Source organism: Heterocephalus glaber, unplaced genomic scaffold, assembly GCF_053883595.1.
Source record: "Heterocephalus glaber isolate CG9 unplaced genomic scaffold, H.glaber_assembly_v1.0 deba00000281, whole genome shotgun sequence".
Taxonomy (NCBI): Eukaryota; Metazoa; Chordata; class Mammalia; order Rodentia; family Bathyergidae; genus Heterocephalus; species Heterocephalus glaber.
This window is the reverse complement of record NW_028258139.1, coordinates 23929533-24001621: the sequence shown is the minus strand read 5'-3', so window position 1 is coordinate 24001621 and position 72089 is coordinate 23929533. Positions and strand designations below refer to the sequence as shown.

The following is a 72089-nucleotide window of genomic DNA, read 5'->3' as shown; positions in this document are numbered from 1 at the left end:
TTCTCACTAAATAACTGTCTTTATATTTTACACTGGCATTGTTTGGACCTTTTGTTACTTACAGCCAGAATAATTCTTGTTACATTAACTAAACTACTAAATACTTCTCCCTTTCTTTTACCTCTCTCCCCCTTGCCAGGCTGTGTTATTAAGTTTTTCCTTTTACTGACTTTGTACCTGATTATTCACGTTTATTGTTAGAGGTACTGGCATTAAACTGGATTGTTACAGCTAATTTTAGGAGGCTTTCTCTGGCATGAAAATATGATTAAGAGATTTTATAACTTATAGTAAGTTAATTAAAAAGTTCAGTTGTCCCTGTTAGGTGTATTTCCCTATCCATAGATGTCAGGGTCAGGACATGGAGTGACTCTATGTGACGGATAGAGTAATGGACTTGCAAAGCTGTTCAGACCCTAATCTCCAGGAGTTCTCAATATGCTACCTTATATAACTAAAGACGCTTTACAGATTTGACTATGTGAAGAAACTTGAGGTGAAGAAATAGCTCTGCATTTTTATGTAAATCTAATGCACTCACAGGAATATTTATAAGAGGAACACAGGAGAGTGAAAGTGAGAGAAGGAAATATGACAATGGAGGTGGAGGTGAAAGATCTGAAGATGCTACATTGCTGGCTTTGACGATGGACCAGGTGCCATTTGCCACATGCTGCATGGAACCTAGAGGAGCTGAACAAAGCAGCAAAACAGATGGACCTCTAGAAGCAACAAGCCTGGCTAACACTTTGATATTATCCTAATAAGACTGATGATTGTAGAATTTTAATCTCCAAAACAGTAAGACAATAAATGTGCGTTGTTTTAAGGAACGAAGTTTATGGTAATCTCTTAAAGAAACCATGGGAAACTAATGCGCTGTTGGAAAGAATTACGTATCTGCAGTCAAAGCTGGAAGGACCCGTGTCACTTACTTTTAAAAGTGAGTAGAAACTGCATGTCCTTTGGTCTCACTTTTTCTCTCCTAACAAACTGGCAATGTTCAGAAAATGTCTGCCAGTCACCTAGGTACCAGAGAAAGGAAAGGGCATGGGTAGGAAGCCCAGTTAGTGCACTACACACGTAGTACGAGTAAGACTTAGGGGTTATTGGTTTCCCTGTGCAGTGTAGCCTATGCTGACTGATGGCCCGGCTCCACCGCCCAGGCTCTAGCAGAGTTACTGGAACATAGCAGCTGTCCTATCACATCTGACCCCCTTCCCAGCAGGTGAGGGCCCTGGGATTCAGGAAGTAGAACTCAGAGGAGACTCACTGGCAGGCCTGGGGAAGAATCCTGATTTTACCACTGTGCAACAAGCCTAAACTTCTGTATTGATAAAATCCATTTAGCTTATATATGTTTGGGAATAAAATGAGTTAATGTACAAATGACTTAATATCTAGGATGTAGTAAATTTTCAACACCAGGAATTAAATAATAATAATTTAACTTATGTAAATAATTAACGATCAGTACATTTTATTTTATTCTATAATGATGGTGACAATGCTTTCACTTCTTTTTAAATACACTTTGTTTTTCCCAGTTTTATTGATGTATAATTAATGATAAGATATTGTGTATATGTTTAAGACATACAACATGGTATTTTGAGATGAGTTCAATCATTAAATTTTTGAGTGATCACCACAACCAAGCTAAGTAACACAAATTCTGTGAGAACATGATGATGTCCTGAGAGTTCCAGGTATGCAGTAGGTTCTCGAAAAGACTGTGAAAGAATAAATTGGCTGATGTACTTTCAATTCTGCACCTGTTATTGTCTTCTGCAAACCTTATTTATGTCTAGTGTAGCCTAGTCACAGACTTACACCTACAATGCCTGTGATGTTGTCTTGGCTCTGTTGATTCCTAGTCCTTGGGAGAGTCAGTTAACTTCTTCATTTCTGAATTCTTTTTTGATTGGTACATATTTTCTGTGCAAATGATTACATTCATCTTGGAGAGTTGCTACATGTATATAACACATCTTAATTCTCTTTTATCCCCTTCTTCTCCTGTCTCTCACTCCTTCTCTCCTCTCTCAGTCCATTTCCCTTTTGCAAAAGTTCCATTTTCCTGTTTTGTAATATCTATTTTTTATTTTGCTCTTCAAATTATTTATATTTCAGAATTCTCAAATAAGAGAAACTATGTGTTAAGCATGTGTGTCAGATTTATTTCACATAACATTATAGTCTCAGGGTGCCTCCATTTTTCTACAGACGACTTGGGTTTTTCCTTCTTTATGGGAGAGCAGTACTCTATGATGTGTAAATATTTCATTTTTTTACCATTCATCTTTTGACGGACATATTGGCTGTTTCCAATTAAACTATTATGAGTTGTGCTGTTATAAATATGAATATGCACATGTCACTGTAATATGATGTCCTTAACTCTTTCAGGATGATATCTAAAAGAATAGCTGGGTTGAAGGGAATTTTTATCCTTAGTTTTTGAGACAACTCTATACTGATTTCTATAGTGGTTGTCTAAGTTTACATTCCCATCAACAATGAAGAAGAGTCCCTTCCCAGCATTATCTCTTATTTGATTTCTTGATAATAGCTATTCTTTATGGAGTAAGATGGAATTTTAGTGTTGTTTTAATTTGCATTTCTCTAATGGCCAGAGAGATTGAATATTTTGTCATGTATTTATTTGCCATTTTTACTTCTTTATCTGAGAAGTGTCTGTTCATTTCAGTTGTCCATTTTTAGTGGGACTTTTATGTTGGAGGGTTTAATATTTTTTGAGTTCTTTATATATTCTAAATATTACTTTTCTGTCCAAGGTATACCTGGCAAAATTGTTTTTCCATCCTGTAAGCTGTTTTTGGACTCTGTTGGTTGTTTCCTTTGGTAAGCAAAAGGTTTTTTAATTTGGTATAATCCTATTTATTGATTCTTGATGTTATTTCTTGTGCAATTAGAGTTCTGTTCAGAAAGCTCTTGCTTGTCTCTGTCTTCAATAGTTTTCTCTATTTTGTCTCCCAGCAGACGAAATGTTTCTGTTTTAACATTTAGATATTTGATCCATTTTTGTTTTAGATTTGTGCATGATGAGACTAGATCTAGATTCAGTCTTCTGAATGTGGACAACTAGTTTTCCCAGCACCATTTGCTAATGAGGCTATCTTTCTTCTGATATGTCGTATGTCATTGGCCCCTTTGTCAAAGATCACATTGCTCAATGTGCCTGAGGTTGTTTCTGCATCTTCTATTCTGCTTCATTGATCCACACATCTGTTTTTATGTCGTTACACTGTTGTTTTAATCACTGTGGCTTTGTAAAATAACTTGAAGCCCAGAATTGTGATGTCCTGTCTTTGTTCTTGTTGCCCAGGGTTGCTTTTGCTCTTCTGGGTCTCTTCTTGTTGCACATGAATTTTAAGATTGTTTGCTTCAGTTCTGTGAGGAACACTGTTGCTATTTGAATTAGTATTTCATTTGTCTTAGTTACTTTCTTTTGCTGAGAGAAAATATTAGATGACCACAAGTTAAATATGGAAAGGTTTATTTTAGCTCACAGTTTGTAAAGGTTTTGGTCCATGGCCCAATCACTCCAAGGCAGGGAAGAATAGCAGAGGGACATGACAGAGGAGAAACAGTTCATGGCATGGCAGGCAGTGAGCAGTGAGACTTCCTTCTTTCCTTTTTTATTCAATCTAGGCAACAAGCCCATTGGTCGGTGTCACCCACACCCAGGCTGTGTCTTCCCTCTTCAGTAAGTCCATCATCCACACCCAGAACTGTACTAAACCAACCAGTGGAATAATCCAGCATCACACACCCATGATCTAGTTACTCCCAAAGCCCCACCTATGATTGCATGAAGCTTTGAGGGGATAGCACATCAGTGAATTTAAATGACTTGCATGGGTTACACAACAAGATATCTGTGAAGATGAGACTTGTTCCCTGTCATCGATTTTTGTTTTTTATTTTCTGGAGATCAGCCACCACAAACAACCCTGCTTCTTGTATTTCCCAGTTTTATGGTCCCAGTTTATCCAGACTACATCAAGGTCATAACTCTATTTACAGACAAGTCAATCTTCTATTCAAAATTTATTATGGTTTGTGGAAAATATTTGAAGGTTTCAAAAGTCTAACAGTAAAACACCCTGAAAGTTGCGGCTGCTGTGAAAATTGCTGAAATTAATATCTTTAGAGTTATAATCTTTCACCCAAATTTTCCATATTTTATGACCACTGTATAGATTTTGATGCTGGTAGTTTTGGTTTTGCAATGAATAGTAATAGATGCATCTGGCATCGTAATTAATGTGAGGAAAGGGAATCCTAACAGGTTTTATTTTTCCTTGATATGACATCCAACTTGTTATTATAAATCAGTGCCCATTTATTTAAATACATCATGTTTGAATCAATTCATTCACTAACTCAACAAACCGTTACTGGGATATAATATATGTCAGATATTATTATGGGCAGTGGGAACAGAAAGATGCATAAGAAACATTCCTACAATTTAAAAGCACAGTCTATAGTAGATAACTCACTTATTAAAACTTTTTGTACATTATCAAGAAAATAAAGCAAAAATAAGTGCATGATGTAAGATTTAATTTTACTGATATTTTATGTTTTCACTTAAAAACTTTAGGGTTTCATTTTCTCTTCAAAGGTAGGAAAAGAGATTTATTGCTAGGCACTAGAAATACTTTTAATGTATACAGATGTGAATTGGATTCCAAATGTGATGTAAGTTCCATTAGTGAAAACTTCTTTTGGTTCATTTGTTTGCAGGAGCCATTACCTGGCTCATAATAAATGTGCAATAAATATTTGTTGAAAATAACAAGAACACACAACAAGGGAAGGACAGTCTATGTAATAAATGGTGTTAGGAAAACTGGATGTCCTCATGAAGAGGACTGAAAGCAAAGAAAAAAACTTGAAGGATTAAGATGCTATCACCAATAAAGTAATTGGCACTCAAAAAAGCTGTTTGTGCAATAGTTAAAATTCAAACTTTATTTAATTATTTCATTCACTCAATACTCTCTTGCTGAGTACATACTACATCTTAGACTCCACATTTAAGACTCAGGTAGTGTGGACAAGAGAGTTTCTCCACTCCTGCACTTACAGTTTATGCCACACTGCCTACCTAATAAACTGAATAAACTCCAAATTTAGTGAACAGAATTGTCCTATGAATCTTCTTTAATTTTTTAAGTGATTAATTTTTCTTTGAATTCTGAGTATACCATTCTTGTTCAGCAAGATATTTTTGTAGAGGCAAGGACAAATTTTTAAAGATTTTAAGTAGCATCTCTAAAAATATTTCCATCAATCAACCCAAGCCAAAATCTTAATGTAATTTTTGGAATGGAGATTCCATATCCTCTTTTTGCATATTTTCATTAGGGAACAGCCTAGACAAATTGTTTTTATTATGTTATTTTATTATACAGAATCTCTGAATTCATTGGAAGTGTGAAAAATTTCATTCATTCATTCAATGAAAATGAAATTAACACTTACTGAAAAAAAGATAATTATCTAGCTTCCATTTGTATTCTTCTATTGGAAACTTGCTGCCTCATGAGGTCATTGCTTCCACTTTGCAACTTTGTCTTGTGTGCATTCCAAACCTGCTCTGTCCTTCATCCCAGCATCTGCTTAGTTACTTATTGTGAATGAATGTACATTTTTTCTTTTCAGTAAATTTTCAAAAGCAGAATAAGCGCTGACACTATCAATCAACTCAATCTAAACCATCCCAAAATTTTAGTTATCCTTTTACTTTTATTTTACAATTTAAAAGCACAGAAATAAAACTGTAGGAAATGTAATTTCAGAAATAAATAACTTCCTACATCACGAGAATTAACACATTAACATATAAACTTCACTACTTTTTCAGGCATATGTACATAGATATTATAATTTATGAGAATGTCTTAATTAAAGTTTATACAGCACTCTATATTTTATAAACCTCCTTCCATTAGTAAATAGAAATGAAAAATTTCATTTTTATGGCTGCATTGTATATCCTTGTGAAAACTATAATGCATTTAGATAATCTCTATTTTAAATTTTTATTCAATAACTCAAAATGAAAAACAAATTTGCAATAAATCTTTGCTACAGTTGGACAGTTCTTTTATTGGAATAAATTTCCAGGAGTGTGAGAGTTGTAGCATGAAGCATGTATAGTTCTTCAGGGCCTCGTGTGTGATTCTCAAGGGGCCTCTTACAATACTGCAGCAGTCAGTGTCCAACAGGGGATGAGGGGGACCATTCCCCCAAACCACGCTAATGCTGGGCATTGTCCATTTTATCTTGTGAAAAAGTGCACAATTTCTCACACTGCTGTCCTGGGGTGTCCTGCAGTTTGCCAATACCTCACAAGGTCAGCAGTGAGTAACTAATTATGGTATTCTGAGTGTGATATCACTGCTTAGGCGTAGAGTAGAAGCCTATCTTCCTTGTTCTCATCCCCATTCCTCTTAACACTGTGATGACAAGGCAGATTTTGGCAGTCTCACAAACTGATTTATCATGCAGAGATTTAGCTCATTCATGGAGTCCTTTTCTTCTATATCTTCTAATGTTGAGTTTTCAATATGAAGCTCTATAATAAATTTAAATAAATCAACTCCAAAGAACGAGATTAAAGAAACCTTACTTCCTACCTAGTTAAAATAAGAATCTACAATGTAATTTAAATAATTCAAAAAAAATAAAACAGCGAGAAAAAAATATTCAAAAAGGAACATCAGATGGAAAACAATTAGCTTTGTTCTTTCAGCAGACAAGAAATTACTGTGGCTTCAACTTTTCTTCTGAGCCTATGTAATTCCCTTTCATGGGCAATTATCCTATTAAACTGCCTCTTTTGTTTTGTTATAAGTAATTAAACTCTCAGAGCTCAAGAATGCCTTCTTTAATAACAAATTTTAGCCTTATACATACATTTTTTCCAGGATTTTTCGGGCTACAAAGCTCATGTATAAGTGAGTGTACCTCCCTCCTGACTCAAGTTCTGCTCCCCTGTATGCGTGGAATCACCTCTGAGCCACAGTTGAAGCAAAGAAAGTCATTTTCTTCCAGTGGCCTAGTCAGCTTTGGCTCAAACTCAGCATCATAAGTGGGGACCTCACCACTTCCCCTAGGCACTTAAGTCCACAGATTTGCAGGAGATGGGAGACAGTGAAGTTTTGTAAGTATAATATTTATTAAGCATGCTAATCTTAACTGGAATTGCTGCAGGAAGCCAGGCTGGCCCTCCTGCCTCAGCCTCACAAGTGCTGAGATTATAGGTGTGTGCCACCATGCTCAGTAAAATTGGCCTTTTTAATTAGAGTTTTTGTAGACAGAAGTATGTCTAGAAATATCTGTACTTGAGAAAAACAAAACTGACATTTGTATGTTAAATTTTTTGTTTGTTTAACTTGTATCGATTTAGCAAACTGGAAAGCCCTAATAATATTATTTCTTTCTAAACACTGCAGAACTATTCAATCATAGGACATAGGTGCCGTTTGGTCTGATGTTGTCACCATGTCGTTAATGGCAGAGAAAGCCAACACCTGGAAAGAGGTAGCTCTGTACTCAATTAGACAGTAAGCAAAAGCAGCAAAGAGTGAAACCCAGGTGTCCGGAGTCACTCAACCTCCTTGCTTCCCCATCACCTCGTCATACTTTTAAAGTGACCCAAAGGTTATCTTGGTAGGAAACCCATAGTGGGGTTATTCTGCCTTGTTCATTCATGTTGGGAGCCACATTTGCCAGCAATCTCAAAGAGTTCATATTCAATATTTCTAGAGTGAGAAAAATCACAAATGTCTGGTAAAAAGTCATCTCCTTTGAACTGAATGCATGATCAAGGATTTCACACTTCAGAATTATTCAATCTTAATTGTCAGTGAGCTTAGAAACATATCATTTTGATGAGAATAGGTTTCTATATTATTATCTGACTTCTCTGTCATAATTGGATTCTTTGGGCTCCGCGGGAGTTTTAACTGCAAATACAGAGCAATTTCATCATCAGCCACTCATGCTGTCCATGTTGAAAGCCTTAGAGAAGTTTTTTTTTTTTTAAGAATTCATTTCATTTCTGGATGAATTTCAAAAGCTAACATAATGCCATTACTTTTTCCTCCCATAATTTCCAGAAAGCTTGAGCAACCCATGAAATTTTCAATCCTTCCCTTTCTAAAGCTTGCAGAAATAACATATTAAAGAGAAATTTAATACAACTGCCACTGAGCCTTTTAAAGTGGATGGATTTTGGAAGAAAATATAAAATGGCACAGATTTATAAATTCTGATACTGTCATAGGATTCTCTTTGCTCAGTGTTAGACTGGTCCTAAGCATTTGCTTCATGCCATAGTCAATGAAGTGTTTTTATTTTAGAATCTTAGTATTTAAACTAAAATTGCTCAAACATGCAGCATGCTTTAATGACAACAAGCCTAGCAGTCACATTCCCAGAGGTTTAGTATTATTTTGCTCCAGTGTCTTCGAATTTGTGAAACAAGTCACTTTGCTTTTCTGTACCTCTGTGCCTACATGCATTGCAAATCAAGATTTAAAATTATGGGTCTAACTCACATGGTCTGCATTAATCAAATGATATTAGATATTGAAATATGCTTTATAAATTAAAACCCCACATAAATGTATAGTGTTAGATTTATAGTCATGAGATAAAATGTATCCAGAGTGCAGTACATTCAAGGTGTCATGCTAAGTGCTCCATTCATTATAAATTCTTTACTCTTAAAGCAATCCAGTAGAGTAGGAACCACGACTATGAGGAAGCATACAAGTGAGGAAGCTAAGAAGTGAAAAGTGGCCTACTCCAAAACCTAGAGCTGATAAGTGGTTTTTGAACTGAGAGCTCATCATGCTATATGGCAGCAAAAGCTAATATCAGTGATCAGAAGAAAGGAAGGATGCTTAAAGAGGAGGAATGTGCATGAAGTTATAGGTTGAGTTCTGTCCCCCTCAAAACTCATACATTGACATTTTCCTACTAGTCCCTGAGAAAGTAATTTTATTTCCAAATAGGGTCATGGCAGATGTAATTAGTTGAGATGAGGTCATAGGCCCCTGATCAATGTGACCAGTGTTGCAATAAAAATAAGAAATTTAGAGACAGACCACACACAGAGAAAATGCCATGTGAAGAGAGGATTTATGCTACCATTAACCAAAGAACTACCAGAAGCTAGGCAAATAGCCTATAAAAGACCCTTCCTAAGTTTAGAGGGATCACGGCCCTGCTGATACCTTGCTCTTGGACTTCTAGCCTCCAGAACTGTTAATAACAATCTGCTGTCATTTAGATCTCTCAGTAGTAATCTGTAATGGCAGCTGTAGAAAGCTAATACATGGTTACACATGGTTTATAAAAATCAGTTGTATGATTTGCTTATTCATCCACTGAAAATCAACTGAGGGAGGGAACTTGATACAGTGTAGATAGGCTTGATTGAAGATCAGGCCAAAGTAAGTGGGGAGGAAGCAATTTACTTCTAGTGACAGTGACACTGGGCCCTTCTTGGTTTATTTGGGGTTTTTTTTCCCTCCAAATTCCTGGTTTAATAAGGACTTATTTTGAGAAAAAAGATCCCAAACATCAGGCTGTTCGCAAAAATAACCCACAGTATCAACTTTAGAAAACAAAGACTATTACACTAATTTTTCTAGAGGATGCGTTTGACATGCCAACTCTCATTCACAAAAATACATTGTTACATTTGTGTTCAACAGTCCCACAAAGTACTTCATGTGGGGTAACGCACACACTTCTAACTCAAAGCAGCTCTCAGATGCTACAACTAAATGAGATTGCCTTTGCAGTTAGGGAAGCAACTACTGAAATCATGTATGAATGGAAATAACTGTACTCCTTGCATAACGAGAGATTATTGTGGAGACAGCTGATAAAAGCCATACAACCTTTTTATTGTTAAGTCATAAAGAGGTATCAAAATTAAAAAGCAAAATTACAGGGTAAGACTTAACAAAACTACTAGGCACGTTGGTTTATTTGTGAAAGCAGAATCTAGTATCACCCATGACAATATTAAGGAGACCTACAGTAGCCCAATAAAAGCTAAAAAAGTCCAAGCTTGTGGTTTTGTTCTTAAGCAATACAAAGGTAATACTTTCCTTTGCTTCTATGACACAAATACTTGGTTTCCTTCCTCCTCTAAGGCCACACCACTGAGATGTTAACTACCACGTCGCAGCCCTGCTCTGTAATGTTGAGGCTTCTAAGAATGGGGGCTGAATTTCTACTCTGTGTGCCTGTCCTTTGACCTTGTCCCATCCCATGGCTTACCTGACCTTCTCTTCTATTCTTGAACAATAGGCACTAGTTAAAAAAGAAAAAAAAAACTTCATTTCACCATCACCCAGCTATAGAATTTTGAGAATGAATTTCTTATGTGCTTTGTGCCTCAGTTTCTTCTCTTTTAGAGATTAAAAATAGTGGATCTATCACAAATTTGTTAAAGGGGTTTAATGAAGTATTTATTATGTGTATGATAGATACTATATGCAGAAAAACAATCATGAAAGCAGCTAGTTTAAAAATCTGAAAGTGAACATGGGAAATATGTATGAAAATATTAAGAAGTAGGGAAAACTAAAGTAAGAGAAAGAGTGTCCAATACAGAAGCGTCAGACAGAGTGCTCACAGACAGTCTCAGGTAAGGACTCAGATGGAAAATTCCCAGGCACCAAAGACATATCATGTCGCCCCCACGAGCAAAACTGCAGCTAGAGAAGGACCAGACAGAGGCTTTCCAACCCGTGGGTTCTGGTTCCAAGGTGGTTTCTAAATGCAACAAAATTGATTGTTCAGCAGCCAGTAAACACATTGTTTTTATCCTGATTGTCTACACAGCAGCAGAGCTGGACATTCCTTCCTGTCAAGCTGTTTGTTATTCTGGGACAAATTTGGAAACTATGAGGCTACTGCTCATTGGAATAGTCTTGCCTTGAAGGTGGAAGAGATGGGGAGAGGATTTTCCAAACCATTCCCCTCTGGCTACTGCCAGCCAACCTTCATACCAGAAGAGTACTTGTGGATGTCTCCTGACCCCTTCAGGAGCTGCTGGGAAAGTGCAAAGTGTCACCTTCTTAGTGAAGCAGATTCAAGTCCTGCCATGGAGAAGGACCCAGGGACACAGCCACAGGTGTCAGCCAGGGAAGCCTATGAAAGTCTGGTGTGTAGGCAGCTTTTTGGAAACTGAGTATGAGAGTATGAGAGCTACGCACACATGCAGAATCTGTGGCCAAAGAGCCTTACCAGATGGAACAAGTGGCCAAGACCCTGGAGACAGGTCAGGCCAGAGGATGGGTGTCTATCCATAAATAAAAGGGGTCTTATATATCTGCTTTTAAGTTCTGGTGAGCCCCAAGTGAAGTTTGTGGTCATAGGTTGATTCCTGGGTGCCTATTCTATATTTAAGAGTGTAAGCAGGGAGCAGGATCCTAGTAGGTTTGGGGGCTCTGAACTCAGAAGCCCCACCATCGTGGTTATTGCCACCATTCCACATGCAAAGTTTTAACGGTGAGACATCTTACTTGCAGATGTCCTCCTACTAAGAAAAGGCTAAAATAATTTAGATTTAAGGAAGCAAAGTAACTAACCAGTGCCCCAGAAAGGATTTTAAAATGTTCTCTTAAGATTCATGACCTCATAATGCACACCACCTTCTTCTAGCTATACAACCAAACATTGGTGCTGGTGCTAGTTAAAGGGCTTTGGAGATTTGTTAAGGGCTCAAATCAGAGACCTTAAGATAGCCTTGTCTATATAGGTCTGGCCTAATCAAAGGAGGCTTTTAAATCTGGGTCTAGAGCTCAAAGTCAGAGTGTCAAAGTATGGTGACCCTGAATGCTACTGCTAGATTGAAGACAGAAAGAACCCAGAGAAGGAATACCAGTAGCCTCAGTTCCTGAAAGTAGTGCACAGCTGGTAGACAGCAAAGAAATGGTGACTTCTGTCCTATCCTGAAAGGAGCTGAATTCTCCCAACAAGAGAAAGAAGCTTAAATGCAGATTTTTTGTAAATGCAGATTTTTTTTTCTCCAGAGCCTCCAGATGAAAACGACCCGCTGACACTGTGACTTCCAACTTGTGACATTTTGAGAAGAGGATCCAGCCTTAATCAAGCCTTCTGCTATGCAGAACTGAGGTCAAATATGTGAATATTCTAAATCAGTACATTTGTAGTAATTTGTTATGTAGCAATAGAAAACTAATACAGTCAGGCAAATTCTTTTTCTCTATTTCTCCTTCCTCATTTCTTCCTTGTCCCTAAAATATTTCTACAGATATTGAGTCCAAAACATTGTCCAAAGAGACAAAGACAGAATGAGATGTGACTTCCATTCTCTTCCATTTCGCATTTAGTATGTTACACAAGATGTAGATAAATATAAGCATCAAAATGAGTCAGAGTAATAAGGCGAGTGTACATAAAATGCTATACGAATATGGAGAAGGGATATGGCATTGATCTGAATATGAACAAATGCAAACTTCTGGGTATGTAATTTGTCCTCATTCCAAAGAGGACAAGATAAGCCATGGAAGAAAGGAGGGAACATGCAACCACATACATGTAACAGTCATCAATTATACTAAACTTCAGTATGGCATAGGTCAAATATTAGAACCTTATTGCAAACTTCTCTAAACCTCAAATATAAGGATTTTTAAAGGCTAATGTTTTCAAATGATCAATTGTCAACATTCCTGAGCATTTAAGAGGTCCTTCTGAATAATAAAGTTGGGTTTGGGGATTCTAAAAAAAACTCAAAGTCTGAGGTTAGTTAGAGTTCTTCTATGCAAATATCTCATTTCACAGGAGAAGAAACTGAGGACTCCTTATTAGGTAGTAGTAATGGTGAGCAGTCATGACTTGTTTGAGCTGTCATTTTGGTCTGGAAATTTTACTTACCAGTGATTAGAAAACCCTTACAGCACATCCAGAAGATATGTTAACATATTGGATGAGGAAACTATAAAGGGAAGATTCTAAAGACCGAACATATCTTGTGAATCAGTGATGACACTCACAGCCTCCCACCAGATTAGGGACTGTAACTAAATCTCCAAGTTGGTTGGTGGGAATATAGGCCCCAAAGTCAGGCCTCCTGGGCACAACTGCTATCCAGCAAGTACCACGTTAGAGACAGTGGCCACCAACACCAGTTGGAGCTGTCAGTCCCTCAAGGAGGTCCCAGTGAAAAGTTCTCCCCATGTCAGATGCTGGAAGACATGTAATAATAAGCTTGACACCTTGTTTCCATTAGCCTACAGGTTAAGAGGATTGATTTTGAATTCAGACATATCTTGGCCATTTATCTAATATGGAACTTACTAACACTCTGTGACTCTTAATGCCTTTGTCTGTAAAATAAGCATAAGACCCACTGCACAGTGTGATCACAAGGGCTAGAGCTAACATACAGAGTATTTGCTCAATACATGTTAGACCCTGTCACGTTGGTTACTTCTTGATTCCAGAGAGGAGTTCTGCCTCTTGATATCGATATCAACCTGACTTACTATTCGTCTTCCCTGGAGAAGAGATTCCCAGAATCTACTGCTTTCTGCAAATAAACCATTTCTGGCAAGTTCTGAGTGAGTGTAAGGAATCCTCTTCTAGAGATGATTGCTATTTCCACTAGAGGGGTTCTTTTTCCAGCACTCCATAGGCTTACAGTGAGGGGGAAGACACACTTGCCTTTTGGAGAGGTTTAGTATGAAATGACCATCTTCTGCTCATCAGTTTTGACACAGCCAAGCCCTGGAGGGCCTGGAAGGGGGTTACTCGATTGCAAGATTGCAATGCCTGGGAGGAGGGTTCTGCTCCTACAGGATCTCCAGTTCCCCTCTGCAGGTCCCAGATCTTCTGTGACCACGTGGAGTCCCTCTACCTGCCAACTTGTGCGCTTACTTACTGTGTCACCTCAGGCAAGTCACCAACAGTGCTGTGTCTATTTCCCCACCTATAAGATGGCAATGACAATAACAGCTACTTCATAGAGTGGGTATGTAGATAAAATAAATTAATATTTATAGTATGTAGAGAAATGTCTGACACAAAATATGCTCTATATAAGTATGTTTAAATAAACTCAGCATATAAAACACTTCAGCATTTCTCAATCATTTCAGATTTTGTAGGAGTAAGGGGTACAATTATTAATCATAAAATAGCTAATATTTATTAGGTTCTTAAAATTCATTTCTATTTATTCATTTTAACTTAAGAAGTATGTATTATAATTACTGTGGCTCAAGAGATGAGAAAATCTAGACAGAAAAGCATCTAATCTATCTTTGAAATGGATACAGCAAACTTTTTCAGTGAAAGAACAGATATTAAATATTACAAGCTTTGCTGGCTGAACAAGTCTCTATCATAATTATTGAAGTTTGGATATAGCACAGAATCAGCCATGAAGAATACCTAAAGAAATGAATGTGGCTGTGTTCCAATAACACTCTATTCACAAAATTAGATATAATAAATCTGTACAGTGGACCACAGTTTGTTCATAGAGGAAGTGGAGGCTCCATTCAGGATCCAAATCCAAGGTGCCCTGTTCCACAGCCCTCATTTAATACTTGCCCTACAGGTGAGAAAAACTTTTCATTAGTTAAATGATACTGAAATGAATAAAGTGACATCATGTCAATTGAAAAAAAGGCAAGTAAAATACATTTTAATAAATTACAAAACATTATTAAATGCTGTTAATAGATTCATTATGATTTCCTCAGAGACTTTCTGAGTTACCTGAAAGCTCATAGCTTTTGAGTATAGGATAGATTCTGATTGTTATTCATGAAATCAGGGAGTACAAGACAATAGAAACTTTGAGGATGTCTGTTGTCTATACATTTATTTATCTGTATAGTTAGTAAATATTTGTTAATCCCTACTTTACATTGAAATACTAATAATAGCTTGTGAGTTAGCAGAGACCTGATAACCACAGTCCCTGCCCTTGTGGAGGACAAATATCAGTGAGGTGATGGAAATGCTTGGAATCATCAATATAGGGCATTCTGCTTCCCAAGGTAGAGAAACCTAACCTAACTGTGGACTGCAAGGAAAACTTCCTTTAAGTGATGTTCAAGGATAAGGAGGAGTCAGCTAGATGGAAAATGAGTCGAATATTTCATATACAGAGGAAAGTGTGCCAAAGCCCTGGAGCAAGAGAAATCCTCACTAAGACAATGAACTGGAGCCAATTTCACCTGGTTGGAGTGGAAAAAATTATGAGAGAAATAGTGTAAGGTGAGGCAGAAGAGCTAGCCAATGGTTAAACCTATAGCACTTTGTACTTAGAATATAGAAATTAGCATTTAGTCAAAGGTCAAAGGTTGGCTAAAAAATGTGTATTTAAAAGAGGCCAACTTCTGAATTTACTGATTGTAAAGTAAGGGGACATTCTGCTTGGGATATCTGAACCCTGGACAGTGAGTGTCAGTGATGAGCTTATTCTCCTGCCAATCTCTCTTTCAGTCTCAAGGCATTCATTACTCACTCAATTCTACCTTTATGAGACAGTGATTCATCTCATTAAATTTCTTCTCCAAAGGTATGCCTCTTTGTCATGCTTTTGCAAACTATAACCCATTCTCTGTTGCCTAGTCTAATGGCATAGCAGACACCTATCCTACATTCCCCAGTTGTGATTTTTTCACTCTTTATATTCTCTCTCTCTCCATCTCTCTCTCTCCATCTCTCTGTCTCCCTCCTTTGCTTATCTGATTTTGCTAAAATACATATTTTAAAAATCTTTTGCTCAGTTGGTTATCGCTTATGCTTGATTTCATAATTAGCTTCTGCTTATAGTTTTATGTCCTTTCTTGAATTCTCATTAGCCTTATTTGGTTGCTGTTGGTCTTCATTTAAAATTCTTTGTACAATATTTAGCTCATAATACTCAATGTTGTTTTTTCTACTTTATGGATTTAGACTGTACCCTGTTCTCTGTATACTAACTATTCCTATATGTTTCTATATTCAATACTTTAATTTAATGTATTTTGAATTACTTGTAAATATTTGCATTTTCTACCAATGTTTCTTTATTGATTTTGTACCAAGAAACTATTTTCAAGGTTTTTTTAAATTTTGGTATGCTTTCTGTTGTTTTCTGTCAATATATTATTTCATTAGGTATAAAGAAAGCTGCCTGAAAGATCTTATTTCTTTGGTATTTGTTGAGACTTTGCAGCCCACTTTTTTAGGTTTTATTTTTCAGGAGTTACTTGTCATGTTCAGAAGCAGCTGCTGAGCCCCAATCACACATCGCTTTTGTCTGCACTGTCCCTGCTTCATTTTTTTTTTTTGTATTAAATTCTTTTATTGGTACATTGTAGGTATACAACACAATTACATTTCTCATTGGGAATTGTACCTTTACATAATGCATCTTGGTTCTTATTTTTTACCCATTCCTAGCCCTCCCTTCATGCCCTCCACCCTTCCCTATTTACAAAGACTTTATTTCCATTTTTTCCATTTCTCATCATTTTTCCTTTCCCTTCTTTCCTTTCCCCTGCCCCTCCCACTACCTCTACGCCTTCGGACCTTTTCTTCCTATTTTACATTATCGATTATTCATTCTAATCATTGGTACATTTTAGGTATACAATATAATGACATTCATCATTGGTAATTTGCACCTTTACATAGTCTCTCTTGGTTCTTATTTTTTCACCCTTGCCCAGCCCTCCCTTCAACCCCTCCAGCCCTCCCTATTTACAAAGATTTTGTTCCTATTTTTCCATTTTCTCATATTAATCCCATTCCCTTCTATCCTTTCCCCTAGCCCTCCCACTTCCTTCCCCTTTGCCCCTTTTCTTCCTATTTTACATGACCTATTATACATTTAGTCCTTATTTATACTTTCAGTTTCTCACACCAGAGAAACTATTCGGTATTTAGACATGTGTGTCCTATTTATTTCACTTAAGAGTATCGCCCCAATGTGCATCCACTTAGCTATAAATGTCTCTAATTTCTCATTTTTTATGGCTGAGTAGTACTCCATTTTGTAAAAAAAAACCCATTTTCTTTATCCAGTCTCCAGTTGATGAGTCCCTGCTTCATTTTGAACCACAGCTTGTGCAGAAAACTCTCACATTGCCCTGCTCAACTTAACCATTTCTATGACTTCAGGGTATGTTTCTTCACTTCACCTGAAGGTTGTAGGGTGACAAGTTTCAAAATCTGTTAATTGGTTTATTATGAGCACCAGCCTTTGGGAATCTGATTTGCACATCGCTTGCATTCTTCCTAGTGTTCTAGTCTTTGTTCACAAAAATAGATACAATTTTCTTCATAGATTTTTGTCTCCTACCCTCCCCATATGCTTAATTGGATCACATTACAAAGAGAAAGATGCAAATATAGTGTCTTTATTGAGAAAGAAACTGTCAGGAAAAGGTCATTGATTATGTCATGGGTGCTGCTAAAGCCCTGAGGTGGGTACTTGCAGAGGTTGCATGTGTGTTTTGAGTTGGCCTCAGGAACAGGCTCATTGCGTTCCTGCTGTCTACTGGTGAATGGAAATTACTAGTCAGTTTACAAGACAGCTCGAGAAAAGATGTCACCTTAAAAACTCTCAGAAAATCGCTTAAACTTTTAACAGAGAGATAGTGGCCTAAATGAGTCAGTCGCACAACTTTAAGAAAATTTACTTCAAATGACAAAGAAGTGTATGTTTCAGTCCACTTCTGGTATTATTTAGATGCTATGAATGGAACAGCCAAAGCAGGCAACATTCTTGCTTCTGTAAATGTTGTTTGCTAGAAAAGGGAAAGTCAAAAACATCACATAAACAGGGCTGGGGATTTAGCTCAGTGGTTTCGCTGCCTGCTGCGCAAACGCAAGGACCCGAGTTCGATCCCTGGAAAAAAAAAAAAAATCACATAAACAAATACATTTGACAAGTGGTCATAACCATCAAGATGAAAAACAAAGAACAGAGGTTTACAGAGAAGGAGGGACTGTTATTTGAAATAAGTTGGTTATTATAAAGATGACATTTGAGCTGTGTCTGAATAAAATTAGAAAGCCTCAACATGCCTAGAAATGCCAGGAAGTCAGATGCAAAGCCATGAAAGCTCTCTGTCTTGACTATGACTGCTTCACGTCTATGGACAGTGGATTTGACCAGGGTGGACATGTGCCAGTCAGCTGCGGAGCAGAGGATCAGCAGTCTGACAACACCGTGCCTCCCTTTCCCCTGGCACACACTGGGCTGCTCTCCTAGCCTTTCCTTGTATGCACCACCACTGGCAGCTTTGTTATCCTCCTTTCTCTATTTTTGCACTAGGTAGGTTCACTTGGATAGACTTTGGCCACATTTTTAGCCCTTGCAAATGCCGAATTCATTCTGCTTCTCATTACCACCCTCTAGAGTCATTTTGTTACTGATTTATGCTGATGCTAAAACTATCATTTGTGCTATCTTTTATCCCAAGCCCTTCTTACCCTCTTCCTTGTTCAAAGCATTTGAAACTATCATACAGAAGCAAAATCTCATCATAAAATATGGTATAAGAGGAAATGAACATCCTTTCTAATGCTACAGGGACTAAAGATCCAGAAAATAATGGACCCTATTCCAATTGTAAATCAAGAGCAATTCCTTGGGTGCTTCTGACTCTGGGAGCACCTAGCACAGTACCTGGCATCTATTTGGTCCTTAACAGAAACTTAGAGCTGAATTTAACAGTAAGTCTATGATTCTAAGCTACAAATTGGGTCAGAGGAATTTATCAAACCCATCAAAATACAAAACCCAAGCTTCAAGAACAGACTAAAATAATTGTTAGTCAATGAACAACAAATAATCTTTAATTAGATTTTCTTCCCATCACTGTCACAAAATACTTGAAATAAATAACTTTAAAGGAGAAAAATTCTTATTTCGACTATTTCAGAAATTTCGGTCTGTGGTTGGTTGGCTCGGTTGCTTTTGGGCCTGTGGTGACGTAGAAACACCATGGTGGGAGCACACAGCACACAGCAAAGAAAATGCTCACCCCACGGCAGCCAAGAAGCCAAAAAAAAAAGGGGGGGATAAGATCTCAACGTCTCTTTCAGGGCCACAACCCCACTCTTAAACCACCTTCCAGGAATGCCATCGGCTGAGGACCAAGCTTTCAACACACGAACATTTCAGGAACAGTCAAGATCCAAACTCCAGTGGATCCCATCACACACCACTGGACTTACATTCTCACCCATGTTAGACATCAGAAGTCCTGCACATGTGCTCAGTCTGAGCATAAGAAGTGCTTAATAACTGCAGACTGAGATGCAAGGCTTCCTGGATTAGTGGGTCTAGTCACAGATGCAAAATACTGACACAGAATAACCTGAAACTATCTCTCCTTTAAGATCATGACTTGGTTCATCATTGTGAACTCAGTATAAAAGAGCAAGACTCCTTACACTTTTGAGGCTTCAAAACTTGTCTAGAGCCAGACAAAATTCCTAGCTTGTACAGTGTGCTTCGGTGGCTGTCACAGCTGCTCTGCACTCTCACAGACGTCTTTTTCTCTTCTTTATGTCCTGTCAAGACCTCACACATCCTCCAGGACCCAGAGGTGTCCAGAATGGGCTTGGGACATAATGCACAGGTTGTGAGCCTGAAAGCATGCTGAAAAACTCACTTTTCCTTTTAATAATTTTTATGGAAAAATGGGGATAGTATTTCATCCTTAAAGTTACTGTGAAATTTTCACACAAGAGGACCACCATTATACTCTCTGTTACTATGAGTTTAACTATTTTAGCTACCTCATGGGAGTGCAATCATGTAGAATTTGTAATTCTTCAACTGGACTATTTCACTTAACATAATGTCCTCAACTTTTATTCATGTTGTTGTCTGTGGCAGTATTTCTTTCTTTCTAAGACTGAATAATATCCACATATTATATAATCATAATATTCATAGTCATATTCACTCACTGGGAAGGGAAAATGTGGAAATGAGTAAATCAGTGGATATAAAGTTTGAATCATACAAGATAAATTAAGTTCTAAAAATTTGTTGTACAATATTGTTTCCATAGAAAACAACACTATATTGCAAACATTGAAATCTATTAAGAAAGTAGATTTTATGTTAAGTGACCTTTATACAATAAAGTAATAAGGAAGAATATCAGGGTTGGGATAATGTTATTTTCCAATTGAAATTTATCGTCTATAATTTATTTCTTTAAATTTTTTTCCTTATATAAAAAATTAACCTCAACCCTTTATTTCCATACATGAAAATAACTTGAAGGGACCTATGAACCTAAATATGAAAGCCTAAAAGTATAAAAATTTAAGAAGAAATTATAACGGAAAATGTTTATGAATTCAAGGTAGGCAAGAACTACCTAGGATACAAAAGACATGATGTACAAAAGAAAAAAATTGATAAATGAAATTCTATCAAAATTTAGAACTTTAAATGACATCATTAAAATGAAAAGTAGTCCTTAAACATACCATATTTACAAGGCATATAACCTATGACTCGAATATATAAAGAATTCTTAGAGCTCATTAATAGACAACCCAATTAAAACGTAGATATAAGAAGATGATAAGTAGCCAGTATAGGACAAGGAAAGGTGTGCAACTCTAGAATCAGAAAAATACTAATCAGTACAATAACAAGATTGAATTGTACACTCATTAGGGAGATGAAGTTTAAAGTTTTAAAAGCCTTGTCATGACTTTTTCTTTTTATTGGATTCTCCCCCTTTGCGTTTAAATAGTCATGCCCAGTGGATTCATTCTGCTGGGTTTCCTGGGGTTGTGATCCTCATTGTCATTTCCTAGGGTACTGCCTAAAAATTTTTGGAGTGCCAGTTTGATATTCATGAAGTTCCTGAGATGCTCTTTATCATGAAAGTATCTTATTTCTCCATCAATTTTGAAAGATAGTTTTGCAGGGTACATCAATCTGGGTTGGAGGCTGTTTTCCTGTAGGGCTTGAAATACATTATTCCAAGCTCTTCTTGCCTTGAGGGTTTGCATTGAGAAGTCTGCTGTGATTCTGATGGGCTTTCCTTTGTATGTGATTTGTTTCTTTTCTCTAACTGTAGAACTTTGTTCTTCTGTTGGGTTTCTGGAATCTTAACAATTATATGGCTATGTGTACATTTTTTTGATTAAGGCTAGCTGGAGTCCTATATGCCTCACTTATCTGTATGTCAAGTTCTTTTCCCCTCCTTGGGAAGTTTTCTGCCATCACTTCTGTGAACAGTTTTTTTATGTCATCTGCACCCTCTCCTCTTTCTTCATTGACTCCAATCAGTCTTATGTTATTCTTCTTTGTATCATCTAGCAGCTGCTGGATTGATTTCTCATGTTCCCTTACGATTTTAAAGCAATTTTTCTTTTCCTGGTCATTAATTGCAATCTTATCTTCTATATCTGAAATTCTATCCTCACATTGGCTCATTTTGCTGTGCAGACTTTCGATGGTGTTTTTAATGTCCTGGAAATCTGTTTGCATCTGTTTTATGGATTCCATTTGTTTCCTATGTTGGGATTCCATCATGTTTATCAGCTTCTCTATTTCTTTTTATCTGTGTCCTCTCTAGATTTATTAATCATGTCTTGCACCATGAGCACAATCTTTGCTGTTATCTGAGTAATTATTTGTGATTTCATTTTTCCCAGATCCTCTTTTGTTGCCAGTTCAGAGAGTCCAGGTGGTTGAGTATCAGATTGTTCCATCTGGTTTCCCTTTGGGCTTGCTGTAGGTGATCCAGAAGTCTGTTTTTGAGGCTTGTTTACATGTCTTCTCATTTCCACGGGGGGGGGGCGGGGGGGTTGTGCTTCTGGCATCCACGTGGCTCACCTTCTCTGTCCTAGGAGCTTGGGATGGCAGGGGAGCTTCCTTCCGGGTGCTGGGACTGGCTCAGCTTCTCTGCCCTAGGAGTGTGGAATGGCGGTAGGAGAGCTTCCTTCTGGGTGCTGGGACTGGCTCACCTTCTCTGCCCTATTAGCTTGGGATGGTGGAGAAGCTTCCTTCCAGATGCTGGGACTGGCTCACCTTCTCTATATCATCTATAATTTTAAAACCCATCCATTATTAGAATTCAATCCCATAAATTCTCTAAATCCTTAAAACACTGTCTATATGTGTTATTCTTTCAATAATTCAGTATTAACAATTTTATAATATTCAAGATTTGGCTAAATATTATATAACTATTATATTGCACATAGTATGTATAGGTTTGAGAATAAGAGAAAATGAAGAATAGACAGAAATTTTGTTAAAAAGTGGTGATGGCCTAAATGTTACATTAAAAGTCAAAATTAATTGTGAAACTTTGGAAGTATAGGATGCTTATTAGGTGTTTACACTTAAAACTGACCTGGAGATTTGGTTTACGTACTAAGATCAAAATATAAAAATAAATAAGAAATGAATAAGAAATAAAAATAATAAAAACTACATTATTTATAGATGACACAATACAGAAAACTCAAGAATATATACAAATTAAATGGTAGAATGAATAAGGATGCTTATTAAATTTACTGGGTAGTAAGTTAATCCATAAAACACCAGAAATAAATAGGAATTATAATTTTCTAAAAGAGAAGATGCAGTTCCAATAGCATCCCCAAAAAGAGGAATTTAGAAAATAACAATACACAAAATCTTAATGGAGGGAATTATAGACTTTCTTGAAAGAACTAAAGACAATTTCTGTACATTTATAATCTGGAAGATTCAATGTTGTAAAAATGGATGGTAGCTTCTTGAATATTCATTTTATCAAGAATTTCTGAAATTATTGTAATATTTAATTTAAAATGTTAAAAGTTAAATGTAACTTTAAAAAGCAAATAGATATGAAGTGATTTTTTTCTAGACTTACATGTGCAGAAACAGTTGGACTCTGTCTGAATTTTATTTAGTTCTTTATTGTTTGTTGAAAATTATCTGTATGATCACTGGACAGATGACTTCAATGTAGGTAAGTGGCCTCCCAAAAATCAAATGTTTACTAAGTTGGTCTTCTTTCTTTAGCCAAGGACTTCTCTCTTTTGGCCCAATGCTCACTAACCAGGCAATACCACCATTGTTCCCAGGTTAACCTATAGCACACGTAACAGTCCTGGAGTTGGGAATCTAGTTATTAGCACCCCCTTTCACATATATAGAACTTTGGGATGGTTACAGGCTAAATAATGGTAGTTTAGTGGCTCCAGGTGCTTGTAAGACTTGTCCAAGGTGTTGGTGGGCTTTGGAAGATTTGACCACTTGGTATTTTTCCCTTGCTGGGTTCATTCGTCATACTCCAGCAGTACTGTCATTAAAACCATTGCAGACACGCATTACATGAGCTCTGAAGTCCACCCTGGCAAATAGCCGCTTCTGCAAGGCACATGCATTCTGATCACTATTGACTTCTCAACACTTTGTGAGCCCCTATAAACAGTTTGTGAAAATAATCCTTTCCCTCCAACCAGATAAAAGAGGCAGATATTTATGTCTGTTTATTTATTTACTCAGTTTTGAATATTTTGACCTTGCATCTATTTTTTCAATGAATATTCATGGAGTGTTTCTTTGTACCATCTGCTGTGCCAAGCCTTGGATGTGCCTTTCAGGAAAAAGAAGAAATAAATGTGAATATCTATCCTTTTAGTCATACCAATTGTGGGAAAGAGGTGGAAAGAGAATAATGAGGAGGGAGTTCTTGGATAAAGTCCCTCAGAGGATCTTTCTCTGAGTAGGCAGCACAAAAATCAGGTCAAAGGAAAAAGTTTTAAATTGCTCCAAACCCTCTGGATTTCTTGGGACAGCTCTCCTCCATCTATACAATGTTGCTGACCACATGACTGAAGGCATTAACCTGTGCAACACTCCTGGAATATGCAGACTCGAGGTATGTTTCTACATTAATCCCAACACTTTCTACACTGGAGAAAATATAGTAGAAGATAAATGAGTGATAACAGCATTATTACTGAATTAATCTTGGATCCACCTTACTTTAAAAATCCAAAGTACAGCATTCATATATTTTGTACCACTATTAATGACAAATTCCTTATAGAACACCTAATAAGTGATTGTGGCACAGGAGGTTTTCTGATACCATAGCTGACATCCCTCCTCTGTCCTGTCTCACATGCATTGTTCTCTTAAAGCCATTACCTGAAGAGATTGTCAAGGTCTCCTGTTCTACAAGACTATCTTCAACCCATCTGTGCATAGCTAAGTACTTGCTTTCACCTTCCCTAAAGCATCTTATTTAAATCTAATGCTTTATATCACTTTGCTGATTTCCCATTATCCACCCTTAATTATGAGATGGTGATGAGCCTTATAAAAATCTAACATCATAATTCCATTCTAAAAGTTAGGATCATCATGAACAGTCTCTTAACACATCACTCATTCAATAAATATTTATTAAGCACATATCATCATCATTACCTTAAGATATTGTATTATATTATATTATTATGTATTAGTGTAAGGTTCCTAAGATTCACCATACCACCAGCAGTGAACATAGTAAATATAGTCCCCAACCTCATATACCTCAAAATTTAGAGATTTTAAAACTATATAGTATTTTCAAAAGACAGAGATATAGAAGACAGATATTTTGTGAGGAAAAAGATGACTTCAGCAAAGGACCAGTGGCAGGCAACAGCAAGACAACCCTTACAAGAAGAGAGAAGGTGGTAATATGTATATTAGAGAAGAGGATAGTTTGTGGGGTATAATGAAAGTAACGCTTCAGAAGTGTATAGGCAGATTGTAGAGATTCTGAAATGCCCTATTAAGGAGTTTTGCCATTAATTTTTGGGTAAGAAAAAACTTAAGTGAATATGCCAAATAATTTATTATGCAAAAACTATTTGCTATGTAAATATGCAAAAGCAAATATGCAAAAGAATTTATTATGAAGATTAAACTTCTTTCTTATGGCAATATATTAGGCAGAATAAGATAGTGTTCTCTATTTTTTAATTCCAATCCAATTACTCAACCCATTTTGGCATAAGATATTATGAAAAGAGAATGAGAGGGAAAGAATTTTTTGGTATGCACAAGACATGCCTTGATTGTTATGGTCTAGGAAGTGGTCATTAAAAGCAGTTAGTTCTACTCTTTAATTCCTATTAAACACAATGGATTCTGTTTTGCTATCCTAAAAGAAAGTTTTTATTTAGCACATAAACTGTATGTACTTAAAATGTTTAATTAGATGAATTTTGACAGATGTGTACAATTGAAATTACAGCTTTCAAAATCTAAACACATCTGTTACACAAAGACATTGCTTGTACCCCTTCCCAGTGTAACTGCTCCTCCCATCACCAAGCAATCACTGTAAGATTTCTGTCTAAAACAAAAGTTTCTGTCTAAAACTTTTTTAGTTTTGATTTTCTAAAATTTATTAATGGAATTCGTACAATATGTACAATATGACTTGTTTTATATGTCATCTTTCACTCAATATAGTGATTTTGATATTTATTTATGTTTTTGCATATCAGTGGTTCATATCAGTGTAGCCTATTATATAAATATATACCTTATCTTGTCTATCAGTTAACTCATTAAGAATTGTATTGTTTCCTGTTATTTGCTACTATGAGCAAAGCTTTCATAAACATTTGTATACTAATCTTTGCATAAACATGGGATCTCATTTCTTTTCAATAAACACCTAAGAGAGGAATTCCTGGCATAATTGATTAGAACATATTTAATTTTTAGAGAGAAGCTGTTAAACAGTTTTCCAAATGAAAGAAATTGTTTCATTGCATATTCTCATCAGTAAGTGTATGGAAGTTCAACCTCTTCTGCTCCTCAACAGCACTTACTATTGTCAATCGCTTCTTAAATTACCTTTTTGAAGTATAATTTACATACAATAAAATCTGTTCATCTAATTATACATATATAGGCTTTACAAATTAGTACAATTACATGTACTACCACCAAAATGGAGATGTACAATATATCTATCACCTATCACCCCAAAGCTTTACACATGAACCTTTCAATATCTTCCCCCAGTGACAGCCTTGGAAACCACTGATATGTTTCCATCACTTAAGTTTTGCCTTTTCAACAATTTAATCAATGCAGTCATAGATGACACAATTTTTTGTGTTTGTCTTCTGTCACTAGGGTGATGCTTTTGAGGTTGATTCATTGATATATGAGTAAATCCTTTTTATTGTCAACTAGTCTAGTTCTCCATTGCATCATCCATTTACTCTTCTGTTGGTGAACATTTGAGTTGTTTCCAACTTGAGGCTATTGTAAGTTAGGTCTACAGATGTAAGTATTTATTTCATAAATACCTAGGTGTAGGATTGCTGGTTTTCATATTAAGTGTTTATCTAACTTGGTTAGAAAAAGATAATGTTTCTCATGAGAGTTCAAATAGTCTTTGATACTATCCTCAGCAACATTTTGCACATCAATAAATTTTGTCATTCTTATGAGTTATACTTTGGGAAATTTTCCTAATGACTAATGGTGTTGAGCATTTGTTTTTCTGTGCTTACCAGATATTTGTAAATCTTTTTGGTAGAATGCTTTCTCAAATCTATTGCCTTTCACCATTTTTATTGAATCATTCTTGGTATTAAGTTCTAATATATAGATATAAGACATAAAAATTCTTTAACCGAAATATGTATTGTGTTATTTTTCTTTTAACATGTATTTGGTGCAAATTTGATTGACTGTATCACTCAATAAACAAAAATTTTTATTGTCACCTTGGGACATAAAGGCCAATAATAAACTACACATAATTATTGTCATAATTTCTTAATTCTAATGTTTTAAAGTTAGCACATATTCCCCAATTTTAATTTTATACTTGTTATGATTATTCTATTCATTAGCATATTAATAAGCCTTTTAGAGCTTGTTTATAAATTTTTAAAATTAAAAATTCTTTCCAGGTTTTTTTAATTGAGATTGCATAAAATCTACAGAAAATTTGTTACTAACAAACCTAACTTGAAAGAATGGTTCTAGAAAGCTCCTTAAACAGAATGAAAATAATAAAAGAAAAAAGTTTGGAACTTCCGAAAGAAAAAGAATATGAATATTTTAGGCACTGTTCTAAGTGCTAATTGTAGACAAGTTTCCTGTTTTGTATTGCAACTTATATCTAGTAGGAAGAGTCAAAAACTGAAGTCAGTAAGAAAATTACATAGAATGTTGCATGCCATCTGAAGAAAAATAAAGTAGAAATGAAACATGGAGTGCCAGTTAATGAAAGAATCAATACTAAATAAAAATTAGGAAGAACTTTCTGCAAGCAAACACCTGAGATAGGTATATTTGGGAAGCACACATGGCAGCAGGAATAGAAACCACACATTTCCCAACATGAAAAATGCCTTTAGTGTTTGAGGAATAGGAGGTCAGGAAAAGACAAGATACAAAAGGAGAGGGTGGACAAATAACAAGAAACCCAAATAGACCTCATAGTCCATGACAAGGACTTTCCTTTACACTGATGGAAATGGGAAGATGCTGGAAGGTTTTGAGGAAAGCAGTGACACCTGAAAATATTTACCTCCTATATTTTATCCAGCAAGCGGTCTTGATTGGTTTCAACTCATCTATGGTGCTTAAGGTATGCAGTCTCTGCCTGTAGTTTCACAGGATCCTCTGGCTACCATGTAGAAAACAGATTACTTGGCAAGAAGTCAAAGAATCAGAAAGGCACCTCAGTAACCCAGAGGATATTAATGTCTTTCACTAAAATGGTAGCAACAAAGTTAAAGAAGAGTTGGATTCTGGAAATACATAAAGTCTATGATATTTTGATGGTAGTGTAAATAGTTCTTTGTGTTAGTATGCTTGTTGCAGAAATGTCCATCAGAAATCTATAGAGTATTGTAATATTGCAAGCATCATATCATTTTTTATGCATTCACTTACAAGTCCCTCTCTCCCACTCTATTCTGTGTTCCTCAAGGATAGAGAATATGGAAGTTTATCTTTATAGCCCAGAGTATCCAATATTGATCTGAGAGCCATATCACTAAACTTTTATCCATCATTTCTTTTCTAGTCCTTGAGGGCTACAGAGAACAAACCTGATTTTTCTTCCTCATAGGAGGCCTGCACATAATTGAAGCCGTATCTTACTTGGTTCAGGTATATTATATGCACACATATACTATTATAGATGAAAGGAGGATGGTGTCTAATAGGTTTGAAGACTCCAATGGAATTGGATTGAGTTTAGAGGGCCACTTACAAGCCACATCAAGGAGACCACAATTTATTTCTTGTCTAGTGCACAATCGAGTTCTCAGAAGTTTGGGTTAAATGAGAATGAAAATACAGAAAGGAAAACTAAAGGGAGACAACTGCCTTATTCCAGAAACCTGATTCTAATCTCCATTTAGGGAGTACTTTCTCTTTTGAGAAATCAAGCAGCTTCTACATTCTCCAAGGATGGTTCTCAGCCTCAAAGCAGCCCTGGTTATACGGGGCTTTGTATCATTCCTTCAGATAGTGGGCAGGAGGCAGAGAAAAGCTCATTCCAGAACCACCATGACATAGACCTAGGCTGACTACCTTATTAACTCTGCTTTTGCACTTTTTAACTCCACTTTTAACTCCACTTATTTTCTAACTGACAAAGGTAGGAGAAGATTTTAATTCTAGGATTAACAACTACAGTAACTTTATTATAAACCCTTCTAATTTCTATAGCTCTATATAGTTTACAAAACACTTGTAGATGAATTAATTCATTGAATACATATAAAAGCTTTTCAAGGGAGATTTTTTAAACGATATTGAATAAATAAAGACTTTAAAGTACTAAGTAGTCACAATAAGTTCAATTGTTACAAACGGCCATAAAGATAAAAGAGAAAGCTAAAGACTATACGCAGAGTTCAGAAAAGTGAACAAGGTTTAGTTTAGGAGACCAAGATAAGGACTCTAACTAGAAGAAAGTAATGTTTAAAATAAAACAAATTAAAGAAAAAGGAGACATGATTATTCCACATCAGAGACCAGTACGGCCTGTCTATGGATGACTAGATGGATCCTAGCTATAGTCTTCTGAGGGTGGAAATAAAGTGTTTTTCAAGACTGAAGACACAAGTATGCAGTTAGCTACAAGGCAAAGAAGTATTTGCATTTCATTTAGACCTTGTGCTCACAGAAACAGAAATAACAAATCATCACCAATAATAAGCCTCCATTTTTAAATGCTTACTAGCAAATCAGGCTAAATAGTTTACATACATCATCTCATTTAGTTCCAGCATCAACACTGATGGCTATGAACTGCAAATATTTCCATTTTGTGGATGAGAAAATTGAAATTCAAAGTTACATTGATTGTTCAGGCTCAAATAAACCTAATAATGGAAAATCCAGGACTTAAGACTTTGATGATAAAGGTTTTAGTAATGTGACCTTTCCACAGTTGATTAATGCGACTTTACTGCAGGCAAAGTAATTTCAGTCCTCACAAGTAAATAAAAACAGTCTTCTTATTCCACTGTAAAGTAGTAGATTGACATCAACTAGGATGGTTTACATGGTCCTTTCCCCAAACCAATACCTGAGAGCTACAAAATATATTAGCTTAAGATAATAATATGATGAGACAATAAAACAACATTCGAATTTCAGCAGATTAAGTAAAAAAATACCTTACCCTCTTGAAAATTTCAGAGCAGATCTGGAAAAACCTCCAGGGCAAATGTTCTTCATGTGGGAACACAGTAATTCAAGCCCACAAAGACTCTGGCATTTTGTAGCTTTCACCTGCAAAGGGACCCTCAGTCAACAAAGGCAGGCAATGTGACAATTGAAGGCTTCTTACCAGTGAGTAAGTATTTTGGCTCAAAAATAATATATTAATACTTCCGGTCATATTGGCTAAAACTAGTCACATGGCCTGGCCAAACTTCAAGTCAGATGAGGTAATTCTCTCATGGCTAAGAAAGAGATGAGAAACAAATACAAGTTGTGAAGCAGGTTTACTAAGCACTTATTAAAAACATGTCCAAATCCTGTGAGACAGAAGTCACACACATTACAAGTTTCTTGGATTGAATGCATTACTGAGAAATGTGATTTTATTACTCAGAATACTGGCAGCAAGGGAAAACAGAAGCCTAAAATTTATTGTCACCAGCCTGTCCCTCATGACTCAGGAAGGTTGATTGGGGCAGATGGAGCCTTATCTACTCATGCCTCTCTTGTACTGTAGCTGAAGGACCCCCAGAAAGCAGCCTTCTTCCACGGATTTTATTCTGGAGCAACAAGATATGTGTGCTAGGCTAAAACACCAAAGGTCATCCTGTTTTAGGGATGGAGGGGTTGGAAAAGAACCCAGGCTGTTCTGGCCCCCTTATCTCAGGATGTTACATTCCCAGAACATTTCAAAGTTGTTCTTACTTGTAAGAGGGGTGGAGGATTGAGTTAGTCTGAGGCCACATGAGGAATTGTCTTACTTGTATGAGTGACTATAGAAAACTCCTACCATGTCTTAGAGCATTCCAAATACATTTAAGTTTGCCATTAAATCCACATCTATGGCTTTGTAAAATTGTGATTTTCAAGAGCTGTGGCATCAGCTTATATTTATTGAGTACTTTAGGCATCTAAGTCCTTTCATGCATGTAATCTCATTGAACTCTCCTAAACAACAACAAGAAAAAGATAATCCTCAGTATAGACAATGCCTTCACCAATCTATGGGCTCATTTCAGAGAGGAACTGTGTCTTCTTATTTTTATTAGCTCTTCCTAATACAGCCTCTATCTCTTAGTAGGTGTTCCTTAACTCCTCAGTGCTTCTGGGTTTTTTGTAACCTGAGAAACACAGGCTCATAATGCTTATGAGACTTATCCAAGCTCACAAAATCAGTAAGTGGAATAACCAGGATTTGAACTCATCACATGACTCTATGACCTCTATACCCACTGGCTCCATGATGCTGCTCAGGGAAGATCTCTGGCCATATCCTAATTGAAATATATGCTTCCATACACCAAGGCCAAAGTTAAAGCATCCATCAAGCACTCAGTCCAGCTTGAAGATGTGGGAGGCTACAATGTGGGCATGATAATGATGGCCGTGTCTAGGGAGGCAGCTGGAAGTCAATACATAGAGCAAGATGCTGAGGGTGCTTGGCCTCCTTCAGCATGCATGGATGGATAACTCCTGCAGAGAGGCAGCAGATGTGCTGAGACTGGGACCACTGGCCTCATCTGTCAGTTGCCCAGCACTGCCTGGTGGCTCTCCTCCTCTGCTTTATCTGAACATAACAACTTGGGTAGTCAGTCCAGAACAGAGACTTCAGCTTAATTGTCTATGTAACATAATAACTCTTTCCCAGGAACAGTGACAATGAAAGTGAAGTGACTGGAATTAAAAGTATAAGACAGTGAATCTTTTATTAATTTTGCCAAGTCAAATGGAAACCAAAACAATTTCTCAAGTGGCTTGCAGTAACAGGGTTGTTTTCTGAAGGCGCAAATTCACTATCTTTGAAAAATTTCCATGTCTCTATAAAGGAATTCTAGGCTTTTGGAACTAAGCTATGTAAAATTTGCTCTGCATCTATGAACTGTTTTATGTTAGTTCACTTCATTGTCAGAGCTCAAATTGATGACATACTATGGTAGATTACAACACCACCCCTGCCAACCTGGAACTGATCTACCCCAGGACCATGCTGTGCAGGCCGCATGGTATCTGAATCCACATTGCAGAGGGACGGGTTAGGGTGGGGTATAAAGGCCATGGTTATGAGATTCAGAAGATAGAGCAGAAGAGAGAGGGCCTCTCTGAGGCTCCTCAATGAAAATTGAAGCCCAGTGGGAAAGTGAAGAAAAATCTCTGGACCACTGTGAAAACCACTGGACAATCATGGTTGGTAAGTTGGTGGGATCAGCACCTCCCATAGAAACCTGAACTCTCTTCAGGGGAAGGGCAGCTGGAACGTGCAGTAGAACCTTTTGGAGTTCAATCCTGCAGGAAGTCAGGAACCTCCAGTTGGGCCTTGCAGCCAGAAATCAGCCTGAATCTCAGTGTACTGCAGGTAGCTTTCTGAGACTAATTGACTTAGATCTGCACACTGTTGCCCATGTTGTCCACTGCAACAGCAGAGACATATCCTGAAGGAAGCTCTTTTTTTTCCTTTTTTTGTCTTTTTAAAAGATTTATGTATATTTTCTTCTTTTCTTTGTCTCTCTCTCTCCCTTCTTGTTCTGCATTTCTCTCCCTCTGTTCCTTTTCCTGTCCTTTTTCGAATTGTTTTTCTCTCTTTTTTTCTCTCAATTGTCATTATTCTTATAAGAAAGTGAATATAGTTTCTAGCTTCCCTATTGCTGTTAGTTTGTTCTGTTCTTGTCTTTATTCCTTCACTCTGTCTTTTCCACTCATCTTCAACAGTTTCCCAAAATTTGCGTGATCTTCCTGTGTCCCCTAGCCTCACTTCTAACCTTTTCCTCTCCTTCTATCTCTCTATGCCTCCCTCCCTAACTACTTCTAAGTCCTCATCCTGAAGGTTGAATTTGCTATATTGAAGGGTTTATTTACTACAGACATGTTTTGGGCTGGTCCTTGATTCTGATCTACCTCAAGTGGCTAAAGGTGACATTGATAGCTACCACAAATTGTCATTTTCTAAGCTGTGTTTGATGCTATTGTTGATGCTGATTGTATCACTTGGGCTAAGGTGTTGTGATTGATCTAATCAGTTGTCCTCCCTGGTATACTGAAAACAAGAATGCCCAAGAGTCATTAGAGACTCAAAGCCTAAAGACCAGCTATATCTGGGAGATATCTCTGAGAAGCAATCACCCCATAAGGGCTCTAAACACAAGCAACAAAGATACTCACAATAACCAATATTGAAGTATCAGCCCAGGAATTCAACCGAAAACAGCACCAACAACAAAAATAGAAATGAGAAGACACCTAAACAAGGTGCAAACTCAGACTTCCAGCTCACCACAGGCAAATTCTGGGGGCAACGAAGTGGAAAAATCTGATAATCAACCACATAGAAACCCTGAACTGATAGAACAGGAAGTAACAAAACAAATGAATGAGGCTCTAAAAAAATTCAAAACAGGAATACTTTCCCAGGTAACTACAGAGATGGTGAACAGAATGAAAAAAAAAAATATGATTAGAGACTCTAGAACAGAAACAGATTAGAAAAAAAAATAGATGAGCTCAGGACTGTGATGGAAGCCATGAAAGCCCAGCATAGGAAAGAAATGGAAACCATGCAACAGATTCAAACAGATACCCAGGAGATTATAAACTCCATTGAAAGTATTCGCAGCAGAATGAACCAATAAAATATCAGATATAGAAGACAGGATTGTGGTTAGTGACCATGAAAAGAGAAATTTCTTAAAAATAGTAAGGGACCATGAGAAATTAATCCACCAGTTGCTAAATGAGGCAAAGAAGAATAACAAGACTGTTAGGAGTCCATGAAAAAGCAGGAGAAAGTATAAATAACATTAAAAACTGTTCACAGAAGTAATGGCAGGAAATTTCCGAAACAGAGGAAAAGAATTTGACATACAAATAAGTGAGGCATATAGGACTCCAACTAGCCATGACCAATCACATACAAATGAAAGCCCATAAGAATCACAGCAGACTTTTCAACACCAACCCTCAAGTCAGTGAGAGCCTGGAGTGAAGTATTTCAATCCCTAAAAGAAAATAACCTCCAAGGGCCAGGGATTTAGCTCAGTGGTTCCGGTGCCTGCCTCACAAGTGGAAGGTCCCGAATTCAATCCCTGGTAAAAAAATGAAAGAAAGAAAGAAAGAAAGAAAGAAAGAAAGAAAGAAAGAAAGAAAGAAAGAAAGAAAGAAAGAAAGAAAGAAAGAAAGAAAATAACCTCCAACCTAGATGTTGTATCCTGCAAAATTATCTTTCAAAATCGATGGGGAAATTAAATACTTCCACTACAAAGAACACCTGTGAAATTTCATGAATACCAAACCAACATTCCAAACAATTCTAAACAATATTCTAGAAAAAGACAATGAAGGTCACAACTCCATGAGGCTCAAGCCATCAGGCAAGGCAAAAAATTAAAAGGAAGGAGGAAAAATTTTTAAAAACGAAAGAGGCAACAACAGGAAAATATCATGACAAGGATATAATAGATTAAATTCTGATTTCTAGACTCTGAGTCCTTCACAGAAAGTAAACTGGATCACATGCAATTCAGTCTACTTGTACAAAATAAAAAATTTCCAGATAACAAAGATTTAAAGAGGAGTTTATTGCTCACATAAAAAAAAAAATCCAAATAGTCCAAGACCAGTGGTGCAACTGCAAGATCCTGATACAACTTTCCATTTTCTGTACACCCCAGCTGTAGTTCCACCTGCACTGTTACAGCCTGCACAAAATGAATCTCATTACTTACCTTACACGTCTTTTAACAGTCCTTATGAAGACCAAGGTGGCCAGGAGACCTTCATCCCTAGATTCCTCCATTTCATGCAACTAAGTCCTTTCTGGTTTTGGATGACTCTTTTGTCCCTTCATTCCAGAAACCCTTCCGTGAGCCTATTGGAATATCAACAGAATTCCCCAGACCTCCTCTTAATTATCTCAATGTCTCCTTTCCCTCCTGACTCTAACAGAAATCTGCTTCTCCCCTGAGAACACACCCTTTACCTTAGTGATCGCTTTGTTCCACAGTGACAATTTCAGACTATTTTGTCTCTCCTTATTTCCTTGACCTGCTGTTTGAATCTCCCTTTAGACATTTGGTCCAGAATATCTCTCAGTGAAGGTCATCTGCAGACATGGGATACATCCCTACACATCCTCATCACCAACCAGAACACCTAACTTTTTAATATTACCCATTGGACTAGGTGTGTGTTTTAAACTGCACTTCCTTGTTGACAGCTAATGGCATCTTGCATCAATCTGCTAGCAGTTGATATACCTTTTTCTTGAATGTTCATCCAGCATTCCAACATTTGGCTAACTTCTGCCCCAATTCTTAAATTTTGTTTTTTACAGTTGCAAGATATATCACGGAAAAAGAGGTCTATTAGGTATACATGTTGTATTTCCTTTGTTCAGTGGCAATACTTATTGTTTTCTCTTTTTAAAGATTTTTATTCAGATTTATTCACATAAATAAGCTGCTTGCAAAGTACACAGTTTTAAATGTTAAGATATGTATACATTCATGAATCAAACCATCATCACAACCAAACCAGTGAATATATTCATAAAGCCTAAGTTTCCCCTTGGACTTTTGCAGTCATCTCTCTCTCTCACTCTTTCCTAATCCCTAGTCATGTGGCCCTCATATGTTTTCCATTATTATGGAGATAGCTTTCCATTATTATAGATTGGTTTCTATTTTCTAAAATTTTCTATGAATTCTGGCAAGGGCGAGGTCCTGAGTTCGATCTCTAGGACAAAAAAATTTTTTTATATGAATTGAATCATTGAGTTCTCTTTTTTATCTGGCTTCATGGATACACATTTTAAATTTTATTCACATTATTCCATTAACATAGATGTTCCTTTTGCCATTGTATGGTTACATTACAGTTTGTTTACCCATTCTCCTGTTGAGATAGTTTTACTTCCTTTCCAATGTGGATTCCTTTTTCATACATAATAAGCTGGGTGTTTCTCTAAGGCAATATCAAGAAGAAATGGTGAGTGCACGCATTCTTTATTTGTCCTGATATTGTGGAGAAAGCATCATTTTTTACCATTAAATGTGATCTTTGTTACTGGCACTAATTTTGTAGAAGCCTGTAATCAGTTTGAAGAAGTTTCTTTTTGAGTTTGCTGAAAGTTATTAAGAATGGATGTTAGTTTTTTAAAAGTGAATTTTTATTTCATCAGGAAAAATTTGTTTAGAATTATTGCATCGAATTTCATAAAGGGTATTGCTCTGGAGATTTCTGTATCTTTGTCTGGTTTGGTGTCTACGTAATACTAGTCTCATAGAATGAAATGGGAAATATTTCTTTTCGTTTTTGTGCAGAATTGATATTTCTTCTTCCACTATGTGGTAGATATGTGGTAGAAATTACTATTGAATCCATCTATGCCTTGACATTACAATTGACATTTAACTTTGCCTAATAATAATGATTTTTTATTAAACATTTAATTTTGAAATAATTGTAGGTTCCCATAAAGCTGCAATAATTAACACAGAAATACTGTGTACTCTAACCAGTTTCTCCTAATTATAACATGGTGTAAAACTACAGACTAGTATTACAACCAGGCTATTGGTATTGATAGAATCCAGGCTCAGAACATGGGATAACCACTGACACCTCAGGGAGCCAGGGGCCTCACTATTGCCAGTGGGGGACTCAGTCCTATCAGCTCTCACTCAGAACTCTCTGAGTGCCCTGGGCACCTCATTGCAGTCTGAAGGAGACAGAAGTTCAGGCTTCCCCTCTGCTGTAGTAGAGCAGCAGTTCTCTAGAAGCTTTCTGTCCTAGCAGGCTGCTCTTTTCCTGGTCCTTTGATTACAGGGAGCAGGCTACTGTTGAGAGTCTTAGTCTCTTCTCATGAGTGTTTCAATTTCATCAGTTACAGGTCAGAAAGGAAACAGGGAACTCATCCACATTCTTCGTGTCTCTGAATTCCTAGCCATTCTGTCATCTTCATTTATTTTCCAGAGTGTTCTTATGTTTGTTTTAGATATCAAAGCTGGGGTTTTAGTTGTATTTAATAGCAAAAGAAATAAATTATGTCTACTGAATCCTTCCAAAAGAAGAGGCCCTCGATGAAGTTTTGAGGTATAATTTTAATGTAAGAATGTTCAGATTATTCATTTCTTGAGTGAGCTTTGGTAGATAGTACATTGTATTTTTTTATGGATATTTTTATCTAAGTTGTCAAGATTATTAAATTAGCATAACATTAATAATAGTATTCTTTTATTTTTTTTAAATATGTAGAGAATTTGTATTGATGTCTCCACTCACAATTATATATAATTGGATTTTGAACACAGGGCCTTCACACTGAGCTACCTCACTCGTGCTTTCTTATTTTGAGACAAGTTTCTGCTAAGTCATTAAGTTTCCCAGGATGAGTTTGAGCTTGCAATATTCCTGCTTCAGTCTTCCAGAGTGCATGTACCACCATGTTCACCTTCCTCTCTCAATCCTGATATTGGCAATTTCTATTTTCCTTTTTTATAAGTCTTCTCAAAAACTTAGTTTGATTGGGTTGGGGATTTAGCTCAATGGTGCCACTGCCTGCCTCAGAAGTGCAAGGTCCTGAGTTTGATCCCCAGTATCAAAAAAAAAAAAGTACGTTGGTTGACTTTCTCTGTTCTTTGCATTTTATTTCATTGATATCTATCCTCTTATTTGCTTTAAATAATTTGCCCTTTTTTATTCTAGCTTCTTTTAAAGCAGAGGTCATAGATCTGAAATAGGCATATTATACTATGTATTTCTAAGTATTTTAACAAGTCTAACAAATTCTATTGTTTTCATTTTTTATTTAGTTCAATAAATACTCTGAGTTTTCTGTCCAGATTTTATCACTGATCCTCTTATTTAGAAAGGTAGTTTTTAGTTTCAAAGTTTTTTAACTGCATTTTGGATGTTTTTGCTATTAAATTCTAATTTAATTCCATTATGGTCAGAGGAAGAACTTTGTATAAACTGAATTCTTTTAAATTTATTGAGCCTATTTTTTTTGGTTCAGAAAAAAATCCATTTCAATAAATGTTCCATGTGAAAAAATACGGACTTTTTTTTGCTAGTGGGTGATGTAGAAGGTTAGGTTTAGTTGGTTGATGGTGACAGTTTTCTATATCTTTACTGTTAATTCTTTTTATTTTTATAAATTAGGGTGAAAAGTGAATTAAAGTAATTGACTATATTTATGGATTCATTTTTCTTGTATTTTCAGACTTTGATTCGTCCTGTCCTTACATGCTTTGCTATTACTTTCACAAATACAGGATTTTGAGCTGGTATTTCTCCTTGATGAATCAAGTCCCCTTTTAGTATGAAATAATCTTTTCAATCCCTACCCATAGTATCTCCTTTGCCATCTACTGCTGCTGATAGTAATACAGTATTTAGCCACTACAAATTTATTTTGACTAATATAAGCATGGCAGATCCCTTTTTACTTATATACTTTTCATCTATATACTTTTAACCATCATGTGTCTTTATGTGTGAAATATGGTTGGTATAGAAAGCAAAAACTTGGTCTTTCTTCTTTATCTAATAAAGCCACGTCTGCCTTTAGTTTTGGTCATTTCTAGTTACATGGTCTTTGGCTATTATTAGATTTCTATCTTTTGAGCTATTTACTCTTCATATATTTTGTTCTTTATTTTTTTTTACTCATCTACTTTTTAAATTCTTTGTTCTATTTTTTCCAATTTTTTTATGATTCTATTTTCTTTCTTTCATTGATTTAGCTCTATTCTTTTATTGGTTGCTTTAGGTTCTATGGGATACATCTTTGATATATCATAGCCTATATTCAGATGTTTTACTACTTCATCATAGTACAAGAACCTTACAATAATATATAGGCATTCCTAACTTCTGTGCTGATTCTATACTTTTATTTTAATAAATATGTATCAATTATTATTTTCTTTTGGCTACCAATTACCTTTTAGGTGGATTTAAATAATTGGAAAATAATATTCTGTATCTATCAGTATAGTCATCCTTTCTGGTGTTTTTCATGGTATTGCGAATAAATTTGGCTTTGGAAGTGGGGATAATTATTTTCTGCCCAAAAGACTTTTTTATTATACTACAAGTTTACTCAGAATGAAAGTATTTGAAAATAGTGTGTATAGATTTATACATTGACATGTTTTTTCTATCAGAACTTTAAATTTGGTGCTCCATGGCCTTCTTACTTGTACTGTTTCCAAAGAAAACGCTACCATCAGTATTTTTCTTTTGTATAATGTCTTTTCAGGCCATTTTAAAAAATATTCTTGGGCCAGGGATTTAGCTCAGTGGTGCAGCACCTGCCTGGCAAGTGCGAGGCCCTGGGTTCGATTCCTGGTACCAAAAAAGAAAAGTGAAAAAAAAAATTCCTTTATCACTAATTAAGAGTAATTTGATTGTTTCTTGATTCAGTTATTTCATATTTCTTGTACTTCGGTTTACTAAATTCTTGAGCCTGAGGATTTAAGAGTTTAATCAAATTTGGGAAATTTTGATCTGTAGGCCTCATGAATGTGTCTTAAACCCATAAATGCTGTTTATTAATTAAAATTCTTTTCTTTCTGTATTTTATGTGGATAATTTTATTGCTGAATCTATTAACCACATTATATTTTCATTTAAAACATTAAAACTTTCATCTCTATAACTTCAGTTTGGGTTTTTCCTTTTAGGAGCCTATTTACTTTTTCTATTGATAGCACACAGTTATATTAGCTGTTTTCACATCCTTGTCTATCATTTTCAACACTTATATTAGGTCTTTGGTTTCAAGATTAATTTTTCTTCTCATGTAAGTCATATATTTGATTTTTGTAAATGCCAGCCTTTGCAAGCTTTGTAGTTTTAGCACTGCTTTATTTTCCTGGTGGTACTGGGGATTGAATCCAGGGGTACACTACCACTATTCTACAACCCCAATCCTACTTATATATTTACCTATTTATTTATTCATTTAAAATTAAAAAAAATTTTTTTTAAACTTTGAAGCAATGTCTAAGTTGCCCAGGTGGGACTCAAACTTGAAATCCTTCAGTGCTGAGATGGCAGGTGTATACCACCATACCTGGCTAGTACTTGTATTCTTCATAGTTCTAGAAAACTATGAAAGAAATGCTGTTTATGATTATTTCACTAATGATATAAGACCCTTTATGAACTACATCTGGACTGAAGCCAGTTGCAAAAGAAGTACTAAATATCAGGGTGATCAGTCCAAAGTATTAGGGCAGCTTACATAGAGGAGCACGTTCAGGATAGACTGGAAGAAGAGGTCACCTAGAGCATATCTCCAATGCGGGGGGGTCAGCATGTGTATTAGAAATTCAAGGAGTTTGGCTAGGCACAGAAACATTACTCTGGCCTGGGCTAGTTTCTACATTAAATAACATAGTTGATCTTTCAGTACTTCAACCAAGGTACTACACAAGCTGGTCAGTGTCAAAAAATGCCCAAGGCCCCAGCTTAGGCTCAAGTGACTCGAGGCACAATCAGTCATTCAGGGGTCATACAGGGTCATATCCTGGTCAAAGCCTGCAGGAAGAGCTTCCCAGGCCAGACAGGAGACTCTGTCTCCATGTGGGAGGGACTAAATCCAGGTGTGGACAAACCTACACCTGGGCATGTGTTGTCCATACAGGGTCTCCTCAGTCCTACAGATGCTATCAACACCCTTAGCTTTGGCCCAAGCGTGGCTGCAGACTTATCTGCCTATCATTACAAAAATGATGAGTAAACAAATTACTCATCAACGAATATGTGAACCAGTGGGTTTAGTCAGTGACTATTTAGCAGTCAGTTTCAAGTATTTAGACCTCAGCAGGAATCCAATCATGCAATCAGTAGCCAAACTCAAATGAGGCTTGACTAGTATTTGAAGGATATCCCAGAAGGAAAAATACACAAGATTCCAGTAATAGAAATCTGTCTTCAGTTCTCAGTGAATGCTGTGCTTCCAGCCTGTCAGATTCTGATTGAGACAGTTGTGATGGATGGTTCAGTGTGAACACACACTGGAGATGAGGCAGTAAGTTCCTCCTGCCATGTGTTGAGTGACAGGCAGATCACACATGCTCTTCAGGGCAAAAGACCAGCTGGATTCACCTTTCCCTTGATGGGCACATGGAGTATGACCTTTCAAAGCATTCCTGAGATCTTAAAAGACACCTAAAACACTTTCTGCACTTTCAAGACCTTCTCTGATATTGATAATTTAGGCAGTTCTAAGCATTGAGACACTAAGCTGATGTGGGATCTCTGGGTGGAATAGCTTAACTGCTGATGTGTCAATAGGAGCATTGCTAACAACACAAATACAGCAGGTACGCTATAATGGAGTTTGCCCTACTACCTACAATTGTTCTTGTCTTCCCAGGAAGAAACAAAGGTGGCTCTAAGTAGAATAGGCACACCGGTAGAGCATGGCAGCTAGCAAGGATACAACAAGAGAGTGCCCTAACAGCCCAGTGCCACTAGGGTGCCCAAAGAGGGCGGGCCTGGGAAGAGCAATTCTCAGAGCAGCATGTAGACAGGAACAGAGATGGCCTTGCCAGCCTGATGGGCATAACCATCCTACCAGTAGAGGATACATGCTGCTTCTTCTGTTAAACCTTTCAGAAAAGCTGGGAATCTGGATCAGAGATTCTTTCTCACATTTGGATATAGTAAAACAAAGATTTCTGAGGGTAGAGAAGCATCGTGTTATTCCAGCTACTCAGGAGGCTAAGGGAGGACTGAAATTTCAAGGCCAGCCTGGCAACTTAAGAGACCCTGTGTCAAAAATAAAAAGGGCTGGGGAAGTATCTCAGTTGTAAATACTTGACTAGGATACACTACTCTGAATTGAATTCACACTATGGAAAAACAAAGTAAACATCTATGAGTTCCATATGCTAGTACTAGTTATGCCAAGGCCAAGCCGAGTGACTTAAACCAGTGACCTTGCCCACTGGGATCTTATTTTCGAGTCTGAAAATATGTGTACTTCCAGATCTTCTAGGAATAGAGGTCAAAGACCTTCCTTGAGGTGAAAAGTGCAGCACTCCCTATCAGTACTGTTCATGGTATTGTTGGACAGAAGTGGCAGGAAGTGCATGAGCAGGAAGTGGGAGAACTGCCTCTAAAAGACTGTGCAGAGATGTCATGTTGGGTGCACTGTGTGTGACTATCTGTGCATGCCATGCAGAACTTAATACCTCCCTCTTCAAAACACAGGCTGATCTTCCACATTTGGCCAGTTTTAGGGATTTTGTGGACAGTCCCTATCCACACACTTCAGCTTTAAACCCTCCACTTCTAAGTGCTTTTGCTTTAGTTAACAAGTCTCATCAACGAAGAAGCTCCCTAAATAGCAAATTCAATAGAAAACTGAAGGGTTTTTTAAAAAATAAATTGGTAAAGCTTAAGCTTGAAACTTTGGATTTGAAATATGATTTTCCTCAGGTCAAGTCACATCAAGCAGTGGTTCCTTACACATTACAGCAATGCTGACCTCACACCCTACTCCAGAAGAGCAGACTATGCAGCCAGGACCAGCTTTCCACATTCTAGCCAGTCCTGTGACAAACAGAAAGCACCACAAAGATTTGGAGTTTATACAGAAATTTTAATTGTAAACAACTTGAAGGCAGCCGTGTTGATGTGTGGCAGGAGACAGTGGAAGACAGGAATGTCTGCCAGCTGCACCCTCCCACTCAGTATTCCTCTCCTTCTTCAGCCTCTGCTTCCATGGAATCCACACCCACCTCTTCATAATCCTTCTCCAGTGCTGCCAGGTCCTCCCTGGCCTCAGAGAACTCCCCTTCCTCCATGCCTTCTCCTACGTACCAGTGCACAAAGGCCCGCTTGGCATACATGAGATCGAACTTGTGGTCCAGGTGTGCCCAGGCCTCAGCGATGGCAGTGGTGTTGCTGAGCATGCACACAGCCCTCTGCACCTTGGCCAGGTCTCCCCCTGGGACCACAGTGGGGGGCTGGTAGTTAATGCCCACCTGCCAGAGAAGGAAAATATACAGTGATAATTATACTGGCTTCATAAATGACAGTTTATTGAAACAATGCTCTGTAAAAACTGGTACCAGACTTTTTTGCTTTATCTATCAACATTTGATATCTTTTGACCTGATAATCTCACTTCCTGATGATTCACCCACACAAGAGCATGAATAAATATGTCTATGTAGATTTTTTTACAATGGCAAAACAGGAAATATGTTTGTCATAGGGAACAATTTAAAAATGTTACACATCCAAACCTTAAAACACATGAAAAGGAATGAGAACCCTGTCCTGGTACATAAGCATGTCCAAACTATGTTGCATTAGTAAAAAGAAAAGTGAGTTAGATTCTATACACTTATGTGTAAAGAATCCTACCCAGTAATACACCTTAAAACCTTGGACTTGGACAGATAGGGGAACATTGTGCTGGCACTGAAGGAGGATAAGTATCTGGGAATGTGCTGAGGCAGTGACCCTTCCCTGCACTGATGAGCAGATGGTAGTTAGCACTTAGGCACAAAGCCAGACTCCAGAGGAGTTGGTGGGGTAGGAAGATGGGCACAGGGGTTTCACTCTGCTCAAGGGGTGTCCTCCTACAACTTTAAGCCCAGGCCAACCAGCTTGTTGAAGTGGCAGTGCTACTAGTTTCCTGTTCTGTGGGGCCACCTGTGTGCAGCGAGCTGGGTCTACTACTACTTATAGAAAAGGAACATGCACCTTTGGCTGCATCTACAGGGCTTCTGTTAACCAAAATCATCGGCACAAGAGGCATCAAACACACTGAATACACACAGAACACCCTTCAAAGGACAAAAATGCTCAGGGGAAGAGGAAGAGGGCTTTGGCCTCCTCACTTTTAATCCCACACTTTTCAGCCTTCCACACTGTTTTAATCCCACAGACCAGCCTCCATACTGGCTCATGGAACTCAGCTAGAGGAAGAAATTTAGGCAAGGCACAGCACCTTTCACAGTACCTGTCACCTGAGGCTGTCTTGGATGTCTTCTCCTTCCAAAAGTCTTACTGGCTTAAGAAAAAGTTCCTCTGCTCAATTCTTGATAACTGAACACAGAATGGAAGGTTTCAACTACCTATAATCACTAAAAAAGGCCTGAAATATCTCCTATGTAAAATTTAATATATATTTCCAGCTTGGAGAAACCTGTTGTAGATCTTGCCTTTTTCTGCGAGTTACTTTAAGTGTAGCAACTTAAAAAAATTCTTTTACACACAGCCTGTGCCAGGGCGGTTTTGTAAAGTGCATCTGATGGAGTTCAACAAGTTATGTCTAACAGCCAAGCTGTGGCCACTCAGTGTATACATAGTCTAGTGACTCTTTTCATGTCGTTTTCAATCTAGAATGTCCTTGGAACTTGCAAATCCCCAAATCTTAGGAACTCATCAGAGCTTACAACTGTGGGGTCTACAGCTTTAGTGTACAGGGAAAACCACTGTGGTCACGGGTTAATAAACTAGAGGTCAAAAAGTTGTAGAACATAGGTATAGTGAGGCATTTAGCCTAATGATGACAATAGGTCCTACAGCCTGACATCCTATGATTTGGCCTCCAAGTACATGGTACTTTTCCCTTGGTAGATATTTCATGGTAACTTTAAACACAGGGGGCCACTTAATTTTCAATATGAAATTTTGTGTGTGAGGCCGAGGTTCTAGTCCAGTTTGGAGAAAGAAGAGAGATCTTTCTTTTGGCTCACAGTCAATACTAAGCTACACATTTCAAATACTGTAAAGTATGTAGCAGAAAAATTCCCCTGTGAGATACTGAAAGTTAGGCTCTGACACAGTTTGATAAAGTTAGAATGTAAAATTATATTTACAAAAATACAAGTGTTGCCTAAAATTTAGTGATATCAGGTGACTGAAGTCATGAAAAGTCTAAAACTCATCATTTCTACCACACATAAAGGTATCACAGAACCTAACAAATGTCTTAAGCAATAAGCAGAGTAATAGGGGTGTGAAACCAGATCTACAGTCAGAACATTTCTGAATTCTCACATTATCACTTGCTGCTGAAGATGCTTTAGACAAAGAAAGGTGTCTCAGGCTTACTCTACTTTTTTTCGATTTTTTATAGAACTCAGAATTGAATGCAAGGCCCACACAATGCTAGGCAAGCACTCTACTGATGAGCTATATAGCCCCAGCCTTGTTGTCTTCTAAAATATCAGATATTGGGATTATTACTCTCATGAACTTTAAAAGGTGGCAATAAAAGAATATATATAATGTATTTGGTAAAGTACAGAACACATAGCAAATTATTATTATATGTATTCTCCTTGCTGCCTAACTAACATGAAAAATGGCAGTCTCCCCACAGGATGTGGCTCCTCAAGGGTACCATGATTCTGCAACGCTGACAAATACAACAACTAGCTATCACTCAGTCCTACCTTAAATCCAGTTGGGCACCAATCCACAAACTGGATGGTACGTTTGGTCTTGATGGTGGCGATGGCAGCATTGACATCTTTTGGGACCACATCCCCCCTGTACAACATGCAGCAGGCCATGTACTTGCCATGGCGAGGGTCACACTTGACCATCTGATTGGCTGGCTCAAAGCAAGCATTGGTGATCTCAGCCACGGACAGCTGCTCATGGTAGGCCTTCTCAGCAGAGATGACTGGAGCGTAAGTGGCCAGGGGGAAGTGGATGCGGGGGTATGGTACCAGGTTGGTCTGGAATTCTGTCAAGTCCACATTCAGAGCCCCATCAAAACGCAGGGAGGCAGTGATGGAGGACACGATCTGGCCAACCAGACGATTGAGATTGGTGTATGTGGGGCGTTCAATGTCCAGGTTGCGTCGACAGATGTCATAGATAGCTTCATTGTCCACCATGAAGGCACAGTCAGAGTGTTCCAGGGTTGTGTGGGTAGTCAGGACGGAATTGTAGGGCTCCACCACAGATGTGGAAACCTGAGGGGCTGGGTAAATAGCAAATTCCAGCTTGGACTTCTTGCTGTAGTCTACTGAGAGCCGTTCCATGAGCAGAGATGCAAACCCAGAGCCAGTGCCACCCCCAAAGCTGTGGAAGATGAGGAAGCCTTGCAGTCCTGTGCACAGATCTGCCTGTTGAAAAATCAGGTGACATGAGCCCTTGCCTGCAGAAATCACACCATCAATCTCTAACAAGCCAGGCTCACTTCTTTCTGTCTTTGCAGGTTGATATGGACTCAAATCATCCACAATGAACATACATTACTCTTAGAAGCAAAAGACAGCAGACAGTAAAGATCTAGGGGTGCATCACCAACAGACACTAAACATTAACACCATACTGACTCAGTTGGACCCTTGATTATTGTATAAGATTTGCCAAAATGATGACCTTCATAGCCCAAAGCCTACCCCCTTCCATACAGAACAACATCCACATGAAGCCTTCTCAGTGCTCTTACCAGTTTGCGGATCCGGTCCAGAACCAGATCCACAATCTCCTTGCCAATGGTGTAGTGGCCTCTGGCATAATTATTGGCTGCATCTTCCTTCCCTGTGATCAACTGCTCTGGGTGGAACAGCTGCCTGTAGGTCCCCGTGCGCACTTCATCTACAAAGAGACCAGGTGTGCAGTGTGTATTTTAGGTTTACTGTACTCACTATGAGTACACACTTGGGAATGGTTTTACTCTACAAAGCATAGTGTTCATGGAATGTCAACACTATCTCTTATTTTTAAAAAGTATCTCTGAAAACCACAAATACATTTGATGGCTCTAGGAAGGTAAAATCAAATTTTGGTACAAACAGCAGGTTCAGTTCCTACTGAAGAGAAAAAACCTCTCATGCTCACACAAGTGATTCTACAGGTATATATTTCTTTCCTACCTGTTGCTAAATCAAAGTAAGTAATTTAAAACTCCCTCACAAACTGGCCAGTAACCATGTCAGCATGCCTTCAGCAGTACACTCCCATCAGAGGACCCTATGGCCTGGGTCTCATAGGCTGTAAAGTGACATTCTGTCATCTACTGGGGGCACTGAAAGGTATTCTCTCTTTCTCATCTTGTGTTGAAACTACTTTGGGCTTATAATCTTGGGAAGTCAAATAAATGTTCTATACTTACTTTTCCATGTCTACAGGCAGGTAAAAAATCTTGTGAACCAATGTGAGAATCTCCATGGTATTATGAAATTCAAAGAGACCATGTGGGGCTAAACTAAGACTCTATCACCCCCTCAAGGTAGGCCACTATTTGGGCCTCAGCACATACCAACAACAGTGGGCTCCAGGTCCACAAACACTGCTCTGGGCACATGCTTGCCAGCGCCAGTCTCACTGAAGAATGTGTTGAATGAGTCGTCCCCACCGCCAATGGTTTTGTCACTTGGCATCTGACCATCAGGCTGAATTCCATGTTCAAGACAGTACAGTTCCCAGCAGGCATTGCCAATCTGGACACCTGCTTGCCCCACGTGGATAGAGATACACTCACGCTGCAAACCAGACCATAAACATGAAACCCATTCATTTTCAAGGCAATTGAAATTATATAAAATGTAAATGTGATTTGATGTCATAAATCAGTATTTTGGTTTTTAAAGGTTTTCTCAGACATACTATCCCATCAATTCCCCCCATCATTTTATATCAGAACACCCGCTTAAGCAACATGAACAGAAACATACTTAATTATGAATAGGAATAGGGTCACTACAAATTCATCCTCCAAGCAATCAATTAAAAAGATTGCAAAATAAGCAGTCAAGAGATTCTGCTTCTACCCCAGGATCAGATTTAATATTCTTCCTTAAGCAATGGCTTGAAAACTCTGACAAAATTATGAAATAACAGTTTTCAGTTAAAAGGTAGCAAAAGACAGTGATTCATCAGAAGAGAGAAACAAAATATACTCAGTGATCAACCAAGATCTACCCAGATGCCTGGGGAGTTTCCAGGCTATCAATAAGAGAAAAGAAAGACAAAGACCCAGGATCTCCCTGGATTGGAAAGACAAGCTAGTGTAAGTGATGTTGATGCAGGTAGAGGTCATGAGACACAGCAGACAAGAGAGCAGCAGCACAGAAAGAGCTCTGTGCAAGTGAGCAGAGTTAACCTGAGTCTACAGCTAAGTCCTGTTCAGCACATGTGGCCAGTGATAGAGCTTCTGCAGACAGGGAGGGCAGGCAAGGTAATCCCTGCAGTTAACCAAGGGCAGGAAACAACTAGTGTTCCCAACCAGTCACGGGTGGTAAGCCCTCCTGACTCACAAAGCACTGAAGACAGTCCTTAGTAGTGGGGCCAACTGAGATCTATACTACAGGCTGCTCTGAACCCTCATAAAAGCAAGTTTCTAAAGGATAAAATTGTTTCCTGGTATATTAATTACATTCCAGAAAAATGCCCCAAAATATCTAAAGGAATATCCCCAAAATATAAAACCCAATACTCTAAAATTCATAATTTCTGGTATCCAATGTAAACCCCTCAGGTATTAAAAAGAAAGAGGGATCTGTAATTTCAGTACTGAGAGGCAGAAGTAGGACAAAAGTTCAAGACCAGCCTGGGTAACTTAGCCCCTGGTTTCAAAATAAAACATAAAAAACTGGGCTGAGGATATAGGTCAGTAGGAAGGCCTCAGTACCAACAAAACAAAGAAAGAAAAACTGTGACAGTAATGAAGAAAAAAGCCACCAATAAATACTAACCTAGAAATGATATACAAGGTGTGATTAAAGATCAAAACATATGGTGAATGTTTAAATTTTTTAACGTGTTACAGTAAAAGACAGATTGCCATTAATCTTTCTGAAACACACCTCTAGTTTTAAACACACTTATCCCATCATTCTTATCACTTTCTGAAGCAGTTCTGGAAGTCCTCTTTACTAAGTGTCTTTAACTGTAGTGTCCTGGCTGCCTGGATGTCATGAACAGACCATTCAAAACATTTACATTTTATGGTCAATTTGACTTTGGGGGAAGAGCCAAAAGTCACACTGCTATGACAGATCCAGTGAATAAGGTAGATGACACACTGTAATGTTTTTATTTGACAAAAATTGCCTTAAACATTTCAGGATACAGAGGCAGCCAGGACAGCAGAGTTAAAAATATTCAGGAGAAAAGACTTCCAGAACTGCTTTAGGAAGTAGTATGAACAATGGGACAAGTATGTTTGAAGTGTGGTGGGAAATTCTGAAGGGGACTAATGGCAGTGTGTCTTTTCCTGTAATAAATTTCTTTTCAATTTAACCATCATATTTTTCAATTATACTTCCTAAGTGGTATAACTAGTGAACTAGAACATGAAAATAAGGTATATATTCACATTTTCAGGAGAGTGGAAGAAAAAATGAGTTTAAGAGATATGTCTAATAATAAAATGCAGCTATTTTTCATTTAATTGTCTGAAAAATATAATGAATGGGATTAATAGCATATTGCACATTGAAGAAAAGAAAAAGAATGAACTGAAATGATGAAAAGTTGTAGAAAAAGAGTGGTGGTGACAATTACACAGGATACCTACTTAAGGCCACCTAACTGTACACCTGAAAATGTCTAAAACAGACTATTTTTACCACATACATTTTACCTACTTGTTTGTTTATTTATTGTACCGGAGATTCAACCCAACACTAGGCAAGTGCTCTACCACTTTGTTACACCCCTTTATTTTTTCTTTAGAACCCTTTCTAATTTTCAGAGATGAGGTCTTACTAGGTTGTCCAAACTGGCCTCAAACTTGTGATTCTCCTGACTCAACCAACCTCCTGGCCCCAGAACTGGGCCAGTGTTGATGATGTATGCCTATAACCCAAGGTACCCCAGAGGCTAAAGACAAAAGGACTGGGGATGTTGCTGCATGCAAAGGTCATGGGGTCAATCCCCACATAAGAAAAACATCTAAGCTTAATTCCAAGCTCTGCCAATAAGAAACGCTTCAGAACCAATTTTTACAGAGGGAGAATGCCAAAGTAGGCTGAATAGAGTCATATAGAATAGAGTCATATGCTTTTTATAAAACCTGGAAGCTACTAAACTTTATAAACTTTAGCTATATCCCCAGTCCTTTTTTAAAATTTTGTTTTGAGACAGGGTCTTGCTGTTCTCAAGCTGGTCCATAATGCGTAGGCTCAAGGGATGCTCCTGTGTCAGCCTCCTGAGTAGTCTGAACTATGAGAGCACACAGCAGGACTTTCTTCTACAATGGAAAGGCAAGTTGCAAGAGTGTATATTGTGAAGTCCTGCCAAAAAAAGCTCTGCCGGGCACTCTTCTGATGAATGCCTACTATCTAGACTATATAAACAACTAAAAGAAATTAAGACTTCCAAAACCAAATAACCCAATACAAAATAAGCAAAATGAAACAAACAGGCAATCTCAAAATAAAGCAGCACATATGGCCAATATGTACATGAAAAAACATTCAACATGTTTAGTCATTAGGGAAATTCAGTCAAAAGACACAGATTCCACCTTACCCCAGAAAGAACAGTTATCATCAAGATCAGAAAAAACACATGCTAGTGTGGATGCGGGACAAACAGAAGCCTTCTACACTGCTGGAAGGAATGCAAACTAGTGAAACCATTATAGAAAATAGTACGGAGATTCTGCAAAAAACTAAAAACAGCAATTCCATTTGACCCAGTTACACCACTCCTGGATATTTTCCTGAGAGCGTTAAAAACGCTATTATAGAGATATATACACACCCTTATTTACAGCACAGCAAGTCACAATTGCCAAACTACGGAAGCTGACTAAATACCCAGAAAAGATGAACTGGTAAATGAAATGTGACATATTTTACACAATGGCGCAATAGTTGGCCGTAAAAAAGGGTACATCTGAGTCATTCATAAAAAAATATATGGAACTAAGTCAGAGGCAGAAGGGTAACTGACACATGTTTTCTCCTGCGTGAGACATGCAAAATACAATTAAAAAGAAGGACAGCAGGGAACGGGGAGAGACTTCTCAGAGTCGGGGCCCCAGGCTGGTTCCCCACAGCCTCGCTACCATCCCTGGCCCGCTCTGGGTCCCCCAGTCCCTGCCAGCTGGCCCGAGGTCCCAGCCAGGCCAGCGAAGGACTCACCATGACGACTTCCCGGTCCACACGCAGCCGCCGGATCCTCTTTGTCTGACCCTGCAGCCCAACTGCTTCCAACCGCCTGCGGCTCACGCCCTACAGCTCGCCACCTCGCAGTATGCTGCGTCTTGATTGGTCACCACCCGTGCGACTTCCATTGGCTCCAACAGCTTGAGGGCGGGCTCCACACTGACGTTTCAGTCGTGATTGGCTGTATTTGTCTGGCCTAGAGAGCCTTCTGATTGGTCATCATTTTGGGCGGGAAGTGTGGCGCAGAAGAGCCTTCCCTTGCTACGCTGCTGGTAGGAGAGGGAGCTGGGCCGAGAACCATCCCTTCTTTGGAGACAGCGACACATTACTGTTGCTTAAACCACCATGTTAGAAGAGCTGCTAACCGTGAAAGGTCTTTGAAGGCGTAAACCCTTGGAAATACATGTAAGGGCTCCTGGGAAGCCTGTTACCTGTGCTGTTATTACCACTGGCTGGAAACTATGTTAAGTTCCTAAGTAACCTGACTCTTGATTTCGGGACGCCGATCCGAAGCACTAGTGCTGAAAGGATGAATTCTCGCTTCTAAGACATTTAGAAGCCTCTGAGTGGAAGCTCCCAAAGGAGGACTTAAAAAGCGTTTCAGCCAGCGGAAGGATGGATGAAGGGGGCCGTGCAGGCACCAGGACACAGAGCACTGAGGGCTGGATGGTTCTCAGGGTGTGTGGATCGTGGGAAAGACAGCGATACCGGAAGTTCAGTCAGACTGAAATGACCGTTGAGAATCAAGGAGTTTGGCTTTTTTGCGTGAGTGGAAGCTGGACAGCAGCAGTTACAAGTTAGACGCAGGAGACCCTATTAATGGTCACTACAGGAGGCCAAGCGATTACCCCTGCAGGCACACGGGCCTTAGTGAAAGGACAGGTAGGATTGCCATGGTTTCTGGAGAGGAAGCTGATGCCCTCAGTTCACTTCCCCCCAAACCCACAAGATCTGATTCCCTTTCCCCCACCGTACTTGCTTCAGGTCTTTGGAAGATTATTATTGTTGTTGTTGTTGTTGTTGGGTCTTTGGAAGATTATTATTATTGTTGTTGTTGTTGTTGAGTCTTTGGAAGATTATTATTATTATTATCATTTTGAGACAGGGTCTTGCTTTGAAGTTCTGGCTGTCCCAGAACTAACTGTCTAGACCAGGCTAGCCTTGAACTCACAGTGATCCTCCTGCCTCTGCCTCCCGAGTGCGGTGATTACAGGCGTGCACCACCACGACCAGCTGAGAGGTTCTATATTTATTCTTGTAGGAGTGACAAAATTCCTCTTCCATCCTCAGAGTCTTAGCTGTGCCTAAAAATTAAACTGATGGTCAAATTAACACAAGTAAAGCATGTAAGTTTGTTTAATGCTCATTTTCCTGGGAGAGTAGCCCTCATAAAGAAATGAAGTCCTAAAAGAAGCAGTTAGACTCAATCACTTTCATAATAATCCGTGGTTTCACTTTCCACAGTTTCAGTTCTCTCTGGTCCAGTGTAGTCTAAAAATGTTACATAGAAAATTCCGTAAAGAAGCAATTCAGGAAAGAATGAATCTAAGCATATTGGCCATTATCTTACAGAAATAAGTGAGAATAGGTAGTGAAAATAGGTCAGTCTAGTTAAGCATTTGGTCTCATTGCGGGAGGTGATGTTATAGGCAGACTTCCCTCTAGGGTGGGCCTCTATACAGTGTGAAAAAAAAGGGTATTTAATGAAACGCATTTTTATGAAAACAGGAAAAGCAAAAGTTAGTGGTTAGGGAGATAATGAACCCAGTTTTGAATCCATAGGACAGTCGCTTGAGAAGGATTTGAGTTGAAGCATTTTTAGTTGGAGTTTAGGCAGGGTCTGATAATGTTGATAAACTTTCTACTTTGTAATTTGAATGTCTCTGGTGATTTCATTGGGTGTTTTGGTGAACTTTTCAAATGTCTTACCTAGTGTCAGGCATGAACGATGTCTATACTTGATCTGTTAGGATGATTTCTCTGAAGTTTATGTCCAGTTGTTCAATTTTACCTTGTTAGGACTTCAGAGAATCAGAAATCTTGTTTTTACGTTTGTTTTTGTTCTTTTGAAAGAGATCTTCTATGTTTCCCAGGCCGATCTCAAACTCTTGGGTTCAAGCGATTGTTCCCCTTCAGCCTCCCAAGTATCTGGGTCTGTAAGTGTGAATCATTGTGCCTAGCTAGTAGTTTTAAGTTTCTTGTTCTGTTCTCTTACTTTTTGTAGTTCTAGGATCAAACCTACACCACAGAAAAACTACCATTAAACTATATCCCTAGCCATATAGTATTAGTTTTTAGTAATTCCAAGTCAGAAAGGTGGAAGAAAACTTGGAAATACTAATTATTGAAAAAATACACAATAGTTCAAGAGCCAGTTTACAAAAAGGAAAAAAAGTTAAAGTCAATGAAATGGCACTGTTTGCCATCTAATATTGATGTATTATATACAGCTTTCATTAAAACAAATTATCCACATACTCATCTCCCTTTTCATCAAAAATAATCAATGTAAGACGAATTTGTTTGTAAAACAAGTTTGTTTCACTAAATCTGGCACAGTAAGAATAGTGATTGATCATATAGTCTCTATTTTATTTCTACTTTGTTGAACAGAAATAATAAGGAATCTTGGGTTAGAAATTAGCATCTATCTAAAAGCTAAGAAGCCAAGCTAAAAACTTCACATGGACGCTTCAAATTTAATACTTGTAGGTTAGGTGTTTTCTCTTTTTGCTGTCCCCAGAATACTATAAATTTCCTAAGCCAGCAAGGAAGTGACATTCCTTATTTTTCTGTAAAGCCAGGGGCCTTTTAAACCACACACCAGGCCAACTTTTCCAAGAGGGCTTTATAGGCACTGAGTTCTGGGCTAAGTATAGTTCAGTGATAGAACATTTATCTAACAAGCACGAAGCTGCGGGTTTGATGCACAGCACACACACACGTGTGTGTATACACACACACACACACACACAGACAAAAACAAGGGAACAAAAAAACTTTGGCTCCATAAAGTCAGCCTTGTTTCCTTCAAGTTGGCTGGTCATATCTGAAAGTATGACATTTTAGTCAATGCCCTGGTAATGTAACTAATGTTTACAGTTAAGTTGTGCTACAAGGAAAACAAATTCTTACTAAACCAACCATATTGCCCCAACAGTTAGAATGCTTTTTAATTTCTTAGATATTTTCTAAATTCTGGAAGTATTAGAAGGTAGAAAAAGTTACAAAACTACACTTACCAGGGCTAGGGATGTAACTCAGTGGTTGGGTACTTGTCTACCATGCAATGGCCCCTGGGTTTGATCCTCAGCACTGGAAAAAAAAAAGAAGAAAAAGAAGATGAGGAGGATGAGGAGGAAGAAGAGAAGGAGGAGGAGGAGGAGGAGGAGGAGGAGGAGGAGGAGGAGGGGGAACAACTAGATACACTTTACCAAATTGCTGTAAGCTATAGATAGCTTAAGAGAATAGGAATGAAGATTTCCTTAAATCTGAATAAAATAAAGCCAGGTATAGTGGTGCACACCTGGAATTCTAGCACTCAGGAGGCTGAAGCAGGAGGACTGCTGTGAGTTCCAGGCCAGCCTGAATTATGTAGTGAGACCCTGTTTCAAAAAATGAATAAAATAAAACATTTTAAAAGCAATGTGTCAAAAAAGTCCATTAAAAAGATATAATTCTTTACAGTCCATGTAGTGTGTTTGTTTGTGTGTGTGTGTGTGTGTGTGTGTGTGTGTGTGTGTGATACTGGGATTGAACCCAGGGCCTTTGCACTGAGCTGGATCCCCAGCTCTTGTTTTTATTTTCAGACAGCATCTGCCTAAGTCCTAAATTGCCCAAGCTAGACTGGAACTTTTGATTGTCATGCCTTGATCTCCCAGAGTCCTGGATTATAGGCTTGATGCACCATGCCTGCCTTGCCTGATCATGAATCACCAGTCTTTTCCCACTAGAGTTGTAGAAAGTTTTATCTAATGCAATGGTAGGATCTTTAAGTTATTAGAAACCTATATTCAAGAATATGTTAGCCTTTTCCATGAATCTTTTTGAAGAAGCAATTTAGAACTCTTACTGATGGTAAAAGCATTCCAGAAAGTATCAGAGTAAAACACTAAGTGCCTGTGAAGATTCAAAAATAGCCATGGCTGAAGATCCATTGAGACTTTTTATAATGTAATTGAAAAAGAATGACAGTTTAGTTTCCCTGATAATGTCAATTTAGGCCATGTAATTAATTGTCTTCAATTAGTTTAGACTATTTATTTCTCCACTTCACAGGTACTTTGGACAATAGCACATATTTCTCTGGAGAAGGACTGGAAGATTACTTGTTATATTATATATACAAGAACCTTTCTCAAGAGAACCTGGCTTCCTAGTCAATCAACGGGTTATGGGAATGTGAACTGAGTTACTGTGTTAGGGCTGTGAATAGATGAGATTCTGTGATTTTCAATTTTTGTGGCTGATATCAGAATTTTTCTTACCAGGTCTACATTTCTTCTGATTTCTTCTGATTTCAGAATCCAAGTAATACCCAGATAAATATCCCTCTATCTTTCTCTTCGAATACCTATTAGCCATAGTCATAGATTCCTGTTGGTCAATGTATCATTATTGTTACTTGAAACTTGATACCTATTATATCTATCTCATTTATGATGGTTAGGGCTTATAAAATGATGTCTTCTAGTACAGAATACTATCATTTCTAAGATATGAGCGATTTTAATTCCATAGTAAAGATCAACTTCTATCAACCATAGATTGCTGGAGAGAGCCACTACAGTAGAACTTGGGTGCAGGTCGACCTCCACCAGCTCATTCCTTATTGTTTTAATAGAAAAGGTGTGCTGTGTTCTTTCTGGGGAATGTAATCATATGATGGGTTCTTAAACCACATGTTAAATCCATTCTATCATTCCTCGCAAAGCCTTCTTAATCCTTCTCCAGTAGTGTAAGTAGAAAGTTCTAGAATCTCTACTTTGATTATCAAGAGCTGTTAAAAAGACAAACTTTTGGCGATATCTACAATGCAAATATGGAAAGTTTTAAATACCCTTCCCAGAATACCAAATCCTAGACAACAGGTTAGTGTCCACTTGTTGGGTGCTAAAAGAAGAAGTAGTATCTTGCAATACATGGTCCTGTGGTTGAAGAAGATAATAGTTTTTGTGAGGCTATCATAAAGGCCTTCTGATTTTCTTACCAGGCATTAGATTGGTAATTAACTACATTAAACTTGTCCCTTTCTGCTGGCAAGTCTTCTAACTTGTCAAAAAGAGCTACCACACTGTGCAATTTTTAAAATAACATTTGGTTTGTTTGGATTAATATAGCTACTACTTGATCTTGCAATATCTTAATCACATCCTATACCTCATCACATTATCCACAATTGAAACGTTTAATAATTATGGTTCATTAAATGATAGAAGTGAATAACATCTCATCTCAGCAGTAATGGGGTGTCCGTTGCTTCTAGACACAGTCAATCTGAGTACAAAACTCAGCCTATAGGTCTACTTTCTGAGTCTACTCATGAAGCCATAGGTCTTATCCAAGTTTCCCTAGAAAACAACTTGAGCCAAAGATTACCTGTTGATGCATTAATAGATACATTAATAGAAGGTTCAATTCCAAGCAATAAGAGTAGGAGAAAATAAAAAAAGAAAATGTATTAATCAGCCTTCCCGTTCCTGGGACACAATACTAGACACCCACATCTTTAAGGAGGGGAGATTTAATTTAGCATACTGTTTTAGGGGAATCAGTACATGGTTGGCTGATAGATACCGCATGGAAAATGGGTATGGCAGAAGAAAGCTGCCTAGGTAATGGCAGCCAGGAAACAGAGCAGAGGAGCAGCACCAGAAAGGACAAGCTCAGGGACAAGATACAGTACCTGTATCAAGATCACACCTTCTTGACCCACCCAGACACACCTGGAAGTGTGCTCCACCAGTCCCTTTGGAAACTCCCAAGCCAATCAAATGAACACAATCAGGCTTAACCATCACAAGAAAGAATAAGTGAAGATATTCTAGTTGATTACTTATGAAGTTACGTTTCAACACAGATACAATCAATTTCCCTGTTATTTGGGGTTATCTAGTTAGACCATCAAGGGTAAAAAATAGAACATAGGACATGTAGGTTATCTCCCAGCTTCTGTCTAATGATCAAATTTCACTTAATGAGACAGTTACTCTACTGCACTTTCTTAGTTGCATTGCCTGCCCCTTTTTGGCAGCTGCTCAGGAATTTCACATAAAACTAGCGGAGGTAGGAAGATTCAGTTTCCATGGTCAGATCCACAGGTCCTCAGTGCTATAGCTGCCACAGTTCTAACAATGATTTGTCTGAAGGAAGGGTGGTAGGAGTCTGGTGCTCATTCCTAGGAGTAAAACAGATTTAAACTGATTTTTGTTATTTAAATATTTATGTCTAATGCTTTTTATTGCACTTACTTCTTCATGCAATCATTTAAGCTCAGGGATAGAAGAAATAAAGCTGAAACTAAGTCATATAGCCTTGTAAATGGATAAATCTGACATTGAAGAGCAAACTGACTGAATTATGAGAACAAAGTGAGGTGTAGGCAAATTTCTGGTTCTGATTAATTTGTAACAGAATTCTTATTCTAACAAGTGTTCTCTTAGTTAAAGTAATGTATCTCTCCTTTAAGTGCAAATGTTTAGGCCTATTATTTGCTTTTCATTAACCTATAGAAATTTATTTCACATGATCTGGATATAAACTTAAGTTGTCTAAACTTTTTTTATAGCTAGAAAGAAACAGGTAGGGAAGTTCATGGATTTGTACAGAAGCCTGATTGTTTATAGGGAGAGAGAGAGAAAGAGTAAGCTTTTATGGTGTAATAATTTTATGATCTGAATAATTAACAGCCCCTATGTCTGTTGTCTATGTATCTAACTATGGATCCATCTATCTGTCCACCTGTCTTTATTCAATAGTTCATCTGTCATCTATCTTTCTTTGTACGTATCTATCTTAGTACCCATACATGACATACAAGCATACATACATATATGCAGTCTTTCTTTTGGTTAACCTTTCATTTTCAAGGTCAAATTCTAAGCTGGTAAAAGAGGGATTTAATTGGGAGTACTTATAGCATCTAATAGTAACTACAGCTTTAGAATACAAGCAATTAGACATGGTTAATAGAGTACCTTAGGATTGTCATGTTTTATTAAGTATTATTGACAAATACAGTTTAAAAATTACCTGCCAGCATGATGTTACTCTGAAAAGAATAGTTGATCGAAGTGACAAGGTATTATTTTTTGACAAGCAACTAGAGTTTGGAAAATACATTAGGTTACACACTAATATCTGAATTGAAAGAGGAATTCATGATTGCATTCTAAATGCTTGACAAAGAAGAGAAAATATTATAATCTAATAATATAAATCAACTACAATTCAGTTTACATTTAACAGGTATGGTGCATTAGATTGAACACACACATTTATTGCTTTCTTTGATCTTTCACAACATCCCCAAATATGTCATTATTTTGCCAAGTGAAGAAACTGAAGCCCTGAGAGTTTTGAAAAATTAACCTATTGAAGATAGTATTTTAATGCAAGTATAAGTGCCTGTTCCTCAGTCACTGTACCACATTCCTCCTTGTTAGCATTCATGTTTCTTCTCAACATGCCAGGTGATTTGCATTCATAATCTCAAGGGTCTTCTTAGACACAACCCTGGTCAGTGAAGAGAACATTGGAAATTAGTGAAGAAAGGGGCCTTTATCTAACAGCCATGAGGTTAGTGACAAAAGCCAATGCCACTTCAAATAATTCTATTTCAAGTCTTCCACCACCGCATGTTATTACCCATGTTTATAAACAATGCTGTGAAGTTAGCCTTGTGAATTCCATGTTTGGCTTCTTTCCCTGAATGCACATGGAGTGATTCTGATTACATCAATATTAGTTAATACTCTCAAGAATGACTGACTCAGTCATGTGAGGATGCCATGCTTTTTCTCCAACCCTAGAAATGACCACAATTATCCCATTTACAAGCTTTTAAAAACTCTCAAGCATTGCTAAGTTCTAATATAATACAGGTTGAGCATACCTCATAAGAAATACCTGAGAACAGAAGTGTGTCAGATTTTACATTTTCCCTGATTTTGGCATATTTTGATGTGTTTCATGAGATACATTGGGGATGGAATCTAAGTATAAAAATGAAATTCATTTATGTTTCATATGCACCTTCTATACACAGCCTGAAGTTACTTTTATCCAATATTTTTAACGATTTTGTACATGAAACAGTTTCATAGTATGGAATTTTCCACTTGCCTCCTGTCAGCCTTCAAAGAGTTTTGGATTTTGAAGCATTTTGGACTGAATTTTCAGATTAAGGATGCCCAACCTGCAATAAAAAGTTAAGCTGTTATTTTTATCTTAGAATATTATTCCTAATGCTGAAGAAAATAAAAGCTAACCATTCAGTTTGTTCCAAAGGCAGCAGACTGGAAGGCTGCTGTTCTTCCCTGCTCCCTCAGAGAACACAAGTGGCATTAACTCCAAATTGGAAGAGATGGCTCTTCTGTCCTGGACCTGCAGAGGTGCGCACCTACAAACAGAAGCACCGAGAGTGCTGGACTTTTGAGATGTTCTCTTTGCCACTCTCCCAGGCTAGGGGTAAGGAGAATACCTGCCTGCTAACAAATACCCTGGAATCTCTGGCTACTATGCTTCCTTCCTGTGCCCAGGAGATGGTGGCTGGTAACAGCTCTAGCACATGCATGATGTTTTGGACCAAAGTTGTTGAATCAAATGCTACTTTCTGGGCAAAATCCACGACACCTAATTTATGAACCTAAAAATGCCAGATAATATGGGTTGGATAGTTGTAGGTTGAATGATGTGAAATTTCTCATATTGATAATTTTTAACGTAGAAAAATATCAGTGCCAGAGGTTTCAATCCAATAAATAATGGCAAGTATACTCAGTAAAACAGCGTGTGATAATTAAAAATGATGTGTATAAAAATTTTATACACACTATGAAGACATGTCTATTATTGTTAGGTTAAAAATAAGCTGAAATATTACAAATAAAATATAGTTCCCAGCGTATAAATAGGGATATGTGTCCTTTCATCTTTCCTCCTCTTCTGCTGTCCACATCGTGAAGAATCAAAACACTTCAGCTCTGCCATCTCCTACATCCCTATCTGCAGAAAGATCTTCCAGGCTTGTCCATTTTGTTGTATAAGAGAAGGGATTCTAGATGTCCCACTTATCAAGTAAGAAGGATTTTAAGTGATACCTTAGGACCCCAATGCAGTATGATTTCATTGAAAATGTTAACATGATTTGAACATTTGACTTAATTCAGTCAAACTGTGACTTTGTTGGGCACAGAAAGACGAAAACAAGGTTTGTAAAACTTCATAGCATCATTGGAAAATAGAGTCTGATGTACCTTATGTTATGGTTTATGTCTAGATGTTCCCCCAAAGCCTCATACACTCATATTTGGGGAGGTGATTGGATCATGGGGTCATGATACTCATCAGTGAATTAGTCACTGATGAGTTTATAAATAAATATGATGTTGAGAGGTAAAACCTGATTGGAGGAGGTGGGTCACTATGGGAGTGGCCTGGAAAGTATATCTCCCTCTCTCCCCCTTGATCCATGTTTCTGCTTCCTGTTGCCATGCCATGAGCTGTTTCTCCTCTGCCATACTGCCCTGCCTAGGAGCCAGCCAACTGTGGACTGAAACCACTATAAAATGTGATCCAAAATAAACTTCTTCTTTAAGTTGTAGGTGTTAGATAGTTTGTCCTGGAAATGAAGAAAGTAACTAAGACAACTTATCTTCCAAACTCAATTTTCTAACCTATTCAGGATTTTTTCAGCCTACTTTGTTATTCAATTTAAAAAATGTCCTTTAATTAAATCATTTGAAATTGCTTAGTTTAACTGGATTTTGGGTTCTCAGTGAGGCAAAAAGCCAAGAATTAGGTTTTCATGATGTCAAAATATAAAGAGAATTTTTTGGGCATGGAAACTATTTTTAACTATTTTTCTTCTTATTTTCTTGAGAGCTTGGTGTTACAAACAGAATTTGGGACAATTGGATGTATTCCAAACACAATTCAATATTTCAGTCAGAAAAAGGTTATCCAAAATATCTCACAGACTTTAAAAAAGTACATTAAGAATTTATATATAACAATTTGATTTACACTGCAGAACATAACAGAAAAATCTTTGTAGATATGGTTATTTCAAATACTCAAAATATGCTTTAATATACAAATATTCCTTGACAGGATCAGGTATCATGAGAATTTATATGCCTTCATTTTGAGTCTGTACTTCATTAAATGAAAAAAATTGACGAATTTATGCCTTCTTATCTATCTTACCTGTAGTAGGAAGATATAAAATCAAACTATATCAGTCCTGAAATACCATGTTGATATTTGCCAGCATCAAAATCAATTCTCTCACTTTTTCAAGAAAATTAAAATCAGTAAATGAGTTTTAAGAAATTTATTATTTTAAGCAGTATTTAAATAGCATTTTCTACATAATGAACACCATCTTGGGCACTGAGTATTCAACAGTGAACTCAGTCATTTTTAAAAGTAGAATAATATAGTAGGCTAAAATACTCCTGAATAAGTTAGAAAATAGGGTTGGGAGGGTAAGAATACTTCAGTCTACTTTCCATGAATTCTGTGAAGTTTAACCAGCTCTAATCTTGTGTTTTTGTGACTAATTAAATCATAGTTCATTTGTATTCAAATCTTATTAAAATTTTTCAGGTTTTTAAAAAAGAATTTCAATATTGATAAGTACAAAGTGTGTATGTGATGTCACAAGAGTCTCATCTGGTCCAGAGGAGAAAGGAGTCCAACTGGAACACTTCCCTGTAGAGGTGACTATTGAGCTGGGAGCAGAGGAATCAGTAGAAGGACCTTTGATCTTATTCTTTCACACAGGATCTGAGCGATATAGAGCTTCAGAGCTGGAAGAGAATTTAGGATACAATCAGTTTCATGTTCTGAGTGGATTTGAGACAGAATAGCAAGTTAGGACTGACATCTGTGCAGCAGATTTTTACCTCCCATCTCCACTGCTGATCACCATGCCAGAATAGCAATCAATGGGACAACTCTGGCTATCTGTTGCTCTACATCCAGATTTGCTTTTTACTCTCTCAGTTTTAGCATTAGAAGTCTTTCAAACTTAAGCAAATAGGAACCATTAGTCACCTACTAATACATCACCCTCAAAACTCGTAGCTAAAAATATCAATGTGTTATTGTCTCATATTTGTTGAGTTGTCCAGGACGATCTGGATAATTCTTGCTTGAAGTGTCTCACTTACTTGTGGTAAATGGTAGCTGCAGCTTATCTACAAAGTACAGTTAGTGCTTAGAACATAACGTTGTTGTGAAGTTTAGTGAGTTAATAGAGATCATGAGCTTAGCATTATGGCTGATAGATATAAAGTACAAAAGCACATTGGGGTGTTGAAAATACGAGAATTAAGGAGAAGGAATGTTAACTGTGAGGAAAGGGAAAGAAAATCAAGGCCATTCTCTACAGTGCCAAACAGTACTCTAGATCCCTTACCCATAGAATCTTGCTAATCTTCCTGTTACTTCCACAGTGCAGACACTATAGTTATCCCATTTTAGAGATGAGGAAACTGATGTTGTAAAGGCATGTAGTCTCCCTGAAGTGTCGTAGCAGTGGAGCTAAAGTTGCATTTGCAGAGACTATGCTCCTTCACACTGGATCTACTTTGCCACAATCCACAAAAAAAAGTTTTCAAAAGCTTTGTCTAAAAATTCTTTCCTCAAGAAGAAGTTACAGGCATAAGAATTACCATCTTGCACGAAACATGCAAAACTATGGGGAAATGTATGAAAAACAGTCTTTAAAACATCCTACAGAAAGATCCCTGAGAGCGGCCTAGATGAAACTAGCCCTATGATTGCCCCACTTTAGCATTTTGAGAGTTTCCAGCGCACAGAATGAAAGGGAGAACCCAGATTAATGCGAACTTGCTGAGTTGAGGAGGCAAAGCTGAGAGGGGGAAATGAAGGTGGCTTGAAATCTCAGGAGTAGGAGAGTGGCTGAACAGTGAGAAAACACCATCTATCTGCAAGGGGTCTCCCTCAAGTATTCAGCTAGGTATTGCTCTACACATGCGTGTGAGGAAATTCCTGGAGGCCAGGAAAGGAACCACATGAAAGAAATAATGGTAACAATGCCCATTGCCCCACACCAGGTTGGGTGTAGCTCAGAGAACCACCAACTAGGTGGCAAATGCAGGTTCACTGACAGAATAGACAGAAGGCTCTTGGTGCATTAATGGGGAATAATGAGCATTAGACAAGCAAGTCTTCCAATCTCACCTGATAAATCTTGGAAGCAAAAAATGTTTTCTTGCAAGAATAGAATTAAACTCTGATCCAGAACAAAGCTCAAAAATATTTATAGGAATACAAAAATATGCTGTCTATAACGTTAAATTCAAAATGTTTAGAATTTAATAAAATAGTATAGCCATATAGAAAAGGAGGAAATATCGCCTATAATGAAAAGAAAACTATTCCATCTCAAGCAGAACTAGCACAAATATAACAATTAGCCCCTGAGGATATTAAACATTTTACATAAATATTTTCCTATAACCAGTGACAAGGGTATCCTTTTTATATAAAGAAGATATGTTTATAAATCCCAACTTGAACTTCTAGAGGTTAAAGTATCTACAAGTGACAAGAAAATACACTGGATGAGACTAAAATTAGATTAGTTATTGCCAAGGAAAAGCTACACGCTTGAAGTCAGGGCAGTAGAAATTATTTAAAGTCACATTCAGAAAGAAATGGAAATAAACAGCGAATAGTCATCTGTGGAACATCTTCAAATAACCTCATCTGCATTTAATTTGAGTCCCTGAAAAAGAGGGGAAAAGAGAAGAAAATACTTGAAATGATGGTTGAGATTTTTCCAAATTTGACGAAAAGTCTACAACCACAGATGCAGAAGTCTCCCTGAGCCCTAAACATAGAAACACGATAAACGTGTCCAAACTATTCCTTAAGAAAGTTTTTAAGAAAGCCTTTTATAAGAATATTTTACCTGAGTCTCTCCAGTGGCCCACAAGCCTTGCCTCTGATCTCTTAGAACAGTAATATTTGCATTAGTCATCTTTGAGCAGATGTTAGTTGAGATTATTGCCCTAAATCTTTTTGGAGCTGCCAGGAGCAAACTGGCAACAATTCTATCTCTTTGTCATGTAGACAGTGCCAGAAATAAAGCCATTTGAGCTTTTGCTAAGGTCCTCACTTTCCATTAGGAAAGCAAAAGAAATGTCCACACTAAACTCAAGCAAAACAAACAAACACACAAACAAAGAAAAACAAAACTCACTCCTCTGATTCATGTAGTTCCTCAGTAACATTTTTTGTTTTGTTTTGTTCCTCAAGCCAGTGCTGTGCTTCAGCTTCCATCCCATTCCAGTCAGATATTTTCAGGTCTCCCAGAGCTTGAGTGAGACACAGATGAGGTACTTTGAGACCTGAAGATGATCTTGGCAGTAGCATTCGATAGTACAAAATACAAAAAACAAAAAGAAGCCAAGGACCGTGCAAATATGCTGGCAGTTACAGTGAACTGGGCATAACTGCAAAAGCTAAGTGTGTTCCAAAGTTCATAGCAGACTGTGCACACGAGGAGAGTGCTGGTTCAGATGTGAGAGGCAGTGCCCCAAGACATGCTGCGAAGCGGCCAGGACCGATTGTGGGGACTGTTTAGAAAGTTCTTGGGGAAAATACTGCTGTATGACCAGAAGCATAAAAATGGACAAATCTGAGCACTGTAACACTGCGGCCTTGTGGCAGCCCACAGTCCTTTCTTCCCCTCCTCCTGCCTTTCAGTGGAATCTTTATTACCCGCCTTGTGGTCACCTCTTACCTGAGTACAGCACTCTGGTGCCCGGATTGCCTGCATTCAATCCATTACTTCACAGCCCTTGCTCCTATCTCCTTTGTTATGTGATGCCTTCTATGTGGAGTCTGAATTTTCTTATCTTCTTTAGGGTTTGTTTTATCTCCTCATCTTGTAGAGTTGAGGAAATCCTGTTCCTATAGTCCTTTGTTAATTTTTTAATCTATTCCTTTATAAAAAGGGTTAAAACTTGACTCTTTCTTGCTTGTTTTTATTGGTAACTGTGTATAGTACATAATGTTTACATTTCTGGGGGGGTTGGTACATGTACATAACACATCTGAATTTCTTCATTCTCTTTCCCCTCCCTCTGTCTTTGATCCCCTTCTCCTTTGAGAAGGATCCAACTCCCTACTTTCTATCATCTGTCTTTTATTTTGCTCTTTATTTATACTTTGAGTTTCTCCTAGAAGAGAAACCATGTGATATTTAAGCCCGTGTTTCTGATTCACGTAACATTATGGTTTGAGCCACCTATTCCCCTTCTTGGCATCTTCCGAAAAGAGATAAAGAGATTATATTACCGTGATATGTGCATATTCATGTTTATAGCAGCACAATTCACAATAGCTAAATCTTAGAAGCAGCCTATATGTCATCAGCAGATGAACAGATAAAGAAAATGTGGCATTTACACACAATGGAGCACTACTCTGCCAGAAAGAAAGGTAAAATTGAGTCATTTGTAAGAAAATGGATGCACCTTGAGACCACAATGTTAAGTGAAGTAAATCTGACTCTTTATTTAACTGACAGTTTTGGTTTACCTGGCTACTTGTACCAGGCCAGAGGAGACAAGTGCCGAGGTTCATGTTCACATCCCTTCCCTTGCTCTGAAGCTCACACCATGCTCACATGACTTCTGAGGCAGCTGCAGTGAAATTGGCTGGGTGAGAGATTTGGAGACTTGAGATCTTGCTAATGCTCTTCTGTTAATTCAGTTAATGACTTTGAGAGAATTACTTAATTTCTTTGCTCAACAGCAAACAGACTAATGGAACTCAGTCAGCTCTTCTTAATGTTTAACACTTGGCTGTTGGACACTTTTTAAAAGATAAAATCTTAGAAAACAGATATGTGATAGAAAAGGCAGAGCTGTAATACTGGGCGCTGCTATGGGAGGTCTGCTGGAATTCCACACACTGAGATCCACTCCCTTCCTGTACAGTGTTCTCCAAGGCAGCACTTGTGCTGAATGTCAAATGCCGTGGAGCACAATTTGGAAGCCATAGACAAGACAGTGTCTCACACCTATTCTGGGTCTAAAGTCAGCTTAAAACGAGTTTGTTTTAAATTATCCACTAGGTCCTCATTCCACGCAGTAGCTTGTGAGACCTTAGACAAGTAATTCACTCAAGCTTCTCATTTTCATCTATAAAATGAGGGTATTGGGCTAGAGCATCTCAAGGTCTATTATAGATTCCTCATTCTAGAATCCAGGCCTTTCTAACCAACCCACCCCCATCCAGTAGCAGCTCATTTAGTAATGCTCTTATGAAAGGACAATTTTCTGAGATAAATTATGTTGTAATGAGTGGGCGGGAAGTATATGCCCTCGCAGCCAGAACACATTCTAGTGTGTTTGCAAATATGCAAACTTCACATTCATCTTTATGAGATCCCATTTGTCTTTTGGCATTTTGATGAGTAAACCAACTCCAAACCAATTTGGAAGATGCAAAATATGTTATCATGAGATATTTGTTTTCTCAAACAATTGTACTCACATAGATTCCCCTCTTCCCCCTTTTACTCTGTTATTTCTGAGTAATTCCTGGAAATCTGAAACTCAGATATAACAGATCCCAAACCCAAGGAGATAGAAAGTTGGCACCCGTGAATCAAATGAAAGAGGAGAAGGAATACATGAGGAGGAAACACGGGGCAAGAGCAAGAAAGCAAATGACCAACAGAAACCAAAATCTCCTTTTGATTCCCTTTGATCTAACTTTTAAGCCAAAAATATCCACAGTGCCAGCTCCAGATGGAGAAAGAATGGCTGCTTTGCCATCTGCAGGGAAACTGCAATTTAAAGGCAAAAGTCACTCAGAAATAGAATTAAATAATGTATGTGAGAATTAAGGGATTTGGTACAAAACCCTTCGCTAACACCATGGGGTGCCTCTGTGTGGGTGGGTGTCATCCAAAGAGTGAAAGTTACATCTTTTGACAAACAGAAAGTACATGTGAGGGATGCTTAGGGACAGTAAATAAAAGACTTTAAGTGAAAATCACACATTACTGAGGGGAGAGTGAAGGGGAATTAACAACACTTGGCTTGAAGCATTTGGTGATTTTCTGAGGCTAAACATAGATATCTTGTGCTGAAGCCTGAAAGTCTCCACTTAGAGGATGCATGTGCTGCATTATTTAAAAAGATCAGGGCTAATTCAGAAAGCCAGCTGAGAAAAATGCTGCTGAGCAATTGTTGTTCTTGAGAATTTATAATCACGGTCATCCTCCTGGGGGATGGACTCATAGGCAAAGGGTATTGGTGATACTCAACTGCGATTGCCCCCATTCCACAGCAAAATCACATGGATTTGATTAGGAAATGGATTTTGCAATTCAAAAGACAACAAAAAACAATAGAAAAAAAAAGACAACATTATATTTCTTTGTCATTATTCACTACCTGTGTTGCCTGGACACATTTTTTTTTTTCACTTACCTGGTCTCAGATATCCTTACCTATAAGATAATGATTATAAAATCATAGGACTTACATGTACCAGATACTGTTGTAAGTGCTTCACATACATCAACTCATTTAATTCTTACAACAGCCTTAGTTAGAAGGCACTGAATCAGCCCTATGCACAAAGGAGGAGATCAGGTCCTGGAGCAATTAGATTTCTTGGTTAAAACCACACAGCTAATAACTGGTGAGATGTGAATTCTGAAAGTAAAACTCCAGGGTACTGCATCATAGCACACATGGGTGTTCTGTTCTCATGGGGAAGGCTGTAAAGTACCCACCTCAGTGCTTTATGTGAGAAACTCAATAAATATTAGCATGTTTTTCTACCTAATCAATAATTTGTATGTCTAGGAAAAACCTTTAAAGATGCCACTATGTACCTGAAACAATGCCAGGTCATAACAGCTAATATGTATTAATTCATTTAAGTCTCATAATACTCAGCACTTATGACATGAGTGCTGATATTACCCCTAGATTTTGTTCTTGCAATTCCCTTTGTTTGAGATGTGTATGCCCCAGGCATCCACATGGCTTACTTCTATGTCATTCAGGGTTCTGAGCGTCCTTTTCTAAGCATTATACCTAGCACAGTAAACTTTATCATGCCAAGTCCTCTTACCTTGCCTTACTTTGCTTTAGAATATATATGAACACCTAGTATTATATTATATGCTTATTTTCTGCCTTACTCAAAATAGTGGAAGATATACTTCAGCAGGAATTTTGCCTCTTTTGATGATCTTTGTTCCACATCACTTTCTCCTGTTAGAAACATATTTGTTGAGTAAATGTATGGATTCTCTCCATTTTAAAGTTGCAAAAATTGTCTCCTCGAAGAGTTTCATCTATAACACAAAAGTGCAAGTGTAGAAAGTGGTAAAATTTAAATCCAGGCAGAACCTCTGGAGCTAATAGTCAATGCTACCTTGAGGGATGTAAAGATCCAGAAGATACAGTCTCTTCCCTTTTGCATAAGGCAATGAAAACAGCACCTCATACACAAGACTTGCCTTCCTTAAGCAAAGATCCATGCATCTGACATGTACTGAGCAGCTGGCAGTTGCAGAAGGCACCATGGATGTCGCTGCAAGGACACAGAGCCATGTAACTGTACAGAACTCTGTACTGAAAGAACCTATAATTTCTAGGTTAGTGAATAAGATATAAACAATGTAAAAAATATAGAAATTAAGGAAAAAGCATGAACATTATTAAAATATAATCATTTTATGATGTAGAATACCTAAAAAGGAGAATTTTTTAAAATGAGAGTCATGGAAGAATCCAGGGAGAAGGTAGTGTTTCATTCAGGTTTCAAGGGAAAAGAATCTTCGCTTTCTAGGAAGAGGCACAGGGGTCAGAGCAGAGTAAGCACAGAGAAAGGACATGAAAAAAATAAAAAGAGGAACAGTGATCTTCTTCTAAATTAGGGTCTGCTGAGTGAAAAGGGGCCTCAAAACCAGGATTTAGATGAGGTCACGGAGGGACTTGCTTCCTATCCTAATAGTTTGACTTCGTGTAAAATAAGTTATGTAGGGTTTGGAGAGACCTTTGTGGAAGCAAGCGCTGTCTTTCAGGTAAATAAGTGGATGACACTGAGAATGAATGAGAAAAGTAAGAACTGTATGAGCAGAAGAGAGTTGGAATAGTCTAGGAAACAGAGCGTGAGGATTTGGATCAGGACAGGAGCAAGGAAGAAGATGGAGTAGGAAGATGTCTGGGCCTTAAGAGGTTCAAAACTACATCTCAGTTTTAGAGGTTAAAGGAGAGGAATGAGTCTAAGAGACTGAAATTTGAACATCTGCTCTATGAAATGGCAACTCTTTTAAAAGAAATTGAGAACAAAGAGAGCACAAGTCTTTGAAAAAGGAAAGGAGGGATCTGAACTGAGAGTTGGAGGGGAAGGCAGCTGACCCACGAAGCAGGACTCTGAGGTTGGCCAAGAAAGCCAGGGAAGAGTTAGACAGAGCACAGACTACTGGCTGCTGATTCTGCACATGATTCCTCTGGCTTTCCAGATTTTCTCAAAGCCTGATACTTGAGAAGAATGGTAACATTTTTGTGGCACAGTGGGTGAGCAGATGAAGGTAGTTGTGCCCTGAAAGTCTCCAGATGACAATCATGCCACCCAAACCTCTGCCCCTGGTATGGTACTGAAAAGATGTGCACCGTGGCCACCTGTGAGCCATTTGTGCAGCACAGGTGGCCCACAAAGTACCAGTTGGTAAGCACTGTCATACAGGACTCAGAACCTGGGCAGCTTCCTTTGCAAACAGTTAGTTCTTAGTTCACAGGTAGCATGATGCTCCCTTCACTTAGTCTTTTCATGTGCTTTTGGTCTTTCTATCAGCATGTGACTCTTACATAACATGTTTAAGGAAAAGAAGTAGTGACAATGACAGTATGGTATACTAAAGGAAGCTGAAAATCACTAAGAAGGCTTCTTGTCCCGGAAAGCAGCATCACAGAGGTATACTGAAGATCTAAGGTCAAACTCTTCAATATGGGCTTGAAATACTAATAGTCTCAATATTCTGAGAGAGAGAGAGAGAGAGAGAACTATGATTTATGGTACTTGTCATAATAAAATCTTACTCTTTTAAGTTCTGGATGGTCTATTTCAATAAGGGATAAAATATATTACATTGGAAACATTTTCTATATTTATTTCCTGTATAGTATACCAAACAGATCTATCTCATTGATGATGCTTCAGTGATGTCATGAACATATGTTTGGTCATTATGCTGGCTCATCACCACTTCCTTAGGAAGATAATGATGGGAATTAGTGTTCCTGCCTCTTTGAAAACCATGGCTATTGGGTGAACCTCAGTGTATCTGGCCCTGAGTCTGACTGAGCTTGTTCAGCTTGGGGTCCACAACCAAATGACGGGGGTGGACAGAAGTCCCATCTTTGGTCCAGCTGATCCCTGAGTATTTCTTAACATGGTCTTGGGTAAGGGATATGTGATGTCCCAAATTGAATGAAAAGATGGCTGAGATCAAGAACACAGCCCTGAATTTTGGAAACGTCTAAAATACCTAAGATGATCACTGTATTTCTCTGAATTTTAGCATCTTTACCAGAAAAATGAGATTGAACTACCCACTGGTTGTGGGGAGGGGTGTTTGCCAATGAAGCTTTGAGGCACACTGTTGGGGAAAATGGGAAATGCATGGAGGCGAGGCCAAGAAGAGAGACCACAGTGGTCTGTTTTAACTTCTGTGGAGAGCCTGACCTTTCTTCCTATTGTATTATATCCTCAGTAATATTTCATTCTAATAAAAGGACTGACCATTTTAAAAATCTTTAGAATTTATCACATTCCACAATAGCTAAAGATCCATGTTATTTTTCAATGGCAGTGGCCTCCAATTTTTGGTTTCTCCTCTAGAAACCTGAGCTGCATTTAACTTTTCAAACATTCTAAATTCATATTTGAAAAAAAGCATGCTGAAGCTCTTTAGAGCTCCCACCCAAAATTTCCAAAGTACTCTGAAATTTAGTCCCTTCTTATATTATGGATTTCCGACCAGGTTTTAGTGAACTTAATAGGTCAAATCTTTTGAGGATATCCAGTCCCCTGCTATTTCCCTAACACAGAATATTCTCATACGTTATTGATGAAAGTCTTTTAAAAATATGTCTAGCCTGTGACCCAGTCATTGTACTTTTGGATACCTATTCTAGGGAAGCAAACAAAAAGAACATAGGAATACTCTTGGTAGTTTTGTTTGACTGGGGGAGGGGGAGAATTGGAAACAATGTAAATAACAGTGAATTAAAAAGGAGTGGATACATATGATGGGGTAGATGTTCAAACAAATGAAGTGTGTCTATTTGTACCTGCATAAAAAGATCCCCAAAGAGTACATTTACATCTAAAGAAGCAAGCGGCAGATGCAGTATGCATTATAGAGCATTCCTGTGAATTGAGAAAACAGTGTATAATATACCTACATAATACATATATATATATATATATATATATATACACAAATATACATGTTTATATATATATATATAAAAGAAATTGACTCAAACTCAAAATAATTTTTTGCATGGGGTATGTATGGGTTTGGGGTGCAGCAGTATTTGGAAGAAGACCATGTAAAAGATATAAATCATTGGGACTTAAAGGTTTAACCAAAAGCTTCAGACGCCTTTGAAAGAGATAAATACTGTGTGTATGTGTATCATTTGCATAAATTAAAAAGCAGTAATGTGCCTCGAACAAAACAGCTGCTAACCAGTAGTGTCAAAATGAGAGTGATAGTTTATTCTGGCTGGTGAAAATATGTATTACTGAGCTTCTAAATTCTTTCCTATATATTTGTTTTAATTTCAAAACCCAGTATCCAAGCTTGTATGGTTAAAAACCAAATATTTGGTCTGGGAGTGTAGCTCAGTGGTAGAGAACACACTTAGTATGACATATTCTAGGTTCGATGACTAGCAACA

The 72089-nt window shown here is 37.7% G+C and overlaps 1 protein-coding gene and 1 long non-coding RNA gene across 2 annotated transcripts; both read right to left on the bottom strand.

The window, feature by feature from the left end:
• Positions 1–17437: 17437 nt before the first annotated feature.
• On the bottom strand, positions 17438–29887 carry LOC147830253 (uncharacterized). The gene is made up of 3 exons (XR_015440416.1): positions 29751–29887; positions 27639–27737; positions 17438–17944 (listed from the first exon to the last, which is right to left on the bottom strand). It is a non-coding gene; the product is annotated as an uncharacterized LOC147830253 (long non-coding RNA).
• Positions 29888–42377: 12490 nt separating this feature from the next.
• On the bottom strand, positions 42378–51038 carry LOC101697674 (tubulin alpha-3 chain). Its single transcript, XM_087187763.1, has 5 exons — positions 50866–51038; positions 47034–47256; positions 46221–46369; positions 45211–45891; positions 42378–42783 (listed from the first exon to the last, which is right to left on the bottom strand). Exons 1-5 carry the CDS (start codon positions 50866–50868, stop codon positions 42487–42489), a joined length of 1353 nt encoding a protein of 450 aa, XP_087043889.1. The 5' UTR covers positions 50869–51038; the 3' UTR covers positions 42378–42486.
• Between the last annotated feature and the right edge of the window lie 21051 nt (positions 51039–72089).

Bases quoted from the DNA above. Each gene is read 5' to 3' on its own strand.
- LOC101697674 (XM_087187763.1), bottom strand. The intron at 46,370-47,033 runs GTATGTGCTGAG...GTCTCTTTGTAG, and splicing joins CCTGGAGCCCACTGTTGTTG to ATGAAGTGCGCACGGGGACC. The intron at 42,784-45,210 runs GTAGGACTGAGT...CTTCTCTGGCAG, and splicing joins GGTGCCCAACTGGATTTAAG to GTGGGCATTAACTACCAGCC.